Raw genomic sequence first — 72,089 nt, 5'->3', positions numbered from 1 at the left:
AAGATCAGCAGTGTTGGAAGCTTAGGTTCTGATGATGGTTTTTTATTTCACTGAATCATATATTCAAGTTTTCATTCAACAGGTTTCATGTGCCAGGGCAGAGCTAGGTTCTAAGAATGGGGTAAGGGCCATCTGGCTTAGATCCTTACCTCTCAGGACCTTTGAAGGTCCTTCTTCAAGGTTCAGGGGTGCTTTTGCAGGTATGACTGGTCTTCTGAGGGCTCCAGGTGCATTGGCCCTCCCTGATTCTAACTGTTCAATCAGAGGAAGCCCATTTGTCTTGTGGTCAAGAGACCATCAATAAAAACAAAGTTATTTTAGGGAGTATTAGAGTTAATTTGCTCTTGTTCTAGAACCTCCCCACAACCAAAATTACAGATCATCAAATCTCAAAGTTAGAGGAGCTCTGGTTCAACGATTCACTTGATGGTTGAGTCCCTCTACAACCTCCCCAGCAAGGCAACATTCAGCCTGGGCTTTAATGCCTCCAGGATCAGGGAAATTGCTATTAAAACCTTCGTAGAAGCACTTCTCCAGAGAAGGTGATGGCACTCCACTCCAGTACTCTAGCCTGGAAAATCCCATGGATGGAGGAGCCTGGTAGGCTGCAGTCCATGGGGTTGTTAGGAGTTGGACATGACTGAGCGACTTCACTTTCACTTTTCACTTTCATGCATTGGAGAAGGAAATGGCAACCCACTCCAGTGTTCTTGCCTGGAGAATCCCAGGGACGGGGGAGCCTGGTGGGCTGCCGTCTATGGGGTCACACAGAGTCGGACACGACAGAAGCAACTTAGCAGCAGCAGAGGCACTTCTCAAGTTACCTGTGACTCTCAGGCCTCGAGCTGAACTCAATTCTGCCTCCCTGAAACTTTTGCCCATTGGGTTCTACCATTTGAAGCCATAGAGACCAAGCCAACTTCCTTTTCCCCAAGATACCAAATGTGTACCCTGAGTCCTCCCTCATCCTAGCTGAGGACCAGCAGTGCTTTGATCTTCTCATCATATAATGAGCACCATCTATGGAGCTTTACTGTGTGTCTCAGCAGTCACTAGAGGCATTCCCTCCATTACTTCATTTAATTCCCATAACCACTCTATGAGGATTTTATGTCCATTTTATAGATGGGAAAACTGAGGCTAAGAGAGGTTACGTGCTTGCACTAATGTCAGCTCAGATCACATTTCTTCTTTTTTCAGCCATGTCACATAGTTTACTCCCCACTAACACTCCTTTTCCTACTTGGTGCTATGAAGCCATGTCTTTCAGGTTGGGGGCATTTGGACCTGTGTTTGGCACCTAACACTTTCCCCAGTGCATTGATCTGGTTAAATCTGGCCCCCTCATCCTTTTGTTTACAGCCTTTGGAATACTGATTTTTGTCTCCAACATGCTTACTCGGCTTCCAGCTTCATGTTGTATATTAATGTAATAAACCCTCTTTCTAAATATTCATGCAAATCATAGATTAAAAGGAAAAAATCAGAATGCAAGAGCAAAGCTCCAAAGCATGTCACTAGACACTTCCCACTGGATTAACATTTACTTTTAAATCAGTCCCTTTAAAAATAGAGCTCTTTAATCAGTAACTATTCCACTCACTTGTCCTTTTTCTTGCCAAACACCATGCTGACTTTCAGCATTCTGGATGAAGTTAATCACACAAAACTTGCTCGTGGCGAGCCCACGCTGGCTGCTAGGATCTGCGGCTTCCTTTTCTAGGTGCTCACGTGCCAACCCTTTAATCTTCCATTAGACATTCTTGAAATCTACTTAGTTGCAGATTCCATCTTCTTTCTGGGTTGGAAATCCAAACTCCATTTGCTTGTCTCCAATTTTCCAAACCACTAATATTCTCCGTGTTCACTAAGACCACCCATAGTAGTTTGGGTGATTGAGTTTGACAGGTTTCTTCCAATAACATGGGGTATAATTTTCCAGCCTAGAACACCACAATGTCTGTTTCATCATCTATAAGACAGAGACTATACTAGTAGTACCCCACAGGTTGGTTTGATAATTAAATGGCATAATGCACCCAAGGAACCACTAATATTAATATATAAGAAACACTGCCCTCCAAATTGCAAGAAGCCACATCACTTCATTTCTTCCTGAAAGTCATGTTAGCATCACCATTTCAATCAGCCTATACACACAACTCTTCTAAAACCTGCATTTTTGCCTAAGTTCCTCAATACTACACACAGTGCCACCATTCTTTTTTTTAATTTATTTATTTGACTGTGTCAGGTCTTAGTTACAGCATGAAGGGTCTTCAGTCTTTGTTGCAGCATGCAGGATTTTTTTTTTTTATTTTAGTTGTAGCATGTGGCACCCTTAGTTGCAGTATGCAAGATGTAATTCCCAGAACAGGGACGGAACCTGAACCCCCTGCACTGAGAGCATGGAGTCAGCCACTCGACCACCAGGGAAGTCTTGATGCCAGTATTCTTGCAGTCACTAAAGCCTGACACTCAGAAACATCCAATTCATCACGTGTTTTCCTCCACACCAACCAATGTAAAGTCCAGTGGTTTCCGTCACTGCAATTTCTCAGACTGTGCGAGCTCAGTCACTCAGACGTGTTCGACTCTTTGCAATCCCGTGGACTGTAGCCTGCCAGGCTCCTCCACCCAAGGGATTTTCCAGACAAGTATATTGGAGCAGGTTGCCATTTCCTTCTCCAGGGGATCTTCCCAACCCAGGGATTGAGCCTGGGTCTCCTGCATCTCCTGCATGGCAGGCAGATGCTTTACCACTGAGCCACCAGGGAAGCCCAAATTCCTCAGATACCAATCCTTTACTTCCATCCTACAGACATTAAGAAATAAAGGTTTTTGTCCCCTCCAAGTACATATGTTGGAACCTTAATCCTCAATGTGACTCTATCTATTGATGGGGCCTGTTAAGACAACAAAGGATAAATGAGATCATAAGTGTGGGACCCTAATTCAACAGGCCTGGTGTCCTTATAAGAAGAGGATGAGACAGAAGAATGTCTCTTATGTAAATGGCTGACTGTGAGGACACAGTGAGAAGATGGCCATCAGCAAGCCAGGAAGAGAATCTTCCCAGGAACAAATTAGCCAGCACCTTGATCCAGGACTTTGCAGCCTCCAGAATCGTGAGAAATAAATTTCTGTTATTTAAACCATCCAGCTTATGGTATTTTGTTACCATATGTCTACTTAGCAGCCTAAGTAGACTAAGATAGCCACAACCTTACTTAAGGCTTTCTTACCTGGTTTGCAGTAAAAATTCCTGACTTTTGCCCCATCTCTTATCCTTCTCCACTCCAATCCATCTCTCTCATTAGTACCAACTTAAATTTCCTAAATTCTGCTCCCAAATTATCAATAGCTTTTTACAGTTTGCCAAATTGAGCATAAACTCACTGACTTTCAAAATATTCCAGACAAGCCTCACATATGACCCCTCTTTATGATCCCAACGTATGCTCCCAAACTCATATTCCCCATTCTTAATATACCCTCCATTCCAGTCAAATGAAACCTCACACAGTTCCTAAGAAACACCATTGACCATTTGCATTCTGTACTGCTCTCTGCACTTACACAGCATTTTTTAAAAATAGCTGAATGTATTCAGCTGCCAGAAAGAGTAACTGACTAATAATGATGGAAACAATTAGGCATTTATTATTGTCATATTACAAGACCAGAGATGTTGCTGCTGCCAGTTTAGTTGTTCAATAATGCCACCAGAGACCAGGAATTCTTTTCCTTTTCTCTACCTCAAGATCAAAAAGTGGCTGCCATGCCTCCAGACATTGAATCTATGTTCAATGCATGAAAATAGGAGAAAAAGGAGAGAAGGAGCATGACAGCAAAGTCAGTCTCTTTTGCTAGGAAAAGCCAAAACATTCCCAGAGCTCCCACCACCCAGCCCCACTGAAGACTCTCCCACTTATGACTTATTGGCCTGGATACTATCACATGGCCTTCCTTACCTGCAAGGGAAGTTGGAAAAATGGACATTTCATATGAGCAAGGCACATGCAACAATACCCACAAAAAAAACTGGGACATGGTTAACAAAAAATACGAAAGCAGTAGATATTGAGTGAGTAACTGGTGTAGCCACAAGTACCTGATACTCATTTCTGGTGGATTTTTATCTTTATCTCTCTTCAAACATCTACCAGAATGTCTTGCACATACTTTACACTCAACACCATATACATATAGACTGGTTGTAGTATACTTTATGATTGCCTACAAATGGCTCCACAATCAATAAGTATTTGTGGGCCTCCATTCAGAATATTGGGAGGAGTAAAGAAGTTTTATTTGTCCTCAAGTCAGAGAGTTGAAATGACTGTTGCTAAATTACTTTCCCGAAACATAGTCGGTTTTGGATTCATTTCACATTCCCAGCACCAACATTCAGGTTTGCTCAGCAAAATCTTTCTTCACAGGATAGTAAACATAATAACCCTCAGCCTGGGCTTGGTCATATTGTTCTAACATCTATATTTCTCTGGCTCAACTGGACAAGGTTTTACTATAGATGTGTTAAGAAAACCTGGTTATAAATAATGTAATTAAACATCATTCCATAAAGAACCTGTTAAGTGGCAGCAGGTAGCCATTAGAAATGATGCTACAGAATAACTAATGATATAGAAGTAAATATTTAAGTAAGTCCAGATTATAAAGCAGAGTGCACAGTGTGCGAGCTGGCATGCTAAGTCGCTTTAGTTGTGTCCGACTCTTTGCGACCCTATGGACTGTAGCCTGCCATCTTCCTCTATCCATGGGATTCTCCAGGCACGAATGCAGGAGTGGGCTGCCATTCCCTTCACCAGGGCATCTTCCCGACACAGGGATCAAACCCAAGTCTCCTGTGTCTCCTGCACTGCAAGAGCATTCTTTACTGCTGAGCCACCAGAGGAGCCTCCCGTGTATAGTATACCTATCCATAATCACTGATAAGATACATTTTGTGCAAGAGTGTTTATAAATAGATGGGCCTGGAATTGGAAATTCCAACTTCCAATAGAAATGTACAAATAGAAACAGAGAGGTTTAAAAAATATTTGTTTATCAAAATCTTGATAGTGGTCAACGCTAGACCCTGCATTATAGATGGCCTTTATTTTTTGTTTTTGGCTGTCAGTATTCTCCAGATTTTCCAAAATGAATCTGCATCATTTTTAAAACAAAAAGCAAAAGGGGTTGTTTTTGTTTTTCTTAACTTTCAGGAGTTTGAAAAGACGTCTGCCTTCTGATACTTCAACTGATGGTGATCCAGATTCGACGAGACAGCACAAGGACCGGTGAACTTAAGTGGTCACAAATTCGAATGAGTCTCTATTAATGACACCAAAACCATTTGAAGAGCAAGAATGAGTCACGAACTCTTATTTGTAGCTTTAGAAATACAAGGAGCAAAAATATAAAGACAGCTTGAACCTGAAAGTATGTTCAAAAACCAAACATACTGTTCTATGGAGGTTTACTTACACATGTCATGTATTCAGAGGTTCCCATTCACTGTAACGCGTGACCCCAAAACAATGAAATCGTTTGGCAGAGAGGAGCTGTCTTCAGCGATATGAATGCTGCCACCTGTACTTCAAGCCTCTTTGAATAAATAAATGCTGGCAAACTCATTGCTTTTCTTTCGTTTTAGTAATGGAAAGGCTTAACACAGGATGGACTCACATCGATTTGATGACAATGACCATGACATTCAAGTGAATCCTATTTTACATGCAGTGCTGAACTGAGTACCTGCTTTATCTTACTGTTCACATGACACAGAGCTGCTTATCTGTTACAACTGAAGCAGAAAAGCCTAGGAAGTTTCTAGAGAGCCTGGGATAAGGCTCTAGGTTGCTGTTGGAACTGGTGTCCTGAAATTAATCCCTGGATATCTCAGTAAAAATCAAACATAGCCTGCCCTCTAGAAAACTCCGGTTTCAATAAGTTACTCTTTTCACTCTGAGTTACACAATGTTGTTCAGTCGCTAAGTCGTGTCCAAATCTTTGCAACCCCAGGGACTGAAGCCCGCCAGGCTCCTCTGTCCATGGAGTTTTTCAGGTAAGAATACTGGAATGGGTTACCATTTCTTGCTCCAGGGGATCTTCCTAACCTAGGGATCAAACCCATCTCTCTTGCGTGTCCTGCATTATCAGGTGGCTTCTTTACCACTGTGCTGCCTGGGAAGCCCTGGACTACGAGGGATGTACCTAAAGTCTACTTTTTAAGAAATTCCTTGTATTCAGAATGCAGGGAATAGTGTCTATTTTCCTCACTAAACTTGAGGAAACTGTAGATTTGCCAATAGAAGTATATCAGAAATCTTAGAAAGAGTCACTTGAAGACCCTGGTAAAGGTGAAATTTTGTGAATATAAACACTCAGATTACAAGTGTAGATATGAAATTTAAATCTCTTATAAAGAAGTAATAACTCATGGTCGAGTTATTACCATGTGCGTGCGTGCTAAGTCACTTTAATCGTGTCTGACTCTCTGTGACCCAACAGACTGTAACCTGCCAGGCTCCTCTGTCCATGGGATTCTCCAGGCAAGAATACTGGAGTTGCATTGCCATGCCGTGCTCCAGGGGATCTTCCTGACCCTGGGATGGAACCAGGTCTCCTGCATTGCAGGGGAATTCTTTACCATTGGGCACCAGGAAAGCCCATGTTATTACCATATTCTCTCCCACTTTACAAAACTGCATTTTTTTTTCTATTTCACAGTTTTTTATATTATTTCCTTTATTAGGCTGTGTTATGTTGTGCTATGTCATGAGGTTATGCTATGTTTCATATTATTTTTAAAATTCAGATAGATTTGTATCTTTATTTTCTCCATATTTGAATCTTACCAAACATGTATGAAGTTTCCAAGCATAGGTCCTGTGCCACAATGGGAGCTCAATCAATTTTCATGTCAATTATCACTTTGTCCTGTGTTATTAAGCATCTATCCTGTCTGTAAGCCAAGGAATGATCCCTGCCCTCAAGGAGTTTGTTATCTATTTAAGAAGACAATATATAGATAACAAATAAATAATAGAAATTTTAATAATTTAATATAGCAATTCAAAGAAACATCCTAAGGTGATGTGTGGTTAACTGTCAAAGAGAGGATGCTGGCCATAAAACAGTAGGAGTTAAGAAATGATACCAACACTCCTGAATATTCAACATCTTGGAAAACCCCAGGCATTTTTGGAAGACCAGACAGTAAGATGAAAGCCAAGAGAACGGAAAAATCTTTTTCCTCCTCAACATTCTCCTCCAGCATCTTTTATATCCAGTGAGATTCTTCAGGTTGAATGGAGCCAGATATCTAAGTGGATTAATTGTTATTTATAACAGCATATTGACCCATGAAGCACGGGTGACCTCCCATCCCTCGCTCTCCACTAGATAAATTGTGCAACTGTAATAAACAAACAAATGGAATTTGCCTCCCTGCCAAGGATGTGCTGCTGTCGTCTTTCCACCACGGTCGTCAATTAAAGGATTCAATAATGAATGAACTGGCAGAGTTCGACTATAATCTTCAAACTCCAAAGATGCTCCATGAACAGCAGTGTGGGATTTATGGTTTTCATTTTCCTTCACCTCACTCCATGAGGGTGCACACAGCCATAAACACACTCATTCACACACACACATTTGCACACCACATGCACTCTCTCCCACAACATCTCTTGCCATTTGCATGGCTTTTTCAATTAGATAATTAACTTATTAAAACTCATGGAGGGAAGTGCATTCATCCTGGAGGGGGGTTGCTTTGATCCTTTAGTTGAGAATAGAGCTCTAGTAACGTTGGCCAGCAGTGCCAGCCTGGAATGAGGCCAGGAGAGGACAGGCACTCAAAATCCCAAGCCAGCGGGCACTCAGTTTGCCATGTGGGACAAGGGCTGCTGTTCACAGGGGCTTCCTGCTGCCCAGGAACACCATCTGGGGTAAGTTTTCTCCAAAGGCTAGTGAAGCTACAAGTATGCATGAGTTCAGCAAAGACTTAAACACAGGATGCCCATCCATAATACAACACTGAGAGTTTAATAGGGATATTGATTCATCACAGTGGTAATTTACATTTATAAATCCTTGACAATGGGACAGGCAGTGTGCCAAGTACTTTCCGTGGATTATGTCATTTAAGCCTCACCATAACCCTTTAAGGTAAGTTACATGATTAACCGGGTCTTTGAAATAAGAAACTTGGTGCTCAGGGAAGTTAAATAACAACAACAACAACAACAAATCACACAGCTGGTGTGTGGAGTAGAACTGAGAGTCAAACCAGCCAGATGGACTGCAGGGCCTACTCATATCATAGCCACATGCCTAACTTCTTTTATACTTTTTAGCACTCTTAAACTTTTGAGATTCATTGTATAGAAGGAAAATACCCATTATCATACTCTCCACAAATTCTCCCTTAATGCCATAATGAGAAACAGACGAAGCATATGCAGGCGCAAATACACACGCACACACGTAAGTGCACATATACAAACACGCACGTGTAGCCAGGGAGGGTGACTAAGGCCATACAAAGAACACCCTTAATTTTCTTTCTGCCAAACCAGGCAGGATGTGAAGGTTGAATCAGGCTCTCAGGCTATGTCTTTTCCAGCAGCCCTGCTACACACTTCAAACCATCAGAGGAATATCATAGGCTTGCTGCTGCCCCAACGCTAGACAGGTAACACCACCTGGAAGTCTTTAGCTCCTTAGGAACCTGAAAGTTCGTGACGCAACATGGGCAAACCACACACAGCCCAAACGCAGGCCAAAAAAGTGTCCATCTGAGCCCAGAGCTAAGTTACCAACTATCAGCAGCCTCTCCCAGAACTAGTTCAAGGTAATAATGATCAAGTCTTAACACAGGTTAAAGGTGATCCACTCAGGGGACCTCCCTGGTTGTCCAGTGGTTGGGTCTTCACCCCCCAAAGCAGGGGATGTGGGTTCCGTCCCTGGTCAAGGAGCTGAGACCCCACATGCCTTATGGCCAAAAAACCAAAACGTGAAACAGAAGCAATATTGTAACAAATACAATGGAGACTTTAAAAATGGTCCACATCAAAATAATATTTAAAAAAAAAAGAAAAAAAGGTGATCCACTCAGGCTGCACCAAGGTTGTTGCATGCCCCCACGCCCATGCCCTTCCACTCTGACAATACGACAAGTCAGATCATTAATCTGATCTGGATTCTTCCCTATCTCCCTGCCAGCTGTCCTTCTGAGACATCAGTCCTACCTGATTTGCTCTTGTCGGCAGTGTTGGCTGAGGGTGGTCCTGGGCAGGGGGGACACAGGGGAGCTTTATGCCTTCTTGGGAAGGATCATGACTCCCAAGGCCCAGGGACAACCGTGTTCCGTTCAGCTCCTTACAGAACATGGCCTTTGCCTTCCAAGGCACATGTGGCATCTGGCAACTTTCCTGGGTCTTGAAAGCCCCATCTGCTCCCCGATGAAAGCTGCCCACGCAAATGCTAAACTTCCCTCTGTTGTTTTATAAAGAGCAGAGACTCCTTCTCAAGTCTCCAAATAAAACCCTTCGCTCCCAGACACAAACAGTGACACTCTAATGTCTGGTTCTATTGGATTTCTTATCTCAGTTCACTCACGAGGGGAGCTGAGCCCAGCATCGTGTCTTACCAAAGTCCTCCCTACCTCCCAAAGTCACTGCTAAAAAGGAGCCCAACTTCAGCCCCCTCATCACTGAGTTTAAACAAGTTACATGAGCTGAAGGGGAGGAGATCACAGAACAACTTGGCATTCGTGCAGACACTAATGCATGCATGCAACTGGGCTACTGGGCAGAGATGGGCCTGGCCTTGAGGTTATAAAGGCAGGAAATAAATCTTTCAACGCTGCTGTGGTTTCTATCTCAACACGAAAACTCGCTGTTGTTTTTTTTAAAATCATGGGTCTCTGCTCTGGTGGTACTAGTGGGAAAGAACCCGCCTGCCATTGCAGGAGACCTAAGAGAAATGGGTTAGATACCTGGGTTGGAAGATCCCCTGGAGGAGGGCATGACAACCCACTCCAGCATTTTTGCCTGGAGAATCCCCATGGATAGAGGAGCCTGGTGGGCTACAATCCACAAGGTCACAAAGAGTTGGGCACGACTGAAGCCACTTAGCACAAACGCACAAGGTTTGGGTCCCTTAGATAAGAGAGGATGGGACAGACTAGCTGGAAAAGACAGAAGCTTGGCTAGGAGCAGACTTGACTGAATACAGGGGGAAGAAGTCCTTGGCTATCAGACTGGCCTCCTTTGCCAGGGGAGCCTTGAGCCAGTTCCAGCTCTGGTTAGAGGTCATTACCTGGGCAGAAGAACCACAGGGACAACTCTGCTCTCTGCTCTGACCCCTCCTCAATCCTTACCTTGCTAAAGATGCTCAGTATTTCCTTTCTACTCACATTCCCTTTTTAGAGAACACACCCTTACCCCACCCAGACCCAGAGCCTATAAAGGTCTCATTGCCACAACCCCGACTGGATATCTGACTATAACTCACTCTCTGGGCCACAGCTAGCTACTGGGTTTGCCAAAAATTTCGTTCAGATTTTTTATGGAAAGCCCAGATGAACTCTTTGGCCAAGATTCTACTCTCCAATAAATTCTACTCTCCAAGAAATTTTATCTTGGAAATTCCCTGGTGGTCCAGGGATTAGGACTCAGCGCTTTCACTGCCAGGGCCTGGGTTCAATCCCTGGTCAGGAAATGAATATCCCTTAAGCCACATGGCACAGCCAAAAAAAAAAAAAAAGCTTTATTTTAGAGATCCATGTTTATGGATAGGCAGCTGATACTGGGCTCTAAGACAGCTGACATGGACCTGAGTTTCAATTTAGCTACACATTAGCTCTGCCTAGAGAGACAATTACTTTAACGACTCTATGCTTCAGTTTCCTCACCTATAATGGGTACCCTGATAGTAATACACCTTTAGGGGTCTTTCAAGAATTACTTTAGGTCCTGGACTATGGAAAGCTCTCCAAAGATATTAGCTATTATTGTGGCTCAAGGTAAAGAATCCTCCTGCTAGAAGGAAATGGTAACCCACTCCAGTATTCTTGCCAAGGAAATCCCATGGACAGAGGAGACTGACGGGCTACAGTCCTTGGGGTCACAAAGAGCTGGACACAACTTAGTCATTGAACAACAACAACCATTTCCATTACTATAGTAACACAAAGCCATGGGCCACCAGAAGTCATATCAAAGTAAAAATTAAGAGTACTGAAGATGAAATTGGTCTGCCAAAAGAAGCCAGGACAAGAAACCATGTGGCCCCAGAAGAAGGGAAGGAAAAATGAAGGTAGAAAGGATGTTTTTTCAGTTCCTTGACACCCACTCTGAGTCCACAATTAGATGCCTTGAAAATTCCTCCATATCATGACTATAAAGACCTTCTTTCTTTTAAAAGAATATATTTATCCTATTTATTTGGCTGCACCAGGTCTTCGTCGGCATGCAGGATCTTTAGATATTCATTGCAACATGCAAACTTTTAGATGAGGCATGTGGGGTCTAGTTCCCCAACCAGGGATCAAACCCAGGCCCCCTGCATTGGGAGCATGGAGTCTTAGCCCCTGGACCGCCAGGGAAGTCCCCAGTGACCTTCTTCCTTAAATCAGCATGTGTGGTGGCTTCTGTTCCTGGCAAATAAGTAATCCCCAGGTAAATTTCAGGATCCCGCCACCACCCAGGCCAGGTAGAATTAGTTCTGTCACCAACCTCTCTTGTTAACCGGGGAAACCCACCTCCCCCTCTAGGATGTGTGTAAGATTGGCAGCCCATAAAGACTGATGTCCTATGACGCCTCTTTCTCAAGGGCCTGACCTCAGTATTCTCCTGGCATCGGTACTTCCGTATTCCTTGACTCCCTGGTAGATCAGGATCAAAATGAACAAAAGTAAATTACCAAAAAAAGAAAATCAGCCAACTTGAAGTCGAGCAGGTGGTCTGAATCATTCCTGTGGGAATTTCTTACAGCAAGGGCAAGGAGAAAATTCCATTGAGCTCTGAGAGTGACAGTTAAGTCAAGGATGATATCCACCTTTCCAGGTGTGACTCCAGTTTGCAAGTCCATCTACACAGCCTCCACTTCACACACGTGGCTCCAAGACCATGACTTGAGCTCAAGACACAAGAGAGGACATCAATTAGGGGATGACCTCATTATATGCTTTCACCTTCTGCAAAAGAAACCCCACAAAAACCCACTATTCCGAGGACACAAGGTCACCCTGGGCATCAAGGACAACGCTTGATGGGTAAAGGACCAGTGTGGAAGAAACACTTGGTCATCAGTTGTTAAGCACAATGGATCTCCAGATACGTTCTCCCACTCAGTCCTTGCAGTGACCCTTCAGTGTTGCTACATGCCCTGGTTAATGATCCTGCGTTACAAATCATTCCAAAACTTAGTGGAGTAAAACAACAATTTGATTTTTCTCATAGTTTTATGAGTCAGGAATCTGCAAAGGGCTTGGCTGGATAATTCTCCTACGGGGCTTTTCACATAGCTGTGGTCAGATGTTGGCTATGCTGTGATCATCTATGGGCCCAACTAGACTGGACATCCTAGATGGCTCACACAGATGGCTGCCACTGGATGCTGGTGTCAGCTGGTTGCTCAACAGGATCTATAGACGTGACCCTTCAGGGTAGCTGGACCTCATACTGGAAGTGTCTCCCCACCAGAATAAATGTCCCAGGACACCAGGCAGAGATTGAGTGGGAAGAGCCTCAGAACCATTTAGCATCACTTCTGCCATATTCTGTTGACTGGAACAGCCACAGGATCCACTCAGATCTGAGAAGAAGAGACACAGACATCCACCTTTCAGCAAGAGGAGTTGCAACGCATTTGGGGCCAATTTTCAACTGCTGCCATGTGACTATCCCTACTGTAAAGTTGGGGGAACACAAAGAGGTTACTAAATTGTCAAAGATCATATTCCTAAAAATTAACTGGATGGGAATTTAAACTCAGCCTTGTCTAATTCCAAATTAAACAGCCCTTTAAAAGTGTCAGTCACTCAGCCAAGTCCAACTCTTTGCAATCCCATGACTGTAGCCCACCAGCCTTCTCTGTCCATAGAATTCTCCAGGCAAGAATACTGGAGTGGGAAGCCATTCCCTTCTCCAGGGGAATCTTCCCAACCCAGGGATAAAACCTGGGTCTCCCACATTGCAGACAGATTCTTTACCAGCTGAGCCACCAGAGAAGCCCAAGCACCCCTTTGGCTGTGTCTTTGGCTAGGTCAAAACTGCCCAGTAAACTGGTGATCAAAATGGGAGAGGGGACTGTAAGTGCCTGCTATCCATAGAAACTATATAAACTCCTGGTTTTGCTTTTTTGTAAGCACAGGCTGTTACAGAGGTGCCTTGCCTCCCTGAGTTATTTCTAAGCTGGCACTCAAAATCTGCTAACCCCACCTCCATGTTGCACCCCTTCCCCCAGAGCTGCAGAATATAAGGAGGTGCTGTCACCATGCAGAGCGCCAGAATGGAAAGGAGCTCTCCAACTTGTCACCAACTCTACCAGCTGATAGTCTCTTCCTAAAGGCTTTCTTGCTCTGAAAGGATGGACACAGCCATTGAGGTAAGAGCTCCAGTGCGCCTATTATACAGAGTGAAGTAAGTCAGAAAGAGAAGTATAAACATCATATACTGATGCATATATACGCAATTTAGAAAGATGGTACTGATGAATTTATTTTCAGGGCAGCAATGGAGAAATAGACATAGAGAACAGACCTGTGGGCACAGGGGGAGGGGAGAAGGGAGAGGGTGAGATGTATGGAGAGAGCAACATGGAAATTTACAGTACCATATGTAGATAGCCAACAGGAATTTGCTGTATGACCCAGGGAACTCAAACAGGGGCTCTGTGACAATCTAGAAGGGTGGGATGGGGAGGGAGATGGGGGAAGGTTCAAGGAGGAGGTTCAGGAGGGAGGGGACACGGGTATACCTATGGCTGGATCTATAGACATGCCTCTGTACAGGATGTATGACATCCTCTGTTGATATATGACAAAAACCACAAAATTTCATAAAGCAATTATCCTTCAATTAAAAAAAAATAAAGTGGCAAAAAAAAAAAAAAAAAAGCTCTAGTGTGTGCAAGAAGCCTACAGAGTAAGAGGCTGCACGGTCACTCAGACTCCCCCAGTTGTTCATTCTGAAGACACTCAGATACTTCCCGCTCACCCATCTGTAATGATAAACACAGACATTATGGGTATCAAACATGGACACCTACACCATCTGAACAGCTCATTGGGAAGAGTTTCTGTTTCCAAATGATCCTTCGGGTGATCATAACAGGTTACAGGCTTAATTGCATCCTGTTCATCACCACTGAATGTTTCAGCTGAGTAACTTCTGTTATCAACATTTTCCCCTGAGGAAGAAGTGTTCACGCCCTCCAGTTTTGTTCCAACTGCATCCGGCGAGTCCAGTGGCCAGGTGGTACTAGAAAAACTCTCCAGCGCAGTAGCTAAGCACTGGTTTTGACGTCTTCTAGTCCTGGATTCAAATCCTAGTTCTGCCATTGAGTCAGCCCATCTCTCAACCTCTTTAAGCCTCAGGTATGTAGCTATCAGAGAGATAATAGAAGCATCTTCTTCATTTGAGTTGTTATGAGATCACGTTCAGGGAGACGAAGTGGCATCATGCACTTAGCACAATGCCTCACACCTGGTAAGCCTCAAACTACTACTAGCTATAATTGCGATGTCAGAAATAACTAGAGAGCTTTGAGAAGATACTGAAACTCAGATTGGAAGGGAAGGGGACCAGCCAGGCTTCAGAAAGGCTTCATAGGTACATCAGCTTAGGCAAGAAAGGAGACAAATCCCAGGAGATAAACTAAGGGAAAGAAAATGCAGAAACCATGCGGGATCAGATGTTTGGAAGATTACAGTCCACAGGAACCATGTCACAGGCAAAGAGCATCTTATACTGTGCCAGAGACCCTTGTCTCTCTTTAAACAATGCTCTGAAACATTGTGCAGCCCAACATCCAAATACAGAAAGGGAGACTCGTGGGAGATTAGGACTGGTGTCTACACACTACTATGTATAAAATCGATAACCAATGAGAACTGTATAGCACAGGGAACTCTACTCAATGCTCTGCAGTGATCTGAATGGGAAGGAAATCCAAAGAGAGAATATACATGTATGTGTGGCTGATTTACTTTGCTGCACAGCAAAAAACCAACACAACGTTGCAAAGCAACTATACTTCAATTTAAAAGAAGACTAGTAAGGTGAAACAATATCTGATGTCCTTACATAGGCAGATACAGAAATTAAGAAGAAATAACATTTGCTGAACATCTACTATGTGGGAAGAACAATAGTCACTTCTACATACACTGTATCATTGATTCTTCATATTATGCTGAAGAATTGGAATCCTTGCCTTTATTTTTTGAAAGGTAAAGAAACCAAAGACCCTGATGTTGGGAAACATTGAGGGCAGGAGGAGAAGAGGGTATCAGAAGATGAGATGGTTGGATGGCATCACTAACTCAATGGACACGAGCTTGAGCAAATTCCAGGAGACAGTGAAGGACAGGGAAGCCTGGTGTGCTGCAGTCCCTAGGGTTGCAAAGAGTCGGACATGACTTAGCGACTGAATAACACAAGCAGTAACAAAGAAACCAAGGCTCAGAGAGGTTATCATACTCAAAGTCGTGGAGTTAGGACGCAGATGAGCTGGGAGTTGAAGCCCATCTGACTCTGAAACTGGCATTTTTTTCACTCTCTCTTCCAAAAAAGCTTCAGAGAAGACCAGAGTGTGTTGAAAGGCTTTGAAAGATGACAAACTCCTCTACAGTGAGGAAGCAGAGGAGAGTTGTCCAAAGGTTCTCAGCCACAAGTGAAGTATCACCTTCTGCTTATTTTTTCCTCTGAAACTTCATTGTCTGATTCCAGTTGTCATTTCTTGCTAGAAAAATCAGAAACCTTAGGACCTGATTTTGAATTTGTACTTTACTGACCTTCGGCATTTCCTTCCTCTGTAGTTTTAATTTTCAACTCCCATTCGAGCACATTAGGAAACTGTTTGACCTTAGTTTAAGCAGTTTGTGCTCATAAGAAAGTACCCAAAACAGAGATCTTGGTCGTTGAAGGAAGGGGGTTGGCAATTGTGCAAGAGATTCTAACAAATAGGGAACACAACCACAGATTGCTCTTCCAGATCTAACTCACACACAATAAAATGTACACTAATGTAACCACTGAACAAGGTAACCAGGTCACAGTGATGATGCACAAGTGACCTAAAACCATGATGCCTTTACCACCACGCTAAGAAGCCAGTGGTGATTTTTTGTTTCAAGAAAGTGACATTGTTCTGTACTATGTTCAGAACTGTGGTTTGTCTGATGGCATGCAGCTGAATATCTCGTCTCTTATACCTAAGACGCCTGGTGACAATGTCTGTGCACACTCTTCATCCAGCCCTGGCTATGGAATCAACCTGGAATCATTCTTTAAAGAGGATTTGAGTTTAGTAATGCATAGGAAGTGCCTGTGTCAGGAATTCAAGAAGATGTTAGTTCACTATGTTAAAACAGCTGTCCCAGGAAAATATTTCATGTTGCACCATCAGAGAACAATGGTCTGACATGAATGTAAGCATGTACCACATGGTAAAGTTTTTCAGAAAATGTTGTGGTCAACTTTTCTGTAGCAATTGTTTTTCTTCTCCTATGTAAAAAATGGGAGTCACCAGTATTCTGGATTAGCTACTAAAACTTTTTTTTTTCAGTACTTTCCCCAAGAAACAAACAAAACAAAAAATATCTGCTTCACGTATGATCATATAATGCCAGAAAGAAATGTGTCTATTGAACCCTAGAGTAGCTTTCCTTGCATAATGACATGGATGCCCAGGGAGTGTAAGCCACATGTACAAATTCACCTAGATAGGGAGTAACTGAACCAAGTTTAGAACCTGCTGACTCACAGATTGTTTTGGTGAGGCAAGTATTCAGATAAGGCAGGGCATAATTCCAGGGGAAAATATTAAAGTTGAGATTTCATCTGGTTTCTATCTGGTTTAATTAGGGTGGGGAAAAAAGTTTCTCTTATTTAAAAATAAACCCTTTTAAGTAGGCAAGAAAAGTTAGCATGCTCTTGGGAACAGGAGAGTAATCTCTGATTTTATACCAGCTCAACATACAAAATTTCAGATCGAAATATTATGAAGCAATATCTAGTGATTCAGAGTTACCTCAACTTTCACATTTGTAAGATTTTAAATGTCTAAATAATAAATTAAAAAGCACATGAATATTGTATGATTCTGAGCACCTTATGTATATTCTGAGGACAAATTACATCTTGACACTTGCTGCAATGGAAAAGGTTCTGGAATTGAAGTCAACAAACTTTGGTTTGAGTCTGGGATTAGCCACTAACCAGCTGGGGGACCCTGGGCCATTAAACCCATATAGACCGTTACAGGTATTGAGGCCACTTCATAGTTCTAGACCTCAGTGCCTTCAACTGTAAAATAAGAATGTTCGACTAGATAATCACCATGGCCCTTTGTTGATCCAAAGCGCAGGATTATTTTTTCTCAGAAGACTTAGAAGAATAGGGACAATGATGGATATGACCATAGCCTTAAGGCCGATAGTAGTCCTTGCTCAAAGGAGGAAACCAACAGCAAGGAGTTCCACTGGGAACAAAGACATTCTGGAATCCAACTTCTTTATCATTCTCCTCCCCTCATCATTCCCAATATCTCCACTGTTTTAGGGAATTCTGTGCACTGTGGTAGTTAAAAGGCAGGGTCTGATTGGAAACCTATGCTCCCACTTGAAAAGTCTGCACTCTTCACAACTATATAAAATAGACAACTAATAAGGACCTACTGTACATCAGAGTCGGAGAAGGCAATGGCACCCCACTCCAGTACTCTTGCCTGGCAAATCCCATGGACGGAGGAGTCTGGTAGGCTGCAGTCCATGGGGTCCCTAAGAGTCAGACACAACTGAGTGACTTCACTTTCACTTTCCACTTTGATGCATTGGAGAAGGAAATGGCAACCCACTCCAGTGTTCTTGCCTGGAGAATCCCATGGACAGAGAAGCCTGGTGGGCTGCAGTCCGTGGAGTTGCAGAGTCAGACACGACTGAAGTGACTTGGCGGCGGCGGCGGCAATAAGGACCTACTGTACATCAGAGTCAGAGAAGGCGATGGCACCCCACTCCAGCACTCTTGCCTGGAAAATCCCATGGATGGAGGAGCCTGGTGGGCTGCAGTCCATGGGGTTGCTAAGAGTCCGACACGACTGAGCGACTTCACTTTCACTTTTCACTTTCATGCATTGGAGGAGGCAATGGCAACCCACTCCAGTGTTCTTGCCTGGAGAATCCCAGGGACGGGGGAGCCTGGTGGGCTGCTGTCTATGGGGTCACGCAGAGTCGGACACAACTGGAGCGACTTAGCAGCAGCAGCAGTATATCAGAGTGAACTCTACTCAATACTCTGTAATGGCCTATATGGGGAAGAAAATGTAAAAAAGAGTGGATACATGTGTAACAGACTCAATTTATTGTACACCTGAAACTCACACAACATCATAAATCAACTATACCTCAATAAAAAACTTTTTTTAAAGTCTGTGCTCTTTCCCAAGATGTTTCATTTCTCCTTTTCCTGGAATTATTCTTTAAAGAGGATTTGAGTTTAGCAATGCATAGGAAGTGCCTACGTCAGATATTCAAGAACACGTTAGTTCACTATGTCAAAACACCTGTCCCAGGAAAACATTTCATGTTGCACCTTTACTATCACAGGGTCACTCTACTTTTACTAGTCGTAATTTCTGGAACATTTCAGCATAAACACCATTCAGTGAAAACACACATTCAGTGTTGCAAAGGGAGGAAAAAAGTATGAAATTAGACTCCAAAATCAAAACCTTATCAAAATGTTATAAAGTTTAAAGGAAAAACTGATAATTCAGCTCAAAGTTGCCAAAAGGTATACCTAAACGATGTGATAATGCCAGCCCTGCTGGGAGAGGGGAAGGGGAGACTCTGTTGCGTTTTTTAGGGGGTCCCAGCACTTCACACCAGCATTTGACTTCCATTCGGTCTCCTAGGTTAGGAATTTAGATGACTATAAAAACAGAATTTTTGCTTCTTAAACTGATGTGTATTTTGGGCGGGTTGGCTCTAATTGGCTTTTCCTGTTTCTTAAGTAGATTGTCCCTGTTTCTCTCTTAATATATTCTTTCTCCCACCTCTTCAACTCTCCCAACCACTATTCAGTGTTTTGACGTTTATTGCTAATAAAAATAATAATACTTATCATCTGAAAGTTAGTGGTATCGTTTGAAAGTTTTATGTACAGTTATTTGTCCTTAAATTTATGTCACTCTTTTCTCCAAGCAAAGAATAAATAAATAAAAGTGCTTTATCAAATTTATAACCTACTCAAATTCAGAGATTTCTGAATAGGAAACAGACCAGAGACACTTTGCCAAGATTAACTTAACTAGAAAACCAAAACCTTGCACATGGTGCTTTGAAGAAAGATGTTAGTCTTTAAAGATTGTGTCCACACATGAAATGTGAAGTGGATAACTAGGGCAATTACCTCTATGGCAGACGCTTTCCAGCTTTACCTTTACACAGAAATGCCCAGGTAACAAAGGCAAGGAGGCTTTTCTGGTCTCAATTATATCCTAATAATTGTTTCAATTCTCTGCTTCCTTTTGAGTGTGAAGATCCAGGCTAAAAGGCTTTTTAAAAAAACAGGCTGCAAAGGTTTCCCAGACGTGAGATAGATTTTACAAAAGAAACTTCTGGCAAGTTTAATGTAAGTAAATCAGAAGCATATGGACTATGTTTCCCTCAAAATACCCATGGGCTTGAAAGCCCAGAAAACACATAAAAAGTAAAGGGAAACTGGTTTCTGAAGCTGAGTTTGTTTGAGAAACTGCACACTGTAACAGAAAGCCTGGCTCGGCTCCCCCAGAAGCAGGGGATGGAGCCAGTGGTCAGGCAGCCCACCAGCCCCTACCCTCGTGCTTAGGTCGACAGTCCTCGTTTCTGAGGATGATGTGACTGACGGTGCCCCGACCTGTGCCGATGGGTGCGACTTGAGAAAACCACTGCTCAGTGCTTCCCATACTGAAGACGTGACTTCACTGCTCCTCTGCAGCCGCTTCTAGTGAATGTTTACACAGCCTGTTTCTGTTCCTAGGGCCTCCCATGCTAAACCATCAGGCTGGTGGTAAGCGTACATGTACCAAATACGTCACATGTGCCCCCTGGGGATGGGCAGTAAAGCAATAGACAGTCATATACCAGCCGAAGAGATGAGTTATAGACTCAGACTTGGAAGGGGCTTTAAGATTCCTGAGCTTCCCCTTTCATCCTGTGTGGGAATTCTGGCTATAGTTTGTGGTCCAGATAGTGGAAGGGAAACAAAAAATACTGAGCTCAAACAAGCAAGAACAATTTGGAGAGTCAGAGGACCTAATATCCAGTCTCTGCAAGGCCATGACTGTAGGCCTGTCCTTGGACCTCTGAGAATCTGTTTCCTCATCAGTTAAATGAGAATAATAATTAAACTGCCTATCGAGGTTGCCAAGGGCACCTCAATAAACATTATGTCTCTTCACCACCCAATCCCTAAATAAGAAGGAAAAAAAAAAAGGCAAAATAAAAGGTAGAGACCAGAATTGTTACCTTTACTTCTGAGAGAGGGCAGCTTGGAAGACAGAGTAAAATGAGAAATAAACAAGTCTGCCACCTGAAGCTCAGAATGAGGCAGATGACTCATTCAGTTCCAGGCCAGGCTGGGCTGGGACAAGCAGCCAAGTGCCAGAAGACGATGTCAGATAAAGTCTTAGGGCTTAAGGAGTAAAGGAGACCCCAGACTCTGGGTGGATAGCTCACTCCCAGAAGAACACAGGAGAGCTATGTTGAGCTGAGCATGTCCAGATTACTCTTTTCAAACTACTAACCAGACAGATGTCCCCTCCCCTGCTCCCATGAGGGGGAGTTATGAATGGGGAGAGAATAGCCAAAGGTGGCTCATAAGATGTGCTCTCTCCACCTAGATGGAAATACCAGGAAAAGCCAGTTGAACAGGATAAAGCATTTGAAAGCCCTTGGGGACACTATGAAGGGTTGTATGCATGTCATGCTTATGTTCCATCCACCTGCATTTGCTGAACACCCACTGTGTGGTCAGTCCTGCAGCTTGCTTCCAGGAAATTTAGGTTGAATAAGACACTGTTCCCTTACTTTAGTTTACAGTCTAAGTAGGAGAAACAGATAAGGAAGCAAACGATTACAGTATACAATGAACACATGAAGATACTCAAGTCTGGACAAGGTCTAACGAATCAGAGCAGGGACATCTAACTGGACGAATGGCTATGTAAGCCTTCTTTGCAGAAATGATATGTGACAGCTGAGGTTTGAAGAACACAAAAGAACTAAATGGTAACAGAAATCAGGGTTTGGGGTGACCTTCAAGGCAGACAGAAGTCCAGAAGATGGCACAAAAGAAAAGGATGGGACAGTTCAGAGAAGAACTGGAAGTCATTCTGTGTTGTATAGAAGAACTCGTCTCAGTGTTATGGAGGATAATCAGAGGAGAGCATCACAGCCTAAAACAACACGGCAGAGCGTCAGGGGGAGAATATCCAGAGTACGGGAATAAATCAGAGAAGGTGAACAGTCAATCGCTGCTCACATGTGGCAAAGGACAAAAGCAGAAGTAAGACCAAACAAGAAGAGAAATTTTCTATTTTAAGTGAAACAGAAAGGGGGTTATTTTAAAAAGCAGTGAGTGTGTTTGCGTGTGTATATAAAAACTGGAAGGATGTATCTCAAAATGTCAACAGTGGCTCTATCTGGCTAGTGGGAGTACTAATTATTACTGCTTATCTGTATTCTTTATTATAAACATTTACCTATTTTTTTCTGAAATAACTAAAAATGCTGACATGGTCACGAGGTTTTCTATGTATATGACCCTTTCAAGTGGTGCCAAGTAATAAGTTCTCTTGTATAATACTGTTGGCTTTTTCCAGCAATCAATAATCAAGCCAATAGCCCCAGGTTATACGGGTCCTAGTTCTGTTTTGCTTTGTGAACCAGGTCTTAGCTGCAGCATGTGGGATCTTCGAACTTTCCTGTGGCTGAGGGATCTTTTAATTTGCATTATGCAGACCCTTAGTTGGAGCATGAGGGATCTAGTTCCTTGACTGGGGATAGAACCTGGGCCCCTTGCATTGGGAGCATGGAGTCTTAGCCACTGAACCACCAGGGAAGTCCCATATGGGTCCTAGTTCTACTTCTCCTCCACCCAACTGTGATCTTTGAAAACATTTGCAGTGAACATTAGGTGAACTCAGTGACACAGTAACTCCCTGGTTCCCACTGGCAGTATTTATCCAGCTGCAAGCTCAGGGAAAAAGTCAAGCTTCATTCATTCATTCATGTATTCATTCAACAGTGTTTACAGAGATAGGCCCTGTCCTAGGTGCTGAGAGTCCAACAGCAACAGACTCAACCTGACCTCATATAACTTACTGGAGAAGAGAGCTATGGAAGACCCATGGTTCACATCTACTGTGAAGGCTACATATTATTACACATATCTGCTAACACTGTGGTCCCATTTCTTTAAATATTTATTTTTATTTCTTTGTTTGGCCATACCAGGTCTTCATTGTGGCATAAGGGATCTTTGGCTGTGCTATGAGAACTCTTAGTTGCAGTATGTGGGATCTAGTTCCCTGACCAGGGATGGATCCTGGGCCCCCTGCATTGAGAGCTCAGAGCCTTAGTGACTGGCGCACCAGGGAGGTCCCTGTGGTCCCATTTTTCTCCCTTTGTGTTTCCACAGTTAAGTATATCTGGGTTGCCCAAAATACTCTTTAACATATATGTGAATGATTTTTTATTTAAGAAAAATACTATGCATACCATGCAACTTATACACATTCCTCTCCACTTGCATTTTTTACTTAAAAATGTATCTTGGAAATGACATGATATCAGTAAACACTTTATTTTGCATATAAGCAAGCATAAATGTATTTCTAAAAGTAAAATGTACATTCAGAATTTTGATAGATATGACTAATTTCCTCTCCATAAACACTGTTCCAATTTACTCTCCCCACCCCATCCTCCACAGTGCTGTCCAGCATCCTCCTGAACCCAGTATGGTATCAAATGCTTGATCTTTGCCCAACAGAGAGATAAGAAATCATATTTCATTTTAGTTTTCATCTGCATTTCTATTGTGAGTGCAGAATATGGTTGAACAGGATTAAAGAGCCATTTTGCTAAAAGCCTATTTATTGCTACCAAACACAATCTCTTTAAGAGACAAGGACTACAAACTCTCGGGGCGTGGGGGGGGGGAAGCAACAGCAGGCAGTATAAATCTGTTCTCAACCACTACTGTGAAGCAATTGACTGTGCTTTCCACCTTATAACCTGAGCATTCAAAAGCTGCTTTCGAGACCACAGCAGAGAAATCAACATGTGAGTGCTTGCTATACACAGGCACCAATCTTTATATACTCTCATTTAATCCTCCTACCATTCTTAATCCATGAGGCTCTGAGAGGTTAAGTACCTGCTCAAATTCACATAGATTATAAATGGCAGAAGAGAAACTGAACCCAAATCTAAATTCCAACATCCATATTTTACACACTACACCACATGGCTTCCTGCTATGTTGAGGTGTCTGAAGCCCATGGGCCTGAATCCTAAGATTCATATGCTAAGAGGCTGTCTTCTGATTTTAATCATGACCCTGTAAGCAGGAATATACTATAGTATTACCTAGCTGTGGTGTCCCAATAAAGGTCTTGATAATATTTCTCATGATCCCAGCTTCCCTTAAGACTTTGTTGTTCAGTCACTAAGTTGTGTAAGACTCTTTGCAACCCCATGGACTGCAGCATGCCAGGCTTCCCTGTCCTTCAGTATCTCCTGGAGTTTGCTCAAACTCATGTCCATTGAGTCAGTGATGCCATCCAACCATCTCATCCTCTGTTGCCCCCCTTCTCCTGCCCTCAATCCTTCCCAGCATCAGGGTATTTTCCAATGAGTCGGCTCTTCATGTCAGATGGCCAAAGTCCTGAAGCTTCAGCATGAGTCCTTCCAATGAATATCAGGGTTGATTTCCTTTAGGATTGACTGATTTGATCTCCTTGCAGCCCCAGGGATTCTCAAGAGTCTTCTCCAACACTACAATTCAAAAGCATCCATTCTTCCACCCTCAGCTTTCTTTACAATCCAACTCTCACATCTGTACATGACCACTGGAAAAACCACAGCTTGGACTTAAGATTTGTTGTTGTTGTTCAGTTGCTCAGTCATGTCCAACTCTTTGCAACCCATGGACTGAAGCATGCCAGGCTTCCCTGTCCTGCATCATCTCCCAGAGCTTGCTCAAACTCATATCCATTGAGTCGGTGATGCCATCCAACCATCTCATCCTCTGTCTGTCCCCTTCTCCTCCTGCCTTCAATCTTTCCTAGCATCACAGTCTTTTCTAATGAGTCAGCACTTTGCATCAGGTGGCCAAAGAATTAGAGCTTCAGCTTTAGCATCAGCCCTTCTAATGAATATTCAGGATTGATTTCCTTTAGGATTGACTGGTTTGATCTCCTTGCAGTCAGAGGGACTCACAAGAATCTTCTCCAACACCACAGCTCAAAGCATCAATTCTTCAGCACTCAGCTTTCTTTATAGTCCAACTCTCACATTCATATATGACTACCGGAAAAACCATAGCTTTGACTAGATGGACCTTTGTCAGCAAAGTAATGTCTCTGCTTTTTAATATGCTGCCTAGGTTTATCATAGCTTTTCTTTCAAGCATCTTTTAATTCTGTGGCGGCAGTCACCATCTGCAGTGATTTTGAAGCTGAAGAAAATGAAGTCTGTCACTATTTTCATTATTTCCCCATCTATTTGCCATAAAGTGATGGAGCCGGATGCCATGATCTTAGTTTTTGGAATACTGAGTTTTAAGCTACCTTTTTCAGTCTCCTCTTTCATCTTCATCAAGAGGCTCTTTAGTTCTTTGCTTTCTGCCATAAAGGTGGTGTTAGCTGCATATCGGAGGTTATTTACCTGCAACTTAAGACTCAGCATTGAATTAACTTGTAGAGTTATTGAAGATATCCAGCCATCAGCACCAGGAATCATGCAAAGATTTAAATATTATAAATAAGACCCCAAAAGTGGGCTGGAAACTGGCATATATATTATAAAACTGCACCATTTAGTTCAGCTACATGGTCCAGAGGATATTTTTTAGGTAGCATGACCCATCTTGGGAATTGATACAACAAAACTCACAGTATATTGAGATATACAAATTTGACAACTGCAAAGCTCCAATGATTATTCTAGCCAATTGAATTGTGAAATATTTTATTACTTCACAGAGCTCTTTTTTTAATATTTACTTTTATTTATTTGGCTGTGCCAGGTCTTAGATGAGGCACTTGGGATCGTCAATTTTCAGTGCAACATGTGGGATCTAATTCCCTGACCAAGGATCAAACCCAGGCCCCCTGCATAGGGAGCATGAAGGCTTAGCCACTGGACCACCAGAGAAGTCTCCATAGCAGTGTTCTTAACACAAACATGATTCAGAACAATAGGAAGGCAGCCTCTTATCCAGAAGCTGGGTAATAGCTGGAGATTAATTCAAGCAATCTCATCCTCTCCCACAGTCAAAAGTCAGTAAGAAGGAAAGTTTCCTTGAGAGAAAATACCTTTCAAAAAACTCTATTTCAGTGTGTTTCCAAGAAACCTGCCCCCACATGTGATATCTCCTACAGGGGTGTTACTCAGGGTGGTCTGGGGACCATGTATTCCTGGGCCCCAAGGAGATAATTATGGAAATCGGGAATAAGCATTCAGAAACTTTTTAAGGCAATTTGGCAGAGCAGTTTTATGTCTGTGAATCTAATAATAAAAAACTGGGGCTTGTAACAAAATTTTATTAAAGCCATTAAAATGAAGAAGTGTTTCAACATGTGACATGTGTTCACAGGACCAGGTCACAATTACTCAGGATAAGGAAGCCCAGGCATTCCATCACATAATGAAGGATTCTCAGAAGCCCCTCTCTGGCCAGGAGTACATGACATAGGGTGCCTTCATGGTGGATCAGCATAGCTGTGTACCACAATTCAAAAGGTGAAACCATCACCAGGATCACCATCGCACAACTGCTGTAATCCAAAGTTGTATTAAAAGTGTGTAAGGTGGCTTCTTTGGAGAGAAACTTCTACATACCATTTCAAGAGCGGGTAGAGCAAAAACCTCTGAGAAAATATTTGAAGAATTACATCACATACTCCAGAAATCTGTAGCCAAGACATAGGGATTGCCAAATTCCCGGGAGCTGTCAAGAATTCCTAAGGATATGCTAAGTGAAATAAGCCAGACACAAAAGGATAAATATGTGTGATCCCACTTACATGAGGTACCTAAGACTAGGTAAACTCATAGGGATAGAAAAGTAGAATGGTTGCCAGGGGTCAGAGGAAGAGGAGATGGGGAGTTAATATTTAATGGAGAAAGACTTTCTGTTTGGGATGATGAAAAAGTTCTGGAAATGGATGGTGGTGATAACGGCATGACATTGTGAATGTACTTAATACCACTGGATTGTGTACTTTAAAAAGGTAAAAATTATGAATTTTTATATATTTTACCATAATAAATAAGATTTCCCAATGTATTTTCTAAGCACTAATTCCTTGTTTTAAAAAAAAAAAAAAAAACAGAAGAGCTGTCAATAAAGCATCCTCTTTCTGAGGCTGGATGAACACCAAAAATAAATTAGATAATTAAAGCATAACGGTTATCCCACTTGGATCCAGTTATCATACTTGAAAACTAGAAATATACCTTTTGCTCATAGAGAAGGACTAGGAAATAAAAACTATGCTATTTTTAAAAAGCATTCAGGAATTCTACCTACAAGGTTTCTATTAAAACCTTAGGATTCTCTGTGTCATTTGACACTCCTAACCATCCCATCTTATTGAAATCCACACCCCCTCCCACATCAAAGTCTTTCTCGTTGTCTATTGTCCAGTCTGACTCAGCTGATCAGGTTGTCTGGGTGAAACCACCAGCCTTCAAATGCAAACTTGAAAACACCCGGCACATAGCTCAAGAGGGTATCATTACATAAAGATGAATTCCATTTTTCATTTAGGATATATAAGTAAGAGTTCCCTTTGAGAGTCTCCAAACAATTTCTCAACAAATTCTTCCCCATAAATTTCAATGGTTTTATATTCTTCTGGGGCTCTTCCATCCCTCTGGCTCATTGTTAGACTAGATGTTTTGCAAGTACCCATTTGCCAGCATCTCCTTGTCTCTGTATATTTTCTTTTGGCAACTCTATCTGCCCCTCAACTTCAGTGAGCCTAGTCTTTCTCGCTGTGATTCTGACCTTTATTTCCTTATAACCTTAAGCTTTTGACTGCCTGCTGGACAGTTCTGCAATGATGTCCCACAAACACATCAAACTCAGCATGATCAAACATGTACTGTCTTATCTCCTAAATCTGATCCTCTTTCCATCCTAGACAAGTCTACAAATGCACCACCATCCTCCTCCTACTAACCCAAGCACAGAATCTCCCTGACTTCTATGATTCCCTCTAAGTTTCCCCCCACCTCTGGTTTCCCTTCCTTCAATCCATCTGGCACATTCCCTGATAAAATCACCCCTTGACTCATCTAAAGTATCAGAACCCAAAGTGATAGTTGATCAGTCTCTGCAAGTACCAGACAGTTTCAAGGATCTGAAATCACTGCAAGCCAGAGGTTAGTGAAAACACTAATACAAGAAGCTGGGAATTTCCCAGAATTCAATAATGGGGACCCAGAAGCTGGAGACACCCCACTTTTCTGCCAAACCTGAAGTCATTACCCCTATGACTTGTAAGGAGAGTGGCAATCACAATACATACTTCCAGCATTATGAGATGGAAGTCAGTGCTAGTAACAGAAAAAAGCTGGAAGACAGAATTCCCTAGCAGTCCAGGGGTAAGTGTTCTGGGCTTTCACTGCCAAGGGCCTAGGTTCAATTCCTGGTCAGGGAACTAATATTTCAGTGCAGCCAAAAAAAAAAAAAAAAGAAAGAAAGAGAAAGAGGGAGGAATTGTAGACTTTCCAAGATAGGAAAGGGGCAGCTATTCAATCTCATCACATATGGCATCATTTACATGCCAAGGACTATACTAGGGAGCTAGACATGCTGAGAACCAAGCCATGATCTTTCAAGGAATTCCCAGCCCAAAGGAGAGACATAAAATTGCAACACAGAGTGATCTTGCTTCATTAGAGATATACATGGGACACTGGATGGCAGAGAAAAGAACTCTCAACACTGTTGGGAGTTTGTGTGAAATGGTTGATATTGTAGAAGACTTCACAGAGGGTGCTACCTCTGAGAGTTGAGCTGGGGTCTAGGATAAAGATAAGGAAAAAGTGCTTTAAGTTAGAAGGGTCCTTCCAGGAAGAGAAACCACAGGGTCAGAGTTGTGAGGGCAGGAGGAAACATGGGTTCTTAGGAAATATTAGTGTTACAGCCTGGCTGTGAAGAGCAGTGGCAGGAAATTATGCCAGAGAGGCATTTGGGTCCATGATCATGCCAAACTTTCACATCAAGCTAATCCAGACTCTTGCCCTTCTCCTGCAACCCAAGAAGCAAAAAGTACAAACTGCAAACAATTAGATGTGGATATGGACTTACACATCATCTCCTCGGTCCACTCAATTCTTAAGCCAGGAAGGGATTTACAGGCAGAGAATGCAACTTGCTCAGGGCCTTCAGATGTCTTGCACATTACACCTTCTCATGCAATAAAAACTCCCCGCACGGAGTCTCTGCTAAGAGATAATGATGTAAAACAGACTCAGTGGCATGTGGGGAGTAAGGAGGCAACAAGGCACCTGCTCCAGGGCACTCCTCTTGAAAGCAAGCCTGAAGGAAGAAATCATCATGTTCAGAAAGAATAGATTGCATGCAGACTTAATGAGGAAAAATAAACACCTTTCAAAGGCAATCTGAACACTCCCCATGAGTCATCCAAGCCAGATGTGCCAAACCTCAGAATGTGCTAGCAGCATTTGAGGTCCTAATAGCCTTAACCATCCATAAGATAAACAATTAGCCTTAGACATAATCAAGAACAAATGGTCAAGTAAAAGCATATAACCTCTAATCTCAAAGGGTCATTCTTTTTTGTTTGTATGTTTCAGCAGCAGGAAAGGGAGTTCTCGGTGCTCTGTGAAGGTCTGTAGATGTAAGAAACTTAGAGTAATTAGAGTTCGAGTACAGTCAAGCACGAACTTTGGATCTACATTGGAGCAAGGGTTGAATGACAGCTCATTCACTTAGTAAGGATGACTTTGAGCTGATAAGCCTCTCTAACTTGCTGGGCACACTGCCAGGCACAAAGTAAGTGCTCAGGTCTTCATGGGCTCCCTTGTCACCTGCCATGCCCCTGAAGGAGACTGTTGGCCAAAATAGCCACAGTAATCCCCCTTTCTGAGTCTATATCCCTTCCCACATGAACTCAGGATTTGCCAGGTTGTGCATTGGAGTTTCCCCTTTTCTCCTGGGGTCTTCTAACCACCACCATATGGACAAGCAGGCTTCCCAGGTGGCTCACTGGTAAAGAATCCACCTGCCAATGCAGACGCTGTAGGAGATGCAGGTCCGATCCCTGTGTGGGAAAGACCCCCTGAAGAATGAAATGGCAACCCACTCCAGTATTCTTGCCTGAAGAATCCCATGGACAGAGGAGCCTGGTGGGTTACAGTTCACAGGGTCCCAAAAGAGTTAGACATGACTGAAGCAATGGAGCACGGAGATCAAGTCTGGGTCCTGGAAATGGTGAGAGATGTGTGGCCAAATCATCTTGTTATCTCAGCTGACAATGAGCCGACCACCAAATGTGGGAACGGCCATCACAGACCTTCCAGCCTCAGCCAGGCCAGCCCCCCTTCAGAAGCCCCATTCAGTCAAACCACGAATCATGAGAAGTAACACATGCTGGTGGTCCTACATGTTTGCCTTTGGAGTGGTTTGGTACACCAAAAAAAGCTGACAAATGCATCCCCTAAGTGTTAGGAGCTCCTGGTTTATGATCTTATATGTCTCCTTACTCAACCTAGGAAATGCATACATTCACATCATGAATGAATTCATTAGTAGTCCTGGTGAATTATAATTAGGTACCCTGGCTCTCTAAGGCAATGTACACCTTTGGCCCAAAGAAAGAAGTTCTAAGAATAAAGAGTTTGATGACCTCTAAAGAAAATCTTACATTCAGAGGGAGGTTCTAATCAAAGAAATGAGAAAAAGACATGAAGGCAAGCAGTAGCCTATTTTTAAAGCATTCTCCTTTTATTTATCATTTTCTTTTGGCCGAGTCTCACAGAATTGAGGTCTTAGTTCCCCAACCAGGTCTCAAACCCATGCCCCCTGCAGTGGAAGTGCAGAGTCTTAACCACTGGACCACCAGGGCAGTCCCAGTAATAGATTCTTGATTAAGGAAAATAGCATCAAACTCTGAAGGTCTCTCTTGCCTATGCAAATTTCATCACACATATATGGAATATTCTAAATCCCTTCCCCAGTAGGGTGATGTCCTGGCAAAGGCATAAACATTAGAGTCACAAGGGTTGAATCCAAGTCCCTTCCTGTCCTTAAGTCCTTCTATGTCTACTAGCAAGGCCCATGACTTCTTTCCTCATCTGTAAAATGAGGGAATTGGACCACATTATTTCAAAATCCTATTAAGTTCTATAACTCTATGTCTATTACATATAATTCCTAAACCTGCCTATGCATCAGTGTCACTTGGGAAGCTTTATAAATCCACAGCTCCCAGGCCTCCTTCCCACAAATCTGAAGAGAAATCTAGGAATGTTATAGTTTTAGAAAACCCCAAAGGGGTTTCTGATGCAAAGCCCCATTTGGGAGCTGAGCTACCCTACAGAAACTTCATCTGCTCTTTAGTTTCATATACCACCTACAGAACATATTTTCCAATGGGAATACGTCTCCAACTTCATAAAAATGGTTAACGGGGACTGAGGGTTTATTTTACATAAAGTCACCTTAGGGGACACTTTGCTGGAACACATCTATTGCTCAAATATGGAAATTATCTACAGAGTTTTTTATTTCAGTATCTCATAGTACCACAATTTTAAGCATGCAATTTGGTATAATCTTGGCAAAAAATGCTTTCCATAGAAACTTTAGTTTTTTTTTAATGGAAATCAGTGAAAAAATAATTATTTCATGTAAAAATATTTACAGCCACTACCCAGGGAAATACCTGTACAGAACTGCAGGGTAAGATATACCTCTGTGGCACAAACCAAGAGCTGGATAAAATGTACCATCTATACTGATGAAACTATTTGCAGGGCAGCGAAGGAGACACAGAGAACAGACTTATGGACAGGGGTTGGGGTGGAGGTAAAAAAGAGAGGGTGGGACGAATTGAGAGAGTAGCATGGAAACATATACACTAACATATGGAGAATAGCCAGCCATCGGTAATCTGCTTTTTGACTCAGAAAACTCAAATTGGGGCTCTGTGACAACCCAGGTGGGGTGGGAGGTGGAAGGGAGGCTCGAGAAGGAGGGGACGTACATGTACCTATGACTGATCCATGTTGAAGTATAGCAGAAACCAACACAATATTGTAATTATCCTTCAATTAACAATAAATAAGGGGGGGGAAAGTACCATCTACCCACAGACACACACTCTAGTTGCCTGCCAACCCTCACAATTTTCTCATTAGCAGAACCTATCCATTTCCAGGCAGTAAATCAGGATGAGTCTAGGTCAGTTGTGGACAATCCTATTATTTGCCTTGTCAAGATACTGATTTTTGCAGCCCCTCTTTCAGCTAGGAACAGCTATGTGATCTAGACTACACAATGAGATTTGAGAGCCAGTGAGTTCGTGGACTTCACAGAAAAATTATTTTGCTCCTCTATAAAAAGATGATCCTTTTCGTCAATCAAATCCCTACGGGCTACAACAGCCATATGGTGACCATGAGGCATTAAGCATGAGGCCCCAGTGTCTATACCCAGAGATGGCAGAATGGAAAATCAGAAAGAGCCTTGATGTCATTTGAAAGCCACCACTCTAAGCATGGGCTTCCCTGGTGGCTCAGTGGTAAAGAATCCTCCTGCTAATGCAGGAGATGCGGGCTTCATCTCTGGGTTGGGAAGATCCCCTGGAGAAGGAAATGGCAACCCACTCCAGTATTCTTGCCTGGGAAATCCCATGGACAGAGGAACGTGGCACAGTCCATGGTGTCCCAAAGAGTCAGCCATGACTTAGTGACTAATAACAACAGTAGCAACTCTAACCACAGAACTCCTAACAGCAGACTTCTTGTGATGTGAGACAACTGTCTTTGTTGTTCAAGCCACTGTGAGCCTCAGTTTTGAGTACTTGCAACATACGTCTTAACTCAATCAGTTTCTAGGCAGAGTTAAGAATAATCTACAGGAGGCTACCAGGCATATTTGGAATCTGAATTCCATGCCATCACAGTGTAGGGAAATAGCTGTTACCAAAAAACAGGTATTTCAATAACTGCCTAAGGTTGGCCAAAAGATGGGAGGGAAAGGTGAAGGCAGTTGTAGTTTTTGAGGAGAAATCTTGAAAATGAGAGAAAAGAATGAGAAGGTTTCACATTTATCATCTGGTACTATAGCAGGCTAGTCTTGAAGCTGAAAATGTATGAGAATTCTTTTTTCAAAAAAAGAAAAAAATCTAAGTCAAAAAATTGCAGGAGTCACCAGAACCTGCTTTACACATTCAACAACATTCATTGTTCTCACTCACTCCCTTTCCTGAGGGCTCTCTCTGTGATCGCATGTCCTGCCAGTTGCTCTAGCCTAGAAGATGCTTCATCTCAGACCATATGCACTCATTCTGGCACCGAGGCTGGCTCCCTTTGACTTCAGTGGTGCTTGCTGCTAGTCAGTCTTTCGAGTCCCTTGGGATTCTGAAAACCACTTCAGTATAAGTTCTCACATCTGGAACTGGTTTCTGGGAAGTATCAAGAAATGCAGGAGACAGGGACTTCCTTGGTGGTCCAGTGGCTGCGACTTCGTGTTCCCAATGCAGGGCTTCCATCCCTGGTCAGGGAACCGGATCCCACACGCCCCAATAAGAGTTTGCATGCTATAGCTAAAGATCCTTAGTGCCACAACTAAAGACCCAGTGCAGCCAAATAAATAAATAAATATTTTTTTAAAAAATGCAAGACACACACTATATCCTTTCTCTCTCCACTCTCATTCTCTCGCTAACACTTGAGGAAATTAAAAGAACCTGTTGGTGTGTAGTACATTGGCACATCAAAGTCCCCAAAGGAAAATATTTGAATTTCTTCCATCTATTTTCCTCTCCTGTTCTTTATGCTTCTCGATGAGAAGAAAGGTAGAGCTTACATTTTATGTCAACACAAAAGGCCTCCGTTTGTGTGCATTACTTATTAAAGTATTCAGTGATTCGATGTCAAGGTATGTATTATACATACTTTTTTTTTCCTAGGCCATTATCAGCTTTCTTACAACACTATTATTCTTCAGCCCAGCTAATGCTTCTGTCAAAGATTTAGCAACAAGCATGGAAAATGTCAAACAGTGGGGAAGAAACCTAGCTGTTTCCACAACCGCACAAAAAGCACGAGTTGTCTTTTATGGAAAAGCAGCATAATTCAAATGGCGACGGATGTTTTATCAGGGGACAGAGTAGCGGGATGCTGTATTTGTCTTTCTCTGCACACCTGAGTCCATCCCCTCTGAATAGGTTCCCTTTCTTCTCTTGCCAATATACTTAATGAAATAGGGCCTGTGTGGTCAGCACCGCACCCTCTCCCCAGGTGGTATCTGGCTTGGAACACGACAGAAATCAGCTGAGAAAACTCAGTCCTGTTCTGTCTACAGAGCAGTGTGATAAGATTTAAGGAGCACTAAAAGGCTCCTCTGGAGAAAAATATTTTCCCAACCTGCTTACCAGGGTGCCTGAAATTACAACCCTTCTGCTTTAAGGCACTGAGAGCCTCCATTAAAATGCAAATATGTTAGGTGAGTTATTTTATCAAACTATCACATCTTAGCTTGAATTAGTTTATGGCTTAATTCAAAATCCTGAAGGGATGGGACACAGTTTGGATGAGAGCAAAGACGCTATGGGAGTTCAGGATTTATAATGTGTGGCCCAGGGAGCAAGCCCGGGCCAGCGGCACAAAGCAGGGGGGCAGAGTAATCTGAAGGCACCAACGGTGAGGCCCCGCGTGAGCACACACGGGCGTGAGCACACACGGGCGGGCACTTTCAGCATTCCCATGTGGGCAAGAAGCTGCTGGCCTCAAACTTCAAAACGATAAACACAAGAGTCACTTTCAGAGAGAAAGGATGGACAGCTAGGTGACAAGGGGAGTGGGGGTAAAGTTGGGCAAGACAGGTCGGGAGATTGGGATCGACATATATGCACTACCATGTGTGAGACAGAGAGCTAGTGAGAACCTGCTGGATGACACAGGGAGCTCAGCTCGGTGCCGAGAACCCAGAGGGGTGGGATGAGGGGACTGGGGGAGGGAGGTCCCCGAGGGAGGGGATGTATTATACATATAGCTGATTCACTCTGTTGTGCAGAAACCAACACATTATAAAGCAACTATCAGTTCAGTTCAGTCGCTCAGTCGTGTCTGACTCTTTGCGACCCCATGGACCACAACATGCCAGGCCTCCCTGTCCATCATCAACTCCCAGAGTTCACTCGAACTCATGTCCATTGAGTTGGTGATGCCATCCAACCATCTCATCCTCTGTCATCCCCTTCTTCTCCCGCCCTCAATCTTTCCCAGCATCAGGGTCTTCTCCAGTGAGTCAGTTCTTTGCATCAGGTGGCCAAAGTATTGGTGTTTCAGCTTCAACATCAGTCCTTCCAATGAACACTCAGGACTGACCTCCTTTAGGATGGACTGGTTGGATCTCCTTGCAGTCCATGGGACTCTCAAGAGTCTTCTCCAACACCACAGTTCAAAAGCATCTTCAGTGCTGAGCTTTCTTTATAGTCCAACTCTCACATCCATACATCACCACTGGAAAAACTATAGCCTTAACTAGACAGACCTTTGTTGGAAAAAGCAACTATACCCCAATTTAAAAATGAAGAAGCATCAATGTGCATATGGCTTCATTTCTCCCTGCTTGGACTGGCATTCTTGGTTGGATTTCCTTATCATTTCTTCCCTGTCTGAGTGTGCTCAGGCCTCCTACCCACTCCCTCCCCAGTGGTTTCAGAGGCTGGATAAAGCCTATGACAGATGCTCCCTGTGCTCACCAATACTTCCATTTCTCCCTCATCTGGCCCCCGTGAAGTTCATCACAGCCATATGACCCACTGTGGTCAATGAAACATAAGCAAAAATGGTATGTGTCACTTCCAAGCAGGAGCATTTCAAAACTGAAGCATGGTTTTCCCATGATCCCTTCTCTTGCCAAGGTGAACTCTGAAGCACAGTGAACTTGAGGAAAGATGCTACAAGGTCAAAGCAGCCAAGAATGGTGGACACAGAAGAAAGCTACCTGCTGAGACCTGAAGATGACTATAATTAAGTAGGAATAAGTTCCTATTGTATAAACCACTGATATTCTGGTGTTATTATTTCAACAAAACCTAGCGTACCCTGGTTGATCCATACTCCACAAATAGCACCTCAGGAAATCTCATCTGACTTTTTCTATTACTATATATTCATTATTAAGTAAATATTTATTAAGCACCTACTATGTGCCAGATAATATTATAGGTACCCAGGATTTAGTAGTAACAGTAAAGTTACCAGCAGTAAAGGACCAAGTAAAGTCCTTGGACTCATGAAGGTTATATTCTAGTCAAAGAAGATTATAAGTAAGTTTGTTAGGAATAGGTTTGGCTGAGCATAGCAGAAAACCCAAATAATACCAACTGAAGCAAATCAGAGGTCTAGTTTCCCTCACGTAAAATAAGATTGCATGCTAAGTCACTTCATTCATGTCTGACTCTTTGTGGCCCTGTGGACTACAGCCCTCCAGGCTCCTCGTTCATGGGATTCTCCCAGCAAGAATGCTGGAGTAAGCTGCCATGCCCTCTTCCAGGGGATCTTCTCGACTCAGGGATCAAACCCACATTTCTTATGTCTCCTGCACTGGCAGGCGGGTTCTTTACCAGCACTACCTGTTGTGTTGTTAGCTGCTCAGTTGTGTCTGACTCGTTGCGACCCCGTGGACTGTAGCCCACCAGGCTACTCCCATCCATGGAATTCTCCAGGCAAGAACACTGGAGTGGGTTGCCGTGCCTTCCTCCAGGAAAGCTCTCAATTACATGTTATTATTTATCATCTTCCTGCCTTATTCAGGTCAAAACTCACTCTCCCCTAAAACCTCTCCTCCATACCCCAGCCTTCGTCTACTTTCTCGAACTCGTTTTTTATTTACTAATATGATCTGCATCTTACAACATGCCGTTCTATTCTCTAATTGTTGGTATCACTCAATCTGGCACTTGAATCCACACTAATTACTGTATGCTAATATATAAAATCATGCCTTGTCCTAATTCTTCTTGCATGTGCCTTAACTCTTCTCTGCAACTATATATACTGGGAGACACTCCCCATATGCCAATTTATACTTGTCTCATATCTTCACAGTGGAGAGGGTGGTGCTGGACACACAATAAAGATGCCCTAAGTACTAGGATCCTTTCAGCGGGAGAACTCTAGAAATCCTGTGCATTGAGGACCCAAACAGAAGTGGAAACAAGCTTCAGAACTGGAACTGACATATAAATCTCTAGTTAAACCAACTTTTCTCTGGGCAGGACCTATGCTATCCTGGGGAGAATACAGTCATGTATTAGCTTCTAAAAGGTCTCCAAAATATTTTAAGAAACAGTCTGATGTATTCAAGATTAAAAAACCCAACAGTAACCTGAGCCTCAGGCCTCCTGGGCCAGCTGAGGTACCTGGCTCTCAAAAGATATGGGCTCCTTCAGATCATTAGCCCAGGGCCTCCCCAGCTAGAGAGAGAAAAACTTTAAGCAGACCTGTGAGCCTGCAGAGAAGTTACCCTGCACTGAACCCACTGTCCATGGCTTTGGGGGATTCCCCAAGATGAAGAGGGCTTCCCAGGTGGCGCTAGTGGTGAAGAACCCACCTGCCAACACAGGAGACCTAAGAGACGTGGTTCAACCCCTGGGTCGGGAAGCTCCCCTGGAGAAGGGCACAGCAACCTACTCCAGCATTCTTGCCTGGAGAATCCCATGGACAGAGGAGCCGGCGGGCTACAGTCCAAAGGGCTGCAAAGAGTCGGACATGACTGAAGCAACTGAGCACACACACTAAGATGAAGAAATGGCCACATGCGGAACCACTGGGAACTCTACAATGTAGAGCAGACTGGTTTGCCCATCAAGCAGCTTCTTGGCACATCCTCATCATACAGCTAACACTGCTGAGATGCGGTAGACTGGGACAGAGAGCCAGAGTCAGCAGCCAGACCCCCGAAATCCAAACCCCAGCTCGGCTGCTCACTCCCTGTGTGGCTTCGAGCTGCTTTACCCAATCTGTGCCTCTGTTTCCTCATCTGGCAAGTGGTACCTATAACAGCCTCTGAGTCTTCTGGTGGTTATAAGCATTAAAAGGTTTTAACTTGCTACAGTGTTCAGAACAATGCCTGGTTGTAAACATTAAGCAAGTGTTTGTTCAATAATTTTTAATTGTACTTATTTATGTGTGTACATATGTATGCGCATTGAGCATTTCTAGGAAATTTCTAGGAACTGGGAAGACAAAGATGAACAGAACTCAGACCTTCCTTTTGTGAAACTCAGTTTATTGAATAAATTTAACAGCTCTAGGAGAGATATTAGCAAAGTGCTGGGAAACACGGAGGAGGGGGTGACTGACTGTGTTGGGGGGGCCCAACAGGAAAGACTACCCAAAGCTGGAATTTGAAACTGAGTAAGATTCAAGGCATAGAATTCAAAGACATAGAATAGTTTAGACAGCAGTGATGAAAAATGGTAAAAGATGGGGTGGGCCGAGGAGGCAGGAGCCAATCCCAGAGCAAAGACACCCAGGGCCAATCTCGCACACCTGGAGGCCCTTCAGCAGTTTACAGCTTGAGTAATGCAGCCAGTCTGTACTCCCAAAACCATCATTTTCACATTAATATGAAGAATGGACTGGAGCAAGAGGAGAATAGAGGAAGGGACAACAACTGGAAGAAGCCAGAGGAGAAATAATGAGGCCAGAGCTGGTGCAGGTGCAACGAGATAAGAGGAAAGAAACAGCAATCTCAGGGCGCAGGATTGAGCAGATGAGTGAAGGCCTGTTTGGGATGGGAGAAAGACGGAAGGCTTAAGGGGTTACTCCCAGCTGGCCGGCTCTGATGCCGGATGGAGGAGGTGCTATCAACTGAGAGAGGAATGCAGGGGACAGAAGAGATCTGGGGGGAGGAGAACATAATAAATCCCATTTACAAGGATTCGGAGGCATCCAAAATGCCCAGTGTGTGTGACTGAGTGTGTGTGTGTGAGTTGTGCAGTCGTGTAGACTCTGTTTCCCTGGGGACGGTAGCCCACAGGCCCCTCTATCCCTCAAATTCTCCAGGCAAGAATACTGGAGTGGGTTGCCATTTCCTCCTCCAACAGGCAGCTAGAAGCCCAGGTCCAGTGTTGAGCAGCAAAATCACAAACGGAGATAAAGAACAGGGTGGGTACCCCTGCACGCAGGTCCAGGTTAGAATCAAGGCTGTAGGTAGTAAGGTGGCCAAAGGAGAGAGACCCGACTAGGGAAAGAGCCGGGACAGAAGTTGCCTTAACTTTTTAATATGGGCTCAGTGATCAAAAGCAAGAGGAGAGACAGGGAGCATGAGAAAGGGGTATAGAAGCTGAGACTCACAGGACCTCACAGATATGACACCGCCCTGGCGCTGGCATCACAAACCTGTCTGACCTCACCTGCACTGAAGAGAATGTGGCTGTGCCGGTCACCATCCACTCCTGGGTCCATGGGCTGCCCTTCCCAGTTCAGCCTGACCCTGGCAAATTACATTTCCCAGGCTCCTTTGCCAGCTGGCTTCCTGCTAATTTCTGGCAAAGAGAGGCACCCAGGCAGAGGCTGGGAAGAAGAGGACAGTAAACTTCAGGTTGTCCTCTTCATTTTTCTTGTCCACCCCGGACCCCAGCTCTGCCTTCTGGGGCTTTTCAGCAGATCTGTGCTGCTGGTTCCCTCAAGTCTGGGAACGTTCCCTCCTATTTCTTCGGTCCCTCCAGCTGTGTGTGGGTGGGGAGGAGCAGCTTGCTGCTGTTGCTCATCTCTATGTCATCTCACCAGCCCACTTGGGTTTTCAGTGCTTTCAGCACCTCCTAACTAGTTCCCAAATGGATTCCCGCTATTGAAATCACTGGTGCAGGCTCTTCGCTTCTTGCGGATCCCTGATTGATAAACACGTACTGATAATACATCATTTTCTCTCCCCATAACTTATTTTGGGCTTCAGAATCCTATTCAGGCTGGGATTATCCAAACTGATGTTAACAAAGCCTTCAATTTAAAAATTACAGGGGAAAGTAATTTCAAAAGAGGCAATAGATGAAGATAAAAGCTGAAATAAATACATTGTAAAACATAAAGCTGTAGAATGATAAATTAGTTCAAATGTTGGTTTTTTGATAAGTCTACTAAAATAAACAAACCTCTGACAAATATAATTAAGGGGAACATTTTTAATTAGAAATGAGAAAGGAGATAGGACAAAATACAGAAAATAGATTTTTTTTCTCTAAACCCAAAGAGAATGTTATGCACACTTGTAGGCAAACAAGCGGAAATGTTCCATAAAATGAATAATTTCTAGAAAGATACAGATTACTAAAAATAACTCAAGAAATATACATCAGAAAAGAATAATAAGCAAGTAAGAAATTGAAGAAATTATTTGATAACAATAAAAAAATGCAGCTTGTCCCAATGTTTCCACCAGAACAATTTTCATCCTTTTAAGAAACAGATGGTTTCGATATTGTATAAAACATCCAGAATGCAAAAAGAGGTAAGACTACTTTAAGATCCATTAAGCAAGCATTATCTTCTTCCTAAAGTCTGATAATAATAAAACACACAAAAAGAAAATTATAAGCACATATCACAAATGAGGGGCTTCCCTGGTGGCTCAGTGGTAAAGAATCTGTCTGCCAATGCAAGAGACACGGGTTCAGTCCCTGGTTAGAGAAGATCCCCTGGAGAAGCAAATGGCAACCCACTCCAGTATTCTTGCCTGGGAAATCCTATGGACAAAGGAGCCTAGCAGGGCTACAGTCCATGGGATTGCAGAGTTAAACTGAGCACACAATCACACATCACAGGTAAATATGGATATGAAAAGCTTAAATAAAATTCTCCCTATGAAACTTGTTTTACCATAATGCTTTAGAGGGAAAAACATGTTTGGTTTTTTGGTTTTTGTGGAGGTTTTTGGTAACAGCTTCACTGAGATATAATTCTTATGCCATTTGTTGTTGTTATTCAGTCTCTTAAGTTGTGTCTGAATCTTTGCCACAAAAAATATAAAATACTTTATGAATTTATCCTTGCACAGGGGCCACTCTTCTCTATGTTGTTCCCATTTTAGCAGACGTCCTAATGAAGAGAGCACAGGGGATGATCACTTTATAAGTTATGTTGAAAGAAATTATGATATGAAAGAAATTATGGTCACTTTGTACATCATAGAAAAAAACAACCATCGGACAGAATTAGTATAACTAAAATCAAAGGGCAAATATCATCTAGAGAAAATCTTTGAGGCAAATTTTCATGCCTATGTTGTGCTTATTATTATCAATATGCTTGCTTATACATATTGATACCAAAACATGAAGTCCCCAGTAAACTAACAGAGAAGTGGATAAGACAATTCATAAAAACAGAGATACTGCTAGTATACAAGCATGTGGGAAAACATCCAATTTTGCTTGTAATCAAAGAAATGTCCTCTCAAACAATGTGTCTTATACTCATATCCTTAGAGGAACTTCAGAAACTACCCAGTATTACAGCACGGTGGTACAGCAGTCCCCACACACTGCGGGTATTCATACAAACTGGTATCACCTCTTGGCAATACATATCACGAACCATCTTAAAGTTCCATAATATCCCTTTATCCTAAGGAACTTTCAAAGAATAAAAATTAAAACTATACGAGGGACTTTCCTAGGAGTCCAGTGGTTAAAACTCCATGCTTCCAAGGCAGGGGACACAGGTTCCACCCCTGGTCAGGGGGTTAATATCCATGTACCACGTAACAAAAAAAACCCCAAAAAAACTATATGAGATATTCACTGCAATGTTAGGTCTAGCAACCAAAACAAACAAATAAATAAAAGGCCATTTAAATCCAACAACAGGAAGATTATTAATGAAGGGATATAAATTATTGTTTAGAACTATAATACAGCCTACAGTTTATCAAGCACCTTCACATACACAACTCCTTTCAGTTCTCAACGATCCCAGGATATAGCAAGGAATCACTATCCGAGACTCAGAAACATTAAGTGATTTGCACAAAAATCTCACAAATTTTGTGGCTCTCAAACACCTGCTACCAAATTCCAGACTTTCTTGATGTTAAAGTAAGTGGTTGTGAATATCTGCTCTGAGCCTCAGTTTCCTCATCTAGAAAACAAGACTAATCAGAATACCTAAATAGTGGTTATGAGAATCCAATGAAACTTTTAAGTGGCTGTCAGCTCTTAAACAGGGTATGGTTCACAGTAGCAATCTGTGTTTTAAGAATAATGATCATACAAAGTTTTACCAATTCAATACACCTTCAGCAATACAAACATGTCTGCAAGTCAATGAGGACCAGAAAGAGGAAGGAATAATGAAAATGTATGCTGCATGAGTAAGGCAAGAGCAAAAGAAACTTCTCCCTTTTTGGAATTAATTTGGCTTTAGTACAGTAAGTAGAAATCTGGGGGGAAACAAAATTAGAATATGCAAAATTCTTCTAAAAGGAACTGGTTTCCCTGGGGGAGCCTCATATTAAATCTGGGATCACCGCTTCAGGGATACTTTGAAATAATAAACTCAGCATATGCGCCCCCTGGAGACATCTTATGTTGTGGGGAACCGGCCAGTGGATGGTGCTATTTCACTTGCCCAAGGGACCGAGAAGGCATTTATTGGCCTCAATAACATACTGGGCTTCCCCCAGTAGCTCAGCTGGTAAAAGAATCCACCTTCAATTCAGGAGATCCTGGTTCGATTCCTGTGTGGGGAAGTTCACCTGGAGAAGGGATAGGCTACCCACTCCAGTACTCTTGGGCTTCCCTGATGGCTCAGACGGTAAAGAATCCACCTGCAATGCAGGAGACCTGGGTTCAGCCCCTGGGATGGAAAGATCCTCTGGAGAAGGAAATGGCAACCCACTCCAGTATTCTTGCCTGAAGAATCACATGGACAGAGGAGCCTGGCAGGCTATAGTCCTTTGGCATTGCCAAGAGTCAAACATAACTGAGCGACAAAGCACAGTACAGCAATGATATTCTAGTGCTTGCTGCTCAGTCTTCCTTAAAGATTATTTCTTTTCTTTTTTCCTCCATCTTAAAACTGAGACTCAGAAGCTTCTCAAGCAAATCTCCAGGTAGTTGGTAAATAAATAGATCCAAGTCTGCTCCCGATGAACAGCAACATTCCAGGTGAGACACTCTGCAGTGAAGAAGTTCATCTGCAGAACCAAGGAAAGCATGGTTACTTCTCCCTTTGGTCATGTGACTAGAATCTACCATCTGTGTTCAGCAAAGACTTAGCAGGTGTTAGCTCCCCAGGTTTTTAAACCTACAAACTGGGAACAACTCAAACCATGGGAGATACAGGCTTCAGAGTAACAAGGGGAGAAGTTAGAGGATTCCTTGGCTTTCCCTCCCCAGAGTCAGCAAGGCCTGAAAAATCTCCACTACAAAGGCATAGGTAGAAAGTAACTCCAGTCTCGGTGCCTGCACTGTGACAAGCTTGTGAAGGACAAGTGGGAATCGGTAGAGATGAGGCATAGAAATGAAGTTGATCCAGGCTGAAGTCTCAAGCTTGAATCATGAGCAACTGCCTACATGAGTCAGAACTTAGGCAGTTGGTATTTGAGCTCCAATAAAGGAAGTGACAAGTTCAGCAAAGGATATGAATTCAGAAGAGAAATGTCAGGGGATGACACAGAACCCAGCACGACCAGAGACTGAATCACACTGAGCTCAGACTCAGGTCCAAACACTCCTCTACTTGGGATCTCAGATTAACATTAACAGGCATCTCAAATTTAGTATGTCAGACACCAAGCTCCAAGTCTTCACCCTCACCTGCTCTGCCCACACCCTTCCTGTCTCAGGTAACAGCAATACCAACCTCCCAAGTCCTCAGCTGGAGACTCACTAAATCCTCTCTTTCATATCTCACATCCAACCCATCAGAAGATCCCAAGGGCTTTAATGTCTTTTAGACATTATCCAGGCTTCCCTGGTGGCTCAGTGGTAAAGAATCTGCCTGCCAATGCAGGAGACATGGGTTCGATCCCTGGTCTGGGAAGATCCCACGTGCCATGGAGCAACTAAGCCCAAGAGCCACACCACTGAGCCTGTGCTGTAGAGCCCATGCTCAGCAAGAAGGGAAGCCACCACCATAAGAAGCATTTGCACTGCAACTAGAGAAAGCCAATGTGAGGCAGCGAAGACCGAATGCAGCCAAAAATAAAGTAATTAAATTTTTTAAAAGACATGGCCAAATCCCTCCTCTTCTCATCACCCCTGCCCAGTTCAAACCATCATCATCTTTTGTTGGTCTTCTTGTTGCAGCCTCTTAACTGGTCTCCCCACTTCCACCTTTGCCTACCATTCACCGTCTTCTCAACACAGCAGCCAGAGGAATCCTCTTAAAATCAAAGGTGGAAGATAACCTTAAAGAACAAGACCATAAAAGAACTAATAAATTGGTTTTCATCAAAATTAACAATTCTCTTCAGAAGAGTACTACAACATGAATGAACCTTGCTAAGTGAAATAAGCCCATCACAAAAAGACAAAATACTGCATTATTCCACTGCTATGAGATACCTACAGTCGTCAGAAAATAGAATGCCGGTTGCCAGGGGCTGGAGAGGAGAGGAGAGTGCAGAGTTTTTGCTTAATGGGTAGAAAGTTTTTATTTTGCATGGCAAGACTGGTCACTCAACAATGAGAATAGCCTTAATATTAATGAACTGTACACTTAAAAATGGTAAAAATAAATAAAAATGGTTAAGATGGTAAATTTTACGTTATGTCTTTCACCATAATTTAATTCTCAAATTGCACATTTTAAATATGTACAGTTTACTGTTACAACTCAACAAAGTTGTTTTAAAATTTTTTAATTACATTTTTAAAAACTCAGAGGTTCCCTGATAGCTCAGTTGGTAAAGAATCTGCCTGCAATGCAGGAGACCCCGGTTCAATTCCTGGGGCAGGAAGATCCACTGGAGAAAGGAAAGGCTCCCCACTCCAGTGTCCTGGCCTGGAGAATTCCAAGAACCATACAGACCATGGGGTCACAAAGAGTCAGACACAACTGAGTAGCTTGCACTTTCATATTCAAGTAGAATCACATCCCTCCTCAGCTACATACATAGGCTCCATGGGCTTCCCATCTTTTTCAGAGAAAAAGCCAAAGTTCTTGGAATGACCTATGAGGCCCTACATGGTCTGATTCTGAAACCAGCATGCCCTCCTTGCCATTTCTCTCCCACTCACCCCACTCCAGCCTCACTGGCCTATTCGCTGTTTCTCAAACACATCAGATGGCCTCTGGGGGCATTTGCACATCCTTTCTGCTTTGCCTAGAAAGCTTTTCCCCCAGGTAATTCTGTGGCTCACTTCCTTGACTCTTCCAAATCTTTACACAAATGTCACCCTCTCAAAGGGGCCGTTCCTGATGTGGGATTTAAACCCAAAATGCTTTCCCACTTTATGAGTCCCTCCCTCACCTGCTTTTTTACCTATATACCATTTATCATGGTCTAAGCTTTTGAACTGTGGTGTTGGAGAAGACTCTTGAGAGTCCCTTGGACTGCAAGGAGATGCAACCAGTCCATCCTAAAGGAGATAGTCCTCGGTGTTTTTTGGAAGGACTGATGCTGAAGCTGAAACTCCAATACTTTGGCCACCTCATGCGAAGAGTTAACTCATTGGAAAAGATCCTGATGCTGGGAGGGATTGGGGGCAGAAGGGGATGAGAGAGGATAAGATGGCTGGATGGCATCACCAACTCAATGGACATGAGTTTGGGTAAACTCCGGGAGTTGGTGATGGACAGGGAGGCCTGGCGTGCTGTGATTCATGGGGTCTCAAAGAGTTGGACATGACTGAGCGACTGAACTGAACTGAATATACCACATTTTATTATTTGTCTGTGTTTGTAACCACTAGAATTAAACTCAGAAATACAGGAATCTTATTGTTTTGTTCATTAATTATATCCCCAGCAACAGGTACAGTGCCTGGAAGATAGGAGGTGCTTGATAAATATTTGTTGAATAAATGAATGAGTGAGTGAATGAATAAGGAAAGAACATTATGTGACCGTGACACCCAGAGGGATCCTTTATGAAGATACTCCAATCCAGTCTGTATAGTCACGTTGTCTATCAAGATTTTCCTTCAAAGTGTTCTGATACGATGCCAACAGCATTCCCTTTCTAACATTATCAGGGGAGGCTCAAGATCACATGGGCCATGAATGGCAGAGCCAGTATTTTGGGGGTGGGGTCGCTTCCCTCAGCATATGGGATCTTAGTTCCCTGACCAGAGATCAAACCTGTGACCCCTGCGTTGGAAGCACAGAGTCTTAACCACTGGACCATCAGAGAAATCCCAGAGCCAGCATTTAAACCAAGAATTTGTCATCAGCTACCAAGTCTCACCATGCTGCCCTGAGCACCTAAATTTTTTTCAACTTTCATATCCTTTCATTTCATTCATAATGGCATTGCTGACAGATCCTAGTTCAGCAGTTAACCTTAGTGCCATAAATTTCTATTTGTCACCTCCAAAACTCAATATTTTAGAAGGCTACCCTTCTGGTTTTTAAATGGAAATTGATGACACCATATGCAGGAGCACAGGAGCCCCACACTCGCCATCTACCTGGAAGCAAAAATAGAAAAGGCAGAAGTACTTAGAGCTGCAAGCCCTCCCCACTGGAGAGCTTATCCCCCATCACCGGCCCAGGTACTCTGCACACTTGGGAGGTCTGGGGTTTGGTTTAGCAGCCAGGATGTACAAAGAGGTGCAGCTGGAGCCACCCATGCGAAGATGGCATCTTCCCCTCACCGCTCAAGGTGGCCTGACACCTCTGAGCATCCAGAAAAGAACACAAACAAACAGGTTTCTATGAGGGCTGTAACCCAATTGACAAAGGCGAGCTCTCTCAGCCTGGAAATGTCCCTGCTCTGAACCAGTTGCCTTGCCAACAAGCCACATGTTTCCACTCTGCAGAATCCAATTTCTGAGCAATGTGACAGTGACAGGTCCAGAGACATGACACACAATTCCAAGGTGCCTTTGAACACCTGCTGAATAGCTAAGAACAATGTGTGTCCCCAGATGTACTTAGAAACACGGGAAGTGTGCTGGGCAAAGGCAGGTCACATCCAGCTTATGCAATGTACCCTTCCCATCCCAGAATTTTACAAACTGCAGATGACATGTAGCCACGCCCTTTATCACCATCATCATTATAATCTTTGTGAATACTTGCATTTACAAGTATTTGTAATACTCGTATTACACTCTGGGACTCACTTTTTAAATGTATTGAGTTATTTAATGGTCACAACAACACAATGAGGTAGGTACTATTAGTATTCCATTTCAGATGAGAAAATGCAGACATAGAAAAGGTAAGTAATCTACCCTAATTTACATAGCGTGAGAAAGGGAAAGCCAGGATTTGAACCCAGACAGTCTGCCTCCAGAATCCATCTCCTTAAACATTTGGCTGTACTATCAATCTCCAATATTGCCTAAATGGTGATGCTAATTGTTCTAGCTATCATTACTACACAACAAACACCCCAAACTTCACAAAGTAAAACATCCATTTTATTATGTGAGTCAGGAATTTGCATAGGAAATTGCAGGGGGTGGGGCAGTGGGGCAGTTGGGAGCATGGGTATGGACAGCGTGTCTCCATCCACAAAGTCTCTCTGGGCATCAGCTAAAGAGATCTGAAGCTAAGAGTGATCAACAGCTGGGGATCAGTATCATCTGAAGGCATCTTCACGTCTGACAGGTAATGCTTGAGATCCTCTGGGACCTCAGATGAGTCTCTCAGCACCTACATGCGGCCTTTCCATGCAGCCTGGGCTTCCTATCAGCATGATGGCTAGGAGAGAAAGTAGAGCTGTCTGCTTTTTAAGACCAAGACCCCAAAACTAGCACCATTTCAATTCCACCATACTCTATTGGGCAGGAAGTCACAAAGTCCATGTTGAAGGGGAGGGGACACAGACCCCAGCCCTCAAAGAATCATGGAGTGTTTTTTTTTTTTTTTCTTTTTTTAACTATCAGTGAGATCATTAGTCCAACCTGTTCAAGTTCAGGCTGAAGAGTTGAAGCTCAGAGAAGTTAGGTGATGTGTCCAAGACCACATAACCTATAAGTGCGAGTGGCAGACAGGACCCTAGGGCCTTGTGCCTTATCTCCTACTCTAGGCCACTGCTTCTCACCTGGCTGCACCTTGGAGTCACCTGGGGTACTTTTAGAAATGCTCATGCCTAGGTCTCATCTACAAAGCTCCTAATTTGTTTGAAGTACAACTTATTTGGAAGGTATGCTGCTGCTGCTGCTGCTAAGTCGCTTAGGTTGTGTCCAACTCTGTGCGACCCCATAGATGGCAACCCACCAGGCTCTGCCATCCCAGGGATTCTCCAGGCAAGAACACTGGAGTGGGTTGCCATTGCCTTCTCCAATGCATGAAAGTGAAAAGTGAAAGTGAAGTCTCTCAGTCGTGTCCAACTCTTAGTGACCCCATGGACTGCAGCCTACCAGGCTCCTCTGCCCATGGGATTTTCCAGGCAAGAGTACTGGAGTGGGGTGCCATTGCCTTTTCCGATGGAAATGTGTAAAAAGCTCCCCAAGGATCTGTAATGTGCAGCAGTGTGAGAGTCACACTCTGTACACCCAAGACGGTTCTGTGCAGGTGACAAGGGCCACTGTTTCATCATGGCTCAGCATTTGCAGAGGTCCTAGCCTGCCACAGGGACAAGCCCTCCTAAGAACAGATTTCTGACACCTTCACCTGGATCACAGACTCCATCCTGAACCATTCTCATTTTTGAGATGCTTCTCCTTGGCCCCTTCCCTTGCTCACCTCCCAGATGCCCCTCAGAAACCAGCCTTCTTTAACACTCAACTTTTCAACATGAGTCAAGTCCACCTCTTGGCTGTGCTGTGCTTAGTCCTTCAGTCACGTCCAACTCTTTGCGACAACCTGGACAGCAGGCCACCAGGCTCCTCAGTCCATGGGGATTCTCCAGGCAAGAATACTGGAGTGGGTTGCCATGGCCTCCTGCACGGGATCTTCCCAGCCCAGGGATCGAACCCAAGTCTCCCGTATTGCAGGTGGATTTTTTACCACTGAGCCACCAGGGAAGCCCACCTCTTGGCTATGATCTGTCAACTCTAGGAATTCAGTTCTACCTTTGGGACCCAATAGTCGTGACCCAAAGGCCAGGTTCTCCTGCTCAATCCACCCTGCCCCCTGGATGACCACAAAACCCATATTTGGAGCCCCTTCCAGCTTCAAACATGCCTTCCTTCCTCCTATTGAGCCATATAGCACTGCAGTAAAAGTGCTGCCTAAATCATCCTTTAAAAGGTTGATTCTGTCAAACCACTGGTCAATTTGCTGGGAAACAAAAACTATCAGCTTGAATATTTCACTGAAATAATTGGCCAGTTGCATCATATGTCATGCATTATAACAAACTGGCCAGAAGCATTGGCCTAAACAAATATTTTCAGTGTTTCTTTTCAGACTTAGATTCTCATGAGGCTGAATTTTAAAAGAACACACCAGTGGAGAAAGAGCCTTTCTGATACTGCAATTCTTCTGGATTTACTGATTTATACTAGGTCAGGACACAATCTCTACAGTTTTATCATGTGTACATATCTCCTGAGAATAATTTCATAAAATATATTTACTCTTCACTTTACACAAAGATGAACCTTGCTAAACTTCCCAGGCAATTCTTTTTTGTAAATTGAACCATATTGTAAATGTTCTAAAGAAGAGGCATTTAAAGGAACTCTTTATCAAGGATCATTATACCACTATCTCTAATTTTGTGTTTGCTTGAAATTTTCCATAAGAAGATTAAAAAGGAAGGGAGAGAGAGAGAGGAAGGGAAAAAGGGAGTTAGAGAGGGAGGGAGGAGGGCTGGTCAACCTCTGGGGATTCTCTGCGGAAGCAAACAAATTTCTGTGCAAGATAATGCAAATAACACCCTCTCTGCCCAAAGAAACAAACCAAAAAAAAAACACCCTGCATTTATTACTTCTGTGTGTAGGTAAATGTGTGTCTTCAAGTTGTATATATCAACATATATAAGACATATATATGACTGATATATATAGTATATATCACGTATGTTTTATAAATTCAAATTTCTCTAGTCTAAAACCTAAAATAATTATATATATATATATATATTTTTTTTTTTTTTTTTTTTCTATTCTGGGGCTTCGTCACTGCCCTCAGGGCTTTCTCTTGCTGCGGCACGCATGAACTACTCTCTGGTTGCGCTGTACCAGCTTCTCATTTCTGTGGCTTCCCCTGGTGCAGAGCACAGGCTCTGGAGCACGGGCTCAGCAGTTGCAGTGCACAGGCTTAGCTGCTCCATGGCATGTGGGCTCTTCCCTGACCAGAGATCGAACCTGTGTCTCTTGCATTGGCAAGCAAATTCTTAACCAGTGGACCACCAGAGGGTCCTAAAATAATTATTCGTTTCAAGTATTCATTTCCATCAGTCTCCTTTTTTCTCTCGCTCTATTTAGGTCTCATTACTGGGCAAGTGAGAGACTCACAACCATTCTGGCTTACAAGAGTTCTATCTGCTTTATATATGCGTATAGGGTTAGACCAGAGAAGGCAATGGCACCCCACTCCAGTACTCTTGCCTGGAAAATCCCATGGACAGAGGAGCCTGGTAGGCTTCAGTCCATGGGGTCTTGAAGAGTCCGACACGACTGAGCGACTTCACTTTCACTTTTCACTTTCATGCATTGGAGAAGGCAATGGCAACCCACTCCAGTGTTCTTGCCTGGAGAATCCCAGGGACGGGGGAGCCTGGTGGGCTGCCGTCTATGGGGTCGCACATAGTCGGACACGACTGAAGTGACTTAGCATAGCATAGCATAGCATAGGATTAGACGGTAAAGAATCTGCCTGCAATGCAGGAGACCCAGGTTTGATCCCTGGGTCAGGAAGAGCCCCTGGAAAAGGGAATGACTACCCGCTCCAGTATTCTTGCCTGGGGAATTCCATGGACAGAGGAGCCTGGCGAGCTACAGTCCATGGGATCACAAAGAGTCAGATTAGACTGAGTGACTTAAGACTTTCAGCTTTTTTTCATACACTGTAAGACAAGTCACTCTTTAGTGGACAGAGTGACATTCCATGTAGCCTGCAATCACTTCTCCCACCTGCCCTTTCATCTGCCTGGGTTGTTCCTCTCTAAATTCCTAGTCCCACTCCAGTCCATGACACAGAGTTCATAAAGTCTTCCTCGACACCCCATTCACTGACACGAACTCTGAAAAGCACTGGTTTGCAGATCAAAGTGCTTACGAGGCACTCAGCCACATGGATTCTAAGGGATTTGACAGACAACAGGGAGAAGCCATTAGAAGCTCAAAGATGGTTTGGTGAGTACAGCCCCAGAAGGAGGAGCATGCGCAGTGTCAGAAACTAGGGCAAGACGGAGCCTCGGGAAGCCACAGAGAACAATCTTAAGGGCCCAGGTAACATCTCACCCCTGCAGTTATATTTTTCTTTCTTTCTTTCTCTCTGCTGCACATAGCCTGGCAGAGACTTAAAAGCCCCGTCATCAAACTTCAACTGCAGATGACATGATTCCCCAAGTCCTCATCTTGGTTCCTGTGACAGGAATTCTTTCCATCAAGAGCATGAACCAAAGGCGATGCTAAATCTTTGGCCCCTAAACATATTTTCCTCAGAATACACTTCAAAGGGAATCCTGGGCTCTTTCGCTGCTTGCACACCATTCAAAGGAGACACTGCTGGTTTTCCAAATAGCCTGTGAACTTGCCACAGTCTCTCAGTCTTTTTCTTCACATTTCTCCTTTCCACCAAATATTATCATGACTGGTATCATCACATCCTTCCTCCCATTCTTCAATATCAAAATAAGAAAACTTTAAAAAAAAAAAAAAAAAAAGAAATCAGACAACAAGGACTTCCCTTGTTGGTCCAGTGGCTAAGTCTCCATGCTCCCAATGCAGGGCCCTGGGTTCAATCCCTGGTCAGGGAGCTACATCCTGCATGCTGCAATTAAAGATCCCACATGCCGCACAAAGACTGAAGATCCCATGTCTGCAACTAAGACCTGGTGCAGCCAAATAAATATTTTAATTAGTCAACAAACGCTCATAAAATAATTTCTAGCAAAATCTCTCTAGCAGGAAAAGATATAACTATAAATGTTGAAGTTATAAGCTATGGATGACCATTTTTATATACAAATACATAACAATTTATTCCATGAAGGGTAGATATCCACCACTGGCTTGGTTAAAGGCCAAAGTTTAAGCTGATAAAAATTATATGAGGGGTTGACTAATATCTGAGTTAAGAAAAATTATAGAAAATACCAACTGAGATAGTTTTCTTTAAAATGAAAACAAAGTGGAAATTCTCAGTTCTGTCTTTCTCTTTATTTACTACTCTCTCAAGAGGATGCTTTTGAATTAATGCCTCCCATCAGCCTGTGGCAAATTGTTTTGTCTAAAAATTGCCTTGACAATAATGCTTATCTCTCACACACTTCTTACAGTAGGACTTCAATGCTCCTCTCACTGAGATGTGGGGGTCTGTGGTCTCTCCTCTTGAACCTGGGAGGACTTGTGACTATGAAATAAATAATGTATTACAACTTCCAAGTCTAGGTCAAAAGACATAGCTCTCTTAACATGCTAATTTTTTTAAAGATTTTTTTTATGTGGACCACTTTAAAAGTCTTTATTAAATTTGTTACGATAATGCCTGTGATTTATGCTTTGGTTTTTTGGCCAAAAAGGATCTTAGCTCCTTGACCAGGGATCAAACCACCACCTCCTACAACGGAAGGCAAAGTTTTAACCACTGGACCGCCAGGTGAGTCCCAATAATCTAACTCTTGAAACTGAGTCCCCATGCTGAGGGGAAGCCCAGGCCACATGCAGAGGTCACATGTGGGTGTTCCAGGACACAGACATGTCATGAAGGAGCCTTTGAGATGACTACAGCCCCAGCTGAGTCCACAGGGAAGACCCTGAGCAAGAACCACCTACCTGAGCCCAGCCAACCTCCAGCAGTATGAGAGATAATAATAAAATAATCCTTGTCTTTTAAGTCATTAAGTTTTCAGGTAGTTTATCGTGTAGCAGTAGAAAACTGTAACATATCTTATAAAACATCAGCCATAACACAACTGAATAGTATGCACACAATGACAGTATTTGGAGAAGGCGATGGCACCCCACTCCAGTACTCTTGCCTGGAAAATCCCATGGACAGAGGAGCCTGGTAGGCTGCAGTCCATGGGGTCTCGAAGAGTCCGACATGACTGAGCGACTTCACTTTCACTTTTAACTTTCATGCATTGGAGAAGGCAATGGCAACCCACTCCAGTGTTCTTGCCTGGAGAATCCCAGGGATGGGGGAGCCTGGTGGGCTGCCGTCTATGGGGTCGCACAGAGTCGGACATGACTGAAGCGACTTAGCAGCGCAATGACAGTATTAGAAGAAAATTTAGTTTTATCAAGACCAGTTGTCCATTCAATAATGAGACTTTTCAAATAAGACCCTGGTCCTTGGTAGTACAAACCACATATGCATCTTCTGTTTTGATCTTGAAGAGTTATAACAAGTATAATAATTAAGAGTTTAGACCCCAAAGCCAGACAGACCTGGATTGAAGTCCCAACTTTGCTACTTTTTAGCTGTGTGAATGTGGTCAACTCACTCCACATTCACTCCAAGTCACTTCTCTGTTTTCTCATGTGTAAAATGGGTTAAAAATAGTACTTATGTAGTCATTATAAGTGTCAAATGAGACGGCGTGTGCTAAGCATGGTACCCAGCACAGAATAAGTGTCCAACAAATGTGAGGGCCCATTATTGTGATGGTTGATGGAGACATTATTATCATCAAGGTACTTTTCAAAAGCAGCCTGTAAATACACTTCACATCATATACCTGCCATAATCCTGAGAATGAGGACTTCTTATTTTTCATAATTGAAGAAGTCCGTTCCGAAAGGTCACTTGATTTGCCCAAGATCACACAGCTCGGGGACTGTCTCCCAGTTCACTTCTCCCTTTCACCACAGCAATCCCTCTGCCAGGCTGGTGTCTTTCCAGCCTATGACTAAGCACTTTCAATGGTGGAGAACTCACTACCCACTGAGGCAGCCCTAATAATCCACCTTCCAACAGCTGTAGCATGTTTATCCTATTGAGCTGGAATCTATCTGCATGCATATCCATCCATTGGTCTAACTCTGCCCTGAAGGGCTACCAGGATCAAATCTGCTCTTTCACATAACAGCCCTTGAATTTCCAAAGATTCAATATTGTAACTCCCACCAAATTCTCTTTCTCCAGCCCAACATCCTCAGGTTCTTTAGCCATTCCTCCTCCAGCACATGATGACAAATCCCCTTCCCACCAGGGCCTCCTTCTCTGCCTCAGGCCTGACAAGAGGCATATACTATTGATGATGGAGAAGCTTTCATCCTGCCCCTCGAGGCTTGTAATACATTTATGCTTTCTCAGGATGACACATACTCTAGGAGTACTAAGAATTGCTGTCAATCTCTCTGGCATCGTGAAGGATTCTGGCATTTCACCATGTAATCTTTTTTTTTTTTTCCTCCTAAGGGGCTGCCTGCTTGAGAAAACTGTCATATTCTTCAGCCAAGAGGAGCCAAAGTGTTCTGAGGCAGATAAGCACACCTCTGCCATGGGGTTTCTTCCAAACACTTTTCTGATACATCAGTTTGTGGTAAAAGATCTACAGTAACCTGCAGTCATAGATACCTCATCCCAGCTCCCAAGGCCTCAACAGCCTTAGAGAGAAGGAAAGCATCTTTGTCAGGATAGGCTAGGTTATGCTACAGTAACAAAGAGCCCTAAAATCTCTGTGGCTTAAGCAATAAAAATCTATTTTTACTCAGGCAAAGTTCACTGTGGATCTGGCAACACCCCAAAGCAGTTTCCTTTTAAGCAGTGACTCATGGATCCAGAAGGTTTGCATTTTATAGCTGCACATCTGGAAGACATGGCTTTCAGGACACTGTGATAAGGCAACAGCCAGCTCTTAATTGCTTCAACCTAAAACCAGCAAGGGAGGAGCCCACTCATTGGAAAAGACTCTGATGCTGGGAAAGATTGAAGGCAAAAGGAGAAGGGGGTGGCAGAGGATAGGATGGTTAGATAGCCTCACCAACTCAAGGGACATGGATTAGAGCAAACTCTGGGAGATAGTGGAGGTCAGAGGACCCTGGGGTGCTGCAGTGCATGGAGTCTCAAAGAGTTAAGACACAGCTTAGCTACTGATCAGCCAGAACCAGCATAGATCACTTCTGCTTATAGCCCATGGGCCAGAACTAGTCGCATGGCTCAACCCAACTGCAAGGGAACTGGGAAATGTGGGTGGGCACATGGATGTTCAAGGAGCAGTTAAGTATCCTGCCACACAGTCTTAGTGGTCCTGTGACCCTGAAACATCTCCCCCACACCAGGGTGAATCATCGTACACCGAGCTTTCCCACATCCCTCCCTGATGACTCACAGGCTCCTCGGCAGCCATGGTGTTTGATAGCTGCTGTCACCAGTGTCTCCCTCTGAGCCACTGCATGCTGATTTTAATTGGCAGCTACAGACAACTCCCTCTCATCTCTCTCTGCTGCCACTGAATTCCTTGAGGCCCTCATCAATTCTTCTCTGAACCCATCATCATAGGGCTGTTAACTGCTTTCCATTCCTCCTCTGCCAAACCACTCTCTATTATCTTTTTTAAAATTCTAATCTGAGTATACCTTTATTCTGCTTCAAATCTTATCATAGCCACTGTGCCAACAGGATATATCCAATTTCCCAAGAACTGAATGAAAACAAACTTGCATAGACTGGTCCCAAGGACTCTTTCAGCCTCAGCACCCAGTGTCTCACTCCTGTGTTCCCTATGTTCAAGCCACCCCAAACTCACGCCCACTCTCCTAGGTGCCACAGCATGGTCCAAATGCCCCTTCCAATCTGAAGCAGCTGAAGAAGTTCTATGTGTTAGTCACTCAGTTGTGTCCAACTCTTTGCAATCCCATGGACTGTAGCCTGTCATGGAATTCTCCAGGCAAGAACACTGGAGTGAGTAGCCTTTCCCTTCTCCAAAGGATCTTCCTGACCCAGGGATGGAACTCAGGTCTCCTGCATTGGAGGCACATTCTTTACTGTCTGAGTCAGCAGAGCTAAAGTGCTATGGACCCTACAATACCCAGCTCAAGTAGCCCACCCTCTACGCAACATCTCCAGTTCTTCCCAGCAGAGCCAGCTACTCCCTACCCTGAGTTCCAGATATCCTGTTAATGTGCCTCAATTATACTTATCCATTGGTATGTTCCTCTCTTCTACCTGGTAGATTTCTTATTGGCAGTAGCCATGCCTTGTTCATCCCTGTATATCCAGAGGATAGAATGTTTCCTGGCCCAGGGTATGCATCAGCCAATGCTGAGTAAGCTCATGCTACAAATTGCCCCATTCTATCTAATACTGCTGAGAAAGAAGTTATCCCTTCATATACCGCTACATTTTTATTTCCAAAATAGGAAATGGAGAAAATAACAATTTTCTAGCTGACTGCCTGGGTTAGAGGTTTGAAAGGAGAGCATTAAACTCCCAGGAATTCCAGCCTCCTCAAGACCAGAAGCTCCAGGGGTACCACTTTGACTTTCTGGATTGTTCTAAAGTGGCCTCTGTACTTCATTTGGGAAATCCTATAAGGATGGGCTGAGAATGAATAGCTGTTTGATTACTCCCATATTGAGCTATTTCAATGCATTCCCCCATGCCCTGAATGAAAGGAAAGCAGGTATGAAAGCCCATGTTATTCCAAGGAGGGCAGGGAAAGACTTAAAAACTCTCCAGAAAGCCTTCAGCACTGTAACTAAATGTTAATGTTTAAAGATATACCAATATTTCAGGAAGCCATTGGTAGTGCCACACTAAAACTCATTCTAGTTTTGAAGAGAAATATTTGACTTGGAGGGATGGACCCCATGCTGGCTCCAAGATAAACTTTCCTAGTTCTCTCAGGCCAATTTTAATGCTAAGAGCAGCTCCATCAGAGTAAAAGTTCATTTTTGAGAGCCAAGCTGTGGATTATGCTACAGGCTGAGCTGAGCAGTTGGTCTTTTGCTGATGATGGCAGAAGCCTGAATATGATACAGAAGTAGAGGGGGGAGCCAGGGACATCCGAGGGGGATTATCACAGAAGGTCAGACTAATTAAATCGAGAGAAGTCACCAGAGAGCCAGAGCTCCCACACACGCCGTCTTCAAATGCTCCGACACATGCAGGGTTTGATAAGAAAGAAAGAGTTGAATTGCCACTTTCATCGGCCTGGAAGGACAACAGTCAAACAAATAAAACTGTTTAGTGTTGGTTTAAGCCCAGGTGGGGAGGGAAGAATTGAAAGTGCTGCCAATTCCTAATTATGCAGCTGAATCACAAACAGTAAGTGGAAAGAGACAAAGTACAACTGTCTCTCTGGTTAGCCATTTAATGTGTGTTTGTTGAGCACCTACTATGTGCCAGGCAGAGCGCTGGGTGAGAGGGACAAAACAAATATGAACTGTTCCTTGTCCCCTCAAGGAACTCACAAATAGACATTTATGTAACATTATTACGTAGTGTGATCAATGTTCCAACAGAGTCATCTAAAGACTGCACGGAGCACTCTAGGGCAGTCCCCAATCCCTGGGCCATGGACTGGTACGGTCCGTGGCCCATTAGGAACCAGGCTTCACAGCAGAAGGTGAGTGGTGGGTGAGCCAGTGAAGCTTCATCGGTATTTACATTACGGCCTGAGCTGATCAGATCAGCAGCGGCATTAGATTCTCTTAGGAGCGCAAACACAACTGTGAACAACGCAAGTGAGGGATCCAGTTTGCACACTCCTTATGAGAATCTAATGCCTAATGACCTAAGGTAGAGCTGAAGCAGTGATGCTAGCTCTGGGGAGGAGCTGCAAATATAGATTATCATTAGCACACTAAATGTAACGTGCTTGAATCATCCTGAAACCATTTCCCGCCCTCCCCATCAGGTCCATGGGAAAATTATCACCCACGAAACTGGCCCCAGGTGCCAAAAAGATTGGGGACTGCAGCTCTAGGGGGCGTCTGCCCAAGTGGCGTCAGGGCTGGTACCTTAAATGGGGCAATACATCAGCAAGTCCTTAAAACTAAGAATTCTCCAGGTGGTGAGTGGAAGAAAGGCAAGCAAGGCAGAGGACACAGCACGTGCAAAGGTCAGGAGGCTTGAAACTGGACATTTTCAGTGGCTTGGAAGTGCAGAGCAGGTGCGTGGAGTGCAGGCATGGAGCACAGACTCCATGACAAGGAATGCTGGAGGCAAGGTTGATATGGCAGTGTGGCATCAGACACTGAAAGACCTTGAATGCCATGCAAAGGCATTTAGAATTCATCCTGTAGGCAACAGGGAGCCACTGAAGATTTTTAAAGGTAACATGATCCAAAATGTATAAGAGATTCCTTGGCCACAGAGGGAAGCTGGGAGAGACATCTGGCAGAGGACCTCTTTCCAAAGGTGTTAACAACAATGCCCCCAGTGATGTGTGCCTCCTCCTTCCTGCTCGTCCTCACAGGGAGGATGCTGCTGAGAAACAATTCCTAAGAACCTACTGGATGTGGCTAGGACTGTGCTTTCACTGAAGGGGATCTGGGTAGACTCTGATAGGGAACTAATATCTTGCAAGCTGTGCAGTCCAGCCAAAAAAAAAGACATAAAGATTAATTAATTTAATTAACCCATAGCAACAGGATAGAATGGTGGTTGCCAGGGGCTGAGGGGTGGGTAAAATGGGGAGATGTTTGTCACAGGGTATAAACTTGATAACAGATACAAGTTTGGGGTGCTAATGTACTGCATGCATGTCTATAGTTACAATACTGTATTACATACTTGAAAGTTGCTAAGGGAGTAAATCTTAAATGTTCTCAACACAAAAAAGAAATGATAGTTATATGAGATGACAGAGTTGTTAACCAACCCTATTGTGGTAAATGTTTTATAGCACATAAATGTATCAAGCCATCACACTGTACACCTTAAATTCACACAATATTAAATGTCAATTATATCTCAATCAATCTTCGGTGGGGAGTGCAAGAGGTTTCATAAATAGAAAGACAATTCATTGACTCTCTCTGTGCAGATGAATGTGCTAAACTCATAAAACATGACTTTAAAGCTCAAAAGATTCCTAAAGCTTTTGGTCTGTGTTGTGCTAGAACCTAAGTTTAAAATTCAGATGGATGTTTCACCTCTTCCCAGTCATAGTGACAAGGGAGGGGGAATGGCATTCCACAGCGAACATACGGACCCTTCCTAAGTTCACAGCTGTTGGTAAAGTTACAGAACCCTAAGATGTCAGTTATTAAAGCGCTCTTTTGGATTATCTAGTCCAGGGCTCACCGATTGGTTTCACTGCATGTATAGGCATCATCTGAGAAGAGTGACTGCCTGGGGTGCTGGGGAGAAATGAAGCTATAACTGAGCCCAAAGGAGGGAAAAAAAGGCTGTGATCAAACTTCTTACATCTGCTGTGGACTCTGGAAGAAGAAAGGCAGCATGCCTCGGAGACCCAGGCATACTCCCTTGTAATCAGGGAAACCAAGGCAGCAAAGTACTGGTCTTCTCCTTTGGACAGAAAGAAGATAAAACCAGCCAATCCTAAAGGAAATCAATCCTGAATACTCACTGGAAGGACTGATGCTGAAGCTCCAAAACTTTAGCCTCCTGATGTGAAGAGCCGACTCATTGGAAAAGACTGTGATGCTGGGAAAGATTGAAGGCAGCCAGAGAAGGGGATGAAAGAAGATGAGATGGTTCAGTGGCATCACTGACTCAATGGACATGAGATTGAGCAACCTCTGGGAGATAGTGATAAACAGGGAAGCCTGGCGTGCTGCAGTCCATGGGTTCGCAAAGTCGGATACGACCGAGCGACTGAACCAGGCAGCAAGGTAATTCGTCCAGTATATCCAGCTCACCAAGGTCCGACCCTGCCCTCCTGCCTTCAGTCTTGTATCCTGTTCTTCCCACCGTCTTCAACACATCAACCTCATTCTCTTCCTAGTTCTTGTTTTCTCATCAATTCACAAACTGAACCCTGTGTGACGCCTGCTAGCAATTCCCCCTTCCTGGTCCTTCCCTTCCAGGACTTTCTTTCTCCTTCTATAACAAGCTGGAAATTCAGAGTCCATAGCGTTCTACCTGCTCTATGGGGCCCCATAGGGAGTTCTGATTCTAGAACTTCCTGTCTGCCCTACTTGAGCCATTCTTGGCTGGCAGGTTTTTGAGGTGACACATCTCATCTCCTTAACTCAAGCCCCTGTCCCTTTACCTAGATTGTCACTTACTACACTTCACTAGTGTTTGAGTTGTAGCTGCTCCTGTGTTTCTAACCCATATGGTCCTTTAGAGAAAGGGGCTGGGCTTTGTGTTCTATATGGTGCATAATACAGAGCACAAGATAAATATACACAGAATGAGAGGCTGCAAGTCTCATGTTACTCTTTGGTACTTCAGAACTTCAGGACCAAAGTATGTGTTTTTAAATCTGACCAAGGGACTTCTCTTGGCTCTCACCCCTGCCTGGGGGCCTCTGCATGTACCCTCTGCCTGGACCCCTATGAACCCCACCCCTGGTATCCCCTGCTTCTCCCTCCATGATATCTCATCCCCCACCCCCGGGGAGAGGCAGGAGACTCCTTCAGCCTCACTGTGTCAGTCCCTCCTCTGTCTTCCCATGGAGCCTTCTTTGTGCTTCTGTTATACAACCTGCCCTGTTGCACTGTGATTTCTTCTCTCTCTCTTTCCCACTCAACCAGGAGCTCCATGGGAGCCACAGCCACGTCTCATTCATGGAATAGATGCTCAGTATGTGTTTGGTTCAGTCAGTCTTCCAGCAATTTAGAAAAGCCCCACCTCCTCACAGCTGCCCACCTTCCCTCCTACACACAATTCCAGACTTTCACACATCTAGAGCCTCCCCAGAGCTTGCTTTGTGTGGAGCTAAGCACGTAGTAGGTATTCAATAAAAACTCTAAGGCTGATATGCATGTATCTCCTCCCTCCAAAATGAGGACGTAACAGCACTTCTTAGCTGAAATCAAGAGACCCAGCTGGGGCCGAGTAAACCAGGAATGAGCTGCCAAAAACAGCTAAGCACACTCGTCCGTGCAGCTGGCAGGCCAAGAACCGCTCACTCCAGCTCTGCCTCGTAGAGCAGAAGCAGCTTTGCCAGGACCTCCTCCCCCACCCCAGGAGCTGTTCCTCTTGCCCTCCATGGAGATCCCAAATAAGGCAGCCCAAAGCCAAGCTAGAGGAAGATAAAGGAGGAGCTCAAAGAAGGGGCTCGTTCCAGCTGCGTGGTGCTGTGTGTTTTTAAAGGAGAGAAAACAGAATTAGAAGAATGCCTTTTCTCTTTCAGAGACAACCACAAGCAAAATTACCCAGGCTTTCCCACCTTCAGACGATTTTTTTTTCCCCCTAACAGGACTTAGAACATAGGGAAGAAGGTGGGTCTTGTCTCATGGGCTTAGAGCAACTACATCTGATAAACAGGAGTGTCATCAGGGCTTCCTGGGCAGGCTGGGGAGGAAGGAAGGAAGGAGGGAGGGAGGGAAGGAAGGAAAGAAGAAAGGGAGGGAGGGAAGGAAGGAAAGAGGGAGGGCAGAAGGAAGGAAGGAAGCAGAGGGAGGGAGGGAGGGAGGAAGCCAGGGAGGACACATGCAATCGGCAGCTACCACAGGCCAGGCGCTGTGCCAAGGGCTTTGCACGTGTCCTCTCCCTGAACCATGAAGACAGCCCTCTGAGGTTGGTATTATTCCTGTTTTTTTTTTTTTTTTATTCCTGTTTTAAAGCAGAGGGCACTGAGGCTTAGGCAAGTGCTGTGAGGTGCCCAAGGGTAAAGGGCCAGCAAGTGATGGGGCTGAAATATAAGCCAATGTGTCTGACTGTGATTCTAACATGCTCTCTGCAGCACTGACCTGTCTCTCCCTTCCTTTGGGCTTTTCCCAAATCTCCAACAGGTTCAAGCTTTGCTTGACATCCAGTCACTCTCCCCACTTTCCGCTTGATGGAGCAGGTCTACACCCGCTGTGGCTTCTCAACATCAGGGGAACTGACTCAACACCCGATGCGTGCACGTGTTTTTCACAAGGTCAGAGCTAAAGATCCATGGTGGGTGGGGATTAAGGGCAGAACCATCTCCACACGCCCAAGGCAAGTGGAACTGAAGCCACCCCTTATTTGAGCATCTATGTGAAGTTTCACTCTGTGCTGACAGGCTTCCTTCGGGCCCCTACCTAGTGCTCTCCACCCCAACCCCCCGTTCTCCCCTCTATCACAACACACTTGCAGTTTCTCCTCTTCCCTTTGACAGTCTGGAATTACTGTCACACACATGCGTCCTTGTCCAGGGTCTATCTGCCCATCAGAAGGTGAAGTTCAGCCGTGACAAAGGCAGAGCAGCCGTGACAAAAGCAAGAGTTCTGAGTCAGACCAGCACCTCACCTTGGCTCAGTCCACAGGCCAAACCTGTCTACCTGGTGTGTCTTCCCACCACTCAATTCACTTGGCCTGAAAGAGATGCATGTAATGTATTACCTAGCACGAAGCTGGTCTCCAGCTGGGTATACAGTCTCAACTCTGCTGGCTTCTATCTCTAAGAGATTTCTCCAGAAGCATCTGCTTAGATCTCTTCTAGATCCTCGAAGAGGCACTGAAAAATAAGACAAGGGGTCCTCACCAAGGATGCCTGTCCTCCAGCTGCCCATACCTTCCTTCAGGTTGATGCAAACACTGCCTCATGTTCCCATGAACTGGTTCTTTGCCAGGCATAAGTATTTGGTTAAAAATTGAGAGCAGTTACTGGAATGCCTGTTAAAAGCAGGGCCTTGAGCTTTTGATTCTGACCTTCAAACCTTTCTTTCTTATTGGAGAAATGAGAGAAATAGAGCCATCTCTGCACTTGTTTCTTGTGGACAAGCCATCAACCCTGGTAACTCAGAGCTCATTCATACAAGTAATGGCTGGCTGGTCCAACATTATTTTAAAAACTCTTGCAATGGTGATTTCTGAGAGACCAATCATTCAGTCGCTCACCTATACCAAGGGGCAATGTCACACAGCAATAGGTTGCCACCCATCCCCAGTCCTTCAGGCAACTTGCAATTTGTGAGCTTAGCTATCAACCTGGAGCTCCAAAATCTGTGTGTGGATAGGGTTAAACAGTTCCACCCAGTGCAGAAATCAGATCAGGCTGATGGCCACTGCTCCTGTCCTGTATCTCCAGGATGCTCTTTAGGATGAATGTCTTAAAATACCACTCAGAAAAATCTTACCCAGTCTGACCTTGTGCAAAGACCAAAAGCTGATCTGGGGAGAAAGTATCTCCATGACAAGGTCTCTCCAGCCCCAGACCATATGCCTACCTTCTGCTGCTCCATTTCCACACTTGTTTCTCTCCAAGCAGGGAAGCTGGGAGGTACAATCTCTGTACAAGATAATCTCTGGCATCGTCACACTTGAGAAGCTGAAGAAGCTGTGAAGTCACCATCACCCATTCCAAAATCCTAAGCCTAAGAGAAGCCAATGACGAAATTCTTGTGACATCGCAAAACAGATCAATGGTGGTGAAAATGCGTGACATATACAGGTGCCATGGGACCTACCTCATTGATAAGTGTACTGTGAATTGTGTTCAGCTCAAGGCTTCCTCCCACAGTGGAAGCACCTCCTCTTCTCAGAGGCTCCATGACCCCATCCCATTCATAAACCAGAGCCTGAGCTTATGAATGAATCACACACAGAGCTGAGAAGTCTCACAGAGAGGACTCCTGACCCTCTGCCCTCACTCCATCCCCCCTACAATCTAATTCATCAAATCTGGTTACTGGTTTCAAGTCTAACTTTAAGTTAATTTTGGATATACTACTTCTCACTCCAAAGTAGAAAAGAGCTGGAGTGCTTCCTAGTTAGAGGAAATAATCATGGAAGTGTTTCTTAGAGTTAATCAAAGGTACTCTTCTTTCCTATATTAAAATACGCAAAATTAAATTATACCAAGATTGGTCTTTATTCTTTTCATTCCCTCATAGGTTTGAGTTGTCACCTGAATGGTGCTCTATTTCTAAATAGCATTTCTCTCCCCAGCACACGAGCTATTTTATTTGTCTGGCTTACACAGCTGCCAGCCTCAGCAGTGTCATACACCTGGCATTTCCACTCCCCCGTGTTTTTGCCTTTCCAGCCAAGAACTCTGGCCTTCTGTACCTGCTCCCCACTAAAGAACACTTTCTTCAATGTAACTTGACAACCCAATTCGATTCAATCCCCAAGCATTACATTTCCATTCAGTGCATTTGTACCTCTCAGTTCTCAATTAAGAAGGAAATATGGTCCATGTACCCCCTACATCTTACAGCAGGAAGAAAAATGTATGTAGCTGGATTAAATCAAAACTCCCAGCAAGCGAAGATACAAAAGTCAGATCAGAAGGAAAGAGCTGCCCTTCTCTGAGTGTTTTCTGCCCCAGCCAAGTATTCCTTCTCCCTGGCCCCTCACATTGGGGGATTTCATACTTTCTTATGAAGGGGAAATTCAAGGGCCACAAGTTAAGTAGTTGAATTGCAACCCTGAGCCCTAACTCCAAGACACTACCTGTCCAAACACGTTACTGCCATTTACACATTTACTCGGAGGCTGATCTCCATCAATAGTTCTTTTGTTTGGAGTTTTGCAAACTCTGCTGTCAAAGGCAGTTACCGTTGGCAGATGTGAATGATAGCAGAGTTGGCTAGTGTTTCTCTGACCTAACCAATCTGTGGATTCCTCCTGATTATGAAAAGTGCCTGAATGACACCTCCACTGGCCAGAAATCTGTGGGGCCTCTTCTTCCAACCCTCTCCTTCTCCCATCCCCTCGTGCGGGTCGCGTTTCAAGTGTTTTTGGTTACTGTGGCACGTTGCCTGCAAATGTTAAATGTTCAGCAATCTTTGGGCTCCTTAGTGCATTTGTGCAAATAGGTCTGTGGCATTGGAAAAAGAACAAGCTGATCTCAACGAAAGAGAGCAACATAACAAGCCAGCAAAGTCAACAGTTCAGATGAAGTTACAAAGGAAGAAGGCTGCCTAGTCAACAAGAAGTACTATCTTTTGGGGAAGCAGGATGCCTGTGGGGTGGGGTGGGGGAATGACTCCTTGCCGGGAAATGAGTCCTGCAGGGCCTTGGACAAATGTGAGAATCCCTAGATCTTGGTGTCCTCAAGAACAAAGAGATTGTACCAGTTTGATAGGGTTGTTTGTGAAGATTTGAGAGGAGGCATGTGCTTGGCTCAGTGACTGTAAACTCAGATAAGTAACTAAAACACACAGCTGAGGGGAGACCTGAAGATTATCCAGAGTAAATCTCCATCTGCAGGTACTTCAAATCTGGATGTTCAAAAAGGGATGCGTGTGCGTATGTTGTCTACACACACACACACACAGTATTCTGTATTCTGTGTACACAAAAAGCCTGTATTCTTTTTGTATTCCTTGGAATAAACAAAGATTACCATAAAAATCAAACCAGTCAATCCTAAAGGAAATCAATCCTGAATATTCATTAGAAGAACGGATGCTGAAGCTGAAGCTCCAATACTTTGGCCACCTGATGCGAAGAGCTGACTCATTGGAAAAGACCCTGATGCTGGGAAAGACTGAGGGCAGGAAGAGAAGGGGGAAGACAGAGGATGAGATGGTTGGATGACATCACTGACTCAATGGACATGAGTTTGAGCAAACTCCAGGAGATGGTGAAGGACAGGGAGGCTTGGCGTGCAGTCCATGGGGTCAGAAAAAACTGAGTGACTGAACAACCACCATGATAATGGTAATACGGCTACCACAAATTGAGCCCTTACTACATGTCAGGCACTGTTCTAAGCATTTTATCTACACTCTTTTCAGGTTCACAACAGCCTTTGAGGGGATGACAGGGTCCTAGTTCAGATTTGAGAAGAGAAGTAACTGACCTCTGAGTACATAGCAGTTATTGGCAGACCCCAGAGTTCACCATCTGGGCTGCCTCACACCCATGTCCAGGTTCTTATCGCTACTCTGTATGACCTTTCTTCTTAGAGAGAAAACCTGCTAAGTATAAGTAGGAATGGGAGACCTGGGTTCGATCCCTAGGTTGGGAAGATTCCCTGGAGAAGGGAAAGGCTACCCACTCCAGTATTCTGGCCTAGAGAATTCTATGGATTGTATAGTCCATGGGGTCACAAAGAGTCGGACACGACTGAGCAACTTTCACTTTCACTTCACATTTGGGGCTTCCCTGATAGCTCAGTTGGCGAAGAATCCGCCTGCAATACAGGAGACCCCGGTTCAATTCCTGGGTTGGGAAGATCCACTAGAAACGGGATAGGCTACTCACTCCAGTATTCTTGGGCTTTCCTCATGGCTCAGCTGGTAAAGAATCTGCCTGCAGTGTGGGAGACCTGGGTTCAATCCCTGGGTTGGGAAGATCCCCTGGAGAAGGGAAAGGCTACCCACTCCAGTATTCTGGCCTAGAGAATTCCATGGATTGTATAGTCCATGGGGTTACAAAGAGTCAGACACAACTCAGCAACTTTCACTCACTCACTCACTCATAAGTAGGAGAGGTCTGTCCAGTGGGGCCTCCTGTTTCCCAGATGCTGGGTCTTATGGAAAAACTGTTAAGTAAGCTTCGGTTCACAGAGAGGGGGATTTCTCCTTGCTCGAGCCGCCAGTCTGTGCCTTCAACCAATGTGTTCCAATAGAACTACCCAAATTCCTGTCCTGCTCCGTGATTCCCCTCCCCTGTGTGGCAACAGCTCAGGGCTGCCCAGTCCAGGGGCATGACCTCTCTCCAGTTTGCAGAGACAGCAAACATACCCAGGGAACACGGGACACTCTCAAAGCACAGCCACACGCCAGGACTAATTAGCTTATTTTTACCTACGCTGCTCCTCCCAGCAGGGTCCAATCCCTGCAGCCAAAAGGCTAAGAACCCGGCTGCCAGCATCTCTGCAGCGGCTTCTCAGAGCCTGTTCATAATTAATTTTATAAAGGGCCTTGGCTCCCCATCCCCATTCCATGTGCCTGATTCAGGTGAGATCATGACAGTAATCATTGCCAAAGCTCTATCCACTGGAATAAGTATGTGCAGTGCATGCAAGTGTGCATGTCTGTTTATGTGTTTGTGTGTTTGTGTGTATGAGAGACACATATTCCTCAATATACCAAGAAGCAATTGATAACAAATGAAGCTCTCGTGCTTTTCAGATCCTGGATTGGCCTGAAATTCAGGAATATATCCAACTAATTGGGTGCTTTTTTGTGTGTCATACACTGCCCTCTGCACTAGGGATGTAGAAATGACTCAGACATGGTATCTTGGTCCTTGAGGAAATTACCATCAAAAAGAGCATTTATACATGTCAATGACAAGACAGGTAGTCAATGCTGTGAGAGGCATCAGGACAAGCTGCTGCATAACCACAGAGAGGGAACGTCTCACTCAGTCTTAGGAGGTCAGGAAGACTTCCTGAAAGTCATCAAAGCCTCAGATGCACAGACCCTGGCACAATATAGGCATTCAACAAATATTTTTAGACAAATAAGGTGTCTTCTACATTGACTGAAAGTATCTCTACATTGACTCCCTGAAAACCTATTAAGAATTACCTAGGCATATTTGTATCAGCTAGGAATGCTTTCACCTACATTAAATAGCTTAACTAGGGGGTCTATTTTTTTTCATATAATAAGAAATCCAAAGTTGTGGTACATAATAGAATATTACTCAGCCATAAAAAAGAACAAATTTGAGTCAGTTGAAGTAAGGTGGATGAACCCAGAGTCTGTTATACAGGGTGAAGTGAGTCAGAAAGAGAAAAACAAATATTGTGTATTAGTGCATTTATATGGAATCTACAAAAATGGTACTGATGATCCTATTTGCAGGAATAGAGATGCAGAAGTTGAAAATGGACTTGTGGACACTAGGAGAAGGGGAGGGTGGGATGAACTGAAAGAGTAGCATTGACATAAATGCGTAAAATAGACAGTTAGCAGGAAGCTTGTGTATAGCACAGGGAGCTCAACTCAGTGCTCTGATGATCTACAGGGGCAGATGGGGTGTAGGCAGGAGGAAGACTCAAGAGGCGGGGATATATGTACATTTAGGGCTGACCACCTTGTACACCAGAAACCAACACAACATTGTAAAGCAATTATCCTCCAATTAAAAAAAAAAAGACATCCCAAGACAGGTGGCAGTTGGTATTGGTCCTGCATCTCAATGACTTCAGAAATGACATCTCAGTGATTCTCTTACTCTTTCTTGCACGGTCACAAGATGGTTTCCATAGCTCTAGACATCACCTCTACCACCAGAGCACAAAAAGAATGTAAAGCATGCCATCATTTTGGCTTCTCTTTTTAAAGAAGATCTTTCCCCCACAAATCCCTCAGCAGGTTTTGCTCACTCTTTGGCCAGACCTTGCTACATGGCTACCCCTAGCTTCAGAGAAGCCAAGAAAGCCACAACTTTGAGGCTTCATGGTGAAGATAAGTAGTGTCTCTTTGCATCTGGCATATTTCACTGAGCATAATGTCCATGTTGTAGTATGTGTCAGAATCTCCTTGCTTTTTAAGACTGAATAATATTCTGCTCTGTGTATGCACCATATTTTATTTATCTGTTCATCCACTGACATAAAGTCCTACCTATTTTTATGTCCCCAAAGTAATGCTTTCTCCCATAACCACAACACTGTAGCCCTCAGTAAACTTTCTCAGTATATCCACCATCTCTGTGAGAAGTAAGTATCTGTTTTAGGCTACTGACATTCTGCATTTTCTATTAATCAAAGTCAAACCTAATCTTTAATAATATACCTCATTTTTCAGATGAGTGCATTCGTGGTACCTACGTCTGAGGGCTGATAATCAGACAGTATGTAACTGTGTAATCACACCACTTGTTAACACACTTCTATACCAATCAATAAATAGAAGTTACCTCAGCCCCCCGAGTGGCCCTGCCGGCCCCTCAATCCCTCGGAACTCTACCATCACCTTGTAATGAAATGGTTATTGCTGGACTAGTTGTTAAATACTTTTAATATCCACGCTACTCTTTTTTTTTTTTTTTTGGTCGTGCCACATGGCAAGTGGGATGTGGGATCTTAGTTCCCCGACCAGGGATCAAACCCAGGCCCCCTGCAGGAGAAGCAACGAGTCCTAACCACTAGCCAACCAAGGAATTCCCCTATCCACCCTACTTCTATCCCAAAACTTGTGATAATTAACTGAGACATTATAAAATACTTCGCCTAGTGCCTGTGTGTGTGTGTTAGTCGCTCAGTTGTGTCTGACTCTTTGTGACCCTACAGACTGTAGCCCATCAGGCTCCTCTGTCCATGGGATTCTCCAGGCAAGAATCCTGAAGTGGCTAGCCATACCCTTCTCCAGGGGATCTTGCTGACCCAGGGGTTGAACTCGGGTCTCTTGCATTGCAGGCAGATTCTTTACTGTCTGAGTCACTAGGGAAGCCCAACCTAATGCCGATGACCTGGTAAATAGTAAGTATTTTCACTCTTTTTAAATTAAAATTATTATGACACTTATGCTCCATATATCACTTTTTGAAAGAAGTTTTGGGGAAAACATTCTGTCCAAAAAACTGTTTACATCAGCTCAACTTCAGGGAAGTTGTTCCCCATCTGAGACATCAGCCTCCTCTGCAATAAGAGAAAGGATTTGTTGGAAGCCAGCTGATGGGGATTCTGCCAGGTGGTGGGAGGCCCTGGGGGATGGGGGGGGGGGAGGAGATGGCGGAGGAAGAGCGGGGCACGAGCAGCTCAACATCTTCACTCAAAGGGCTCCACTCCTCCCATGAACATAACTGATTTCTCCTTAGCTTTCTGTTCTAGTTTGGTCACTGTCTACACCCAGGGGGAAAAATATGAAAAATTAAAACGATTTAGAACTCACTGATTTTGCTTCAGCTTTTTAAGCAGTTACAGTTAGTGGTTTGGTTGGTTGGTTGTTTTTTCAGTGAGAAATTTTTCTCACCTCCTGCACGACATCCATGCACCACCCATGTGCACTTCATAGTACAGTGTTTAATTTCATCCATTAGCAACGCTGATCCTCCTCACTTGTTTGGCTAAGAAATGCCCAAACCATCGGCCTGGTTCAATGTTTTTCTCTCAGCCAGTGGTCCTGACGGTTACCCCACCCCTGCCTCTCAGAACAAGGACTCAGCTTGTGTGTCCCAAAAGAGACCTTCAATTCAAACTTGAATCCGCCTGGGCTCATCTTGGCTGAAACCGTGGTTTCCACACCTCTCTCTCTCCCTCGCTCTCTCTCCCTCTGTGCTGCTGATTACAATCTTAAAATTTCCCCAAGAGGTAAGTCAAATCAGTAGGAGAAGACATGTTACCAAAATGATTCGGGGCGGGGAGTCTGTCAAGCAGTCTGACCAACCAAAAATGCCGTGTGCCAGTGAACACATCAGGGTGGCCTTGGTGCAATAAGAACAGCGGACCTTGGGCCTGGGGGTGTTGGTTCTTCCCCTCACCCCCCCACCCCCGCCACATGGCAGTAGGGCATAAAGTACAGTGGCCGAAAAAAGAACGGGGAGCCCAAAGTGATCTGATAAGGAGCCAGGCCCACCGCAGAATCTTAAACAGAGAGGGAACATGATCAGAATAGTGATGGGGACTCTGCTGCGTGGGCTGGCGGAGTGGAGAAGGAGCGAAGCAGAAGGAAGGACAACCAGGGCAGACACTGCCGCCGACAGCTGAGAAGCGGCCGGAGCCTGACGGATGTCAGGCGACAGCAGGAAGAGGTGCAGGTGGGGCCAGGAATCTGCAGAGGAGAAACTGCAGGGAGGATGGGGATTTGATGATTGTCTGAACCTGGGGGGTGAAGTCCCTGGAACCGGAGTCAGAACTGCCAGATGTGACCCCGGAGGAAAAAAAAAGATGACAGTGGTGGGGCCCAAATCCAGGCTCCCAGAAAACAGGCGAATGGAAGGGCTAAAGCCTGACATGAGAGAAAAGAAGCACAGAAGCTCTCTGAACACAGGTCTATGGGAAAACAGTATTATGCTAAAGTCTGGAGCAGCAAATCCAGCCCAACCCCAGGATATAAACACAGCCCACAAGGTGACAGAACAAAAAATGGATAAATGTGACCAAGGCTTGCCTTACAGTTATTGGGGTCCTGAAGCCAACTCTTAACAGGAATGTTGCCCAGGCTTTATTAAAAAATAAATTATATAAACTTACAAGTAGATAAACTATATTAAAAACAAAGGTGAAGACTATTTAAAACTTATCACATGCTAATTATTTTACTACATTTTACTGTTACTATGGGGTTCCCAGATTGTGCAGTGGAAAGAGTCTGCCTGCCAATGCAGGAGATACAAGAGATGTAGGTTCAATTCCTGGGTCAGGAAGATCCCGTGGAGGAGGAAACAGCAACCCACTCCAGTATTCTTGCCTGGAAAATCCCATGGACAGAGGAGCGTGGCTGGCTACAGTCCGTGGGGTAGCAAAGAGTTGGACAAGACTGAGCACCATCGCTGTTGCTACAATTTATGCCCCTGAGGTCACTGACGTGTGTTAGACCAACAGCATAGAGATGCTGTGGATGGTGGGCTACTGCACATCTCCGCCCAACTCTGGGTTTGGTCATGTCACATGAGCACTCTGCAGTCATACATGGTGGGATTATTTGTGCCATGGAAACTGGCAAGTGCTCTCTATGGATCAGGTCAGAACTCTGGAAAGCAGCCGCCTGCTAGGCTGAGAGCTGGCCTCTCTCCTTCAAGTAGGGCCACTTGACTTTGAAGTGCCTCCCTCACCAAGGCAATACTCAGGCCGTAAAAGTCTCTTCCATCCATCTTCCTTACCACCTCTGGCTTTTGTGATGCTAGGCCTGGGATGGCACCTCGACCTCAAATGCCCTGCATTAAAGCTCTTGGTGTCCTCAGGATCTCCAAACTCTATCCAACTCTCTCTGGTTGTTTGAGGAGTCTTCTTGAGACTTCCCTGCTGGTCCAGTGGTTAAGACTCTGCACATCCACTGCAGGTGACATGGGTTCGATCCCTAGTCCGGGAACAAAGATCCCACAGGCCATGCCACACCTTGCAGTCCAAACAAAAAAAAAGAATAGCCTTCTTTAGGGCAGCAGTACATCTTCTGCTGTTACCCAGGCACCTACAAAGATGTTAGCTTCGGGGTTAAATGAAGTTCCCAGAGATATG

At 44.0% G+C, this 72,089-nt stretch overlaps 2 long non-coding RNA genes and 1 pseudogene across 3 annotated transcripts; 1 reads left to right on the top strand and 2 right to left on the bottom strand.

The window, feature by feature from the left end:
• Window positions 1–40,737: 40,737 nt before the first annotated feature.
• Window positions 40,738–40,830, bottom strand: LOC112444379 (uncharacterized; annotated as a pseudogene).
• Window positions 40,831–42,084: 1,254 nt separating this feature from the next.
• Window positions 42,085–63,314, bottom strand: LOC112444317 (uncharacterized). 2 transcript variants are annotated; one of them, XR_003032629.2, is made up of 3 exons: window positions 63,232–63,314; window positions 62,405–62,519; window positions 42,085–42,914 (listed from the first exon to the last, which is right to left on the bottom strand). It is a non-coding gene; the product is annotated as an uncharacterized lncRNA (long non-coding RNA). The 2 variants fall into 2 exon arrangements; XR_009492864.1 differs by lacking the exon at window positions 42,085–42,914 and adding an exon at window positions 59,356–59,569.
• On the top strand, window positions 60,820–63,859 carry LOC132343866 (uncharacterized). The gene is made up of 3 exons (XR_009492863.1): window positions 60,820–61,314; window positions 61,828–61,958; window positions 63,273–63,859. It is a non-coding gene; the product is annotated as an uncharacterized lncRNA (long non-coding RNA).
• Window positions 63,860–72,089: the final 8,230 nt, after the last annotated feature.

This window comes from Bos taurus, chromosome 25 (genome assembly GCF_002263795.3).
Source record: "Bos taurus isolate L1 Dominette 01449 registration number 42190680 breed Hereford chromosome 25, ARS-UCD2.0, whole genome shotgun sequence".
In the NCBI taxonomy this organism is placed as follows: Eukaryota; Metazoa; Chordata; class Mammalia; order Artiodactyla; family Bovidae; genus Bos; species Bos taurus.
Note: the sequence above shows the minus strand (reverse complement) of the source record. Positions and strands in the feature narration are given on the sequence as shown.